The 70,701-nt window shown below is 52.0% G+C and overlaps 1 protein-coding gene across 2 annotated transcripts; it reads left to right on the plus strand.

Annotated features, from left to right (window-relative positions):
- The first annotated feature begins 16,936 nt into the window (after positions 1–16,936).
- On the plus strand, positions 16,937–42,586 carry WNT11 (Wnt family member 11). 2 transcript variants are annotated; one of them, XM_049890833.1, is made up of 6 exons: positions 16,937–17,221; positions 21,329–21,510; positions 30,697–30,932; positions 32,436–32,713; positions 35,544–35,860; positions 41,739–42,586. In XM_049890833.1, exons 2-6 carry the CDS (start codon positions 21,428–21,430, stop codon positions 41,911–41,913), a joined length of 1,089 nt encoding a protein of 362 aa, XP_049746790.1. In that variant the 5' UTR covers positions 16,937–17,221; positions 21,329–21,427; the 3' UTR covers positions 41,914–42,586. The 2 variants fall into 2 exon arrangements, with proteins under 2 accessions (XP_049746790.1, XP_049746791.1); XM_049890834.1 differs by having other exon boundaries at positions 35,568–35,860.
- The last annotated feature ends 28,115 nt before the right edge of the window (positions 42,587–70,701 follow it).

Below are 70,701 nucleotides of genomic sequence, written 5' to 3' on the forward strand. Positions count from 1 at the left end.
CTTTCCGCTCTTGTTTTTTATTGTTGCCTCTCTTTGTCTTCCTCTCAGTGTGACTCTCCCACTCTGCTGGGCCTTCTCTCTATCTTGCCCTCCTCTTTTTTTTTTTTTTTCTCTAGAGTAACTGGCATTATGAGAAAAGCATGTGCTTCGGAACAGAAGGAAATGGGTTCAAATTCTAACACTGGTACCTGCCGACTGTGTGATCTTGAACAATTTACCTTCTTCTCTGAGCCAGTTCTCTGTTTCATACAACGGGGTTGGTCCTCGTGGCTTCTGTTTCTCTGGGTGGTTGTGAGCTGGGCCGAAGTCCACAAAGCGCCTTTTGGCAAAGGGTGGGTGCTGAACAGATGGTAGTTTCCTACTGTTGTTGGGTGCCGTGGAGTTGACCCCTACTCATAGTGACCCTATATGACAGAGTAGAACTGCCACAAAGGATTTTCAAGGCTGTAATCTTTATGGAGAAAACACTGGTGGTGTAGTGGTTAAGAGCTACATCTGCTAACCAAAAGGTCAGCAGCTGAAATCCACCAGGTGCTTCTTGGAAACTCTATGGGGCAGTTCAACTCTGACCTATAGGGTCACTATGAATTGGAATCGACTGGACGGCAATGGGTTTGGTTTTTGGTTTAATCTTAATAGGAGCAGATCACCAGGTTTTTTCTCCCACGGAACCTCTGGGTGGGTTTGAACCACCAACCTTTCGGTTAGCAGCTGAACTCTTAACTGTTGCTCCACCAGGGCACCTTAGTTCTCTCCTACTTTCCTTTTATCCTTTCTTCTCCCCAACTTTCTACAAGCCTTGTGCACTTACACAAAAACAAAGCAAGAAACAAAAGCCCTAGCCACCTTGCTCTCTAGCCACAGCCTCTCAGGCCCAGTCTTGAGTGGAGCTCTGGGGTCTTGTGCAGCCTGCTGTTGGCTGGCCCTGTGGCTGGGAAGTGTGGCTTCATGTCACAGATGCGCCTCTCTGCCATGGGACTCCTGAGGGGGACATGGAAGTGTCTTCTGAGCTGTGCTATGACTCAGGCACCAGAGTCTTTTGTTTTTTTTCACCAGCCGAAGGATGAGAGGAAACCTTTCAATACGACCCCCTGGTCCACAGGCTCCTCGTTGTCTCCCCACATCACTTTGCAACCTCCCAGCCATTGCTGTGCCCTTGACTCCACCTGAATACCCGTCTGCTCCCCTCTTTCTCACTTTGACTCTTATACCAGCTCTGGGGCATAGGCATAACAGAGGAGGAAACTGAGGCACAGGGCCATTCAGACATTGGAATTGTTTATAATGAGATTGTATTCAGTACTATGTCATTTCTTAAAAGACAAAATGAAATAACTTGCCTGGGGTTACAGCAGAGCTGGAATTGAAACTCAGATCTGCAGGACTCTACATTTCTCACTCATCCTCCTCCCTCCACCGTTTCACCTCTTGTGTAGTTGTGACAATGTTGACTCCACTGTGACTTATCTTCCATGTCACTTAAAATGTAATTGTGTAAATAAACCCACAAAAGATTTATGGTCAGTTGATTTTTAATGAAGGTGCCAAGGCCATTCAAGGGGTGAAATAATAGTTTTTTTGACAAATGGTGCTGAAACAACTGAGTATCCACATATAAAAGAGTAAAATTGGACCCCTACTTCATAACATATACACAAATTAACTCAAAATGGATCAATGTAAGAGCTAAAACTTTAAAACTCTTAGAAGAAAATGTAGGTATACATCTGTGTGACCTTGATTAGGCAATGGTGTCCTAGACATGACACTAAATCACAAGCAACCAAAGAAAAGAAATAGATGAACTGGATTTCATGAAAATTTAAAACTTTTATACATCAAAGGACCCTATCAAGAAAGTGAAAAGACAACCTACAGAATGGGAGAAAATATTTGCAAATAATGTATCTGATAAAGGTCTAGTATCCAGAATATATAAACAACCCTTATAATGCAACGATAAAAAGACAAATAACTCAGTTAAAAAATGAGCAAAGGATTTAAATAGACATTTCTCCACAGAAGATATAAAAAAGGCCAATAAACTCATGAAAAAAAGCTCAACATCATTAGCCATCTGGAGAATGCAAATCAAAACTACAATGAGATATCATTTCATATCCACTTAACCAAAAAACCAAACCAAGCCTGTTGCCATCCTTGATTCCAACTCATGGTGATCCCACACATTACAGAACAGACCTGTTCCGTAGGGTTTTCCTGATAGTAATCTTTATAGAAGCAGACTGCAGCACCACTGGTGGGTTTAAACCGCCAACCTTTCGTCGCATGCAAACCATGTATGCCACCTAGGAACCTTTCACACCTACTAGGATTGTTGTAATAATAAAAGACAAAGCAGTAATAAGTGTTGACGAGGATGTGGAGAAACGGGAACTTCATACATTGCTGGTGGGGATGTAAAATGGTGCAGTCACTGTGGGAAACAGCTTGGCTGTTCCCCCAAAAGTTAAACATAGAGTTACCGTATGACCCAACAATTCCACTCTTATGTACATACCCAAGAAAAATGAAAACTTATGTTCATACGAAAACTTGTACATAATTGTTCATAGCAGAATTACTTATTATAAATGTCAAAAGTGGAAATAGCCCAAATGTCCATCAACTTTTGGAATAAATGTATAACCTACGTGAATGGATAAATAAAATGTGAGCTGCCTTCTCAAAGTAGGGTCCACCTTAATGATATGGATAGAGTGAAGCATTTGGGGTGTTTATTTGCTGAGGTGGCACGATTCAAAATGAGAAGAAACAGTTGCAAACATTAATAATTGGAACATGGAATGTAAGAAGTATGAATCTACGAAAATTGGAAGTCATCAAAAATGAAATTGAACCAATAAAGACTGATATCCTAGGCATTAGTGAGCTGAAATGGACTGGTATTGGCCAATTTGAATCAGACAATCATATGGTCCACTATGCCGGGAATGGCAAATTGAAGAGGAACGTCGTCCCATTTATCACCAAAAAGAACATTACAAGATCTCTCCTGAAGTGCAGTGCTGTCAGTGATAGGATAATATCCATAGGCCTACAAGGAAGATCGCTTAGAGTGACTATTATTCAAATTTGTGCACCGAACACTGAGGCCCAAGATGAAGAAATTGAAGATTTTTATCGCCTTCTACATTTTGTGTGCTGTGTTGCAGTCTGAAATTGATCAAACATGCAATTAAGATGCATTGATAATTACTGCTGCTTGGAATGTGAAAGCTGGAAACAAAGAAAGATCAGTAGTCAGAAAATATTGCCTTGGTGATAGAAATGATGCTGGAAATCACATGATAGAATTTTGCAAGACCAAAAAATTCTTCACTGCAAATACCTTTTTTCAACAACATAAACAGCGATTATACACATGAACCTCCCCAGATGGAATACAGAGGAATCAAATTGACTATATCTGTGGAAAGAGACGTTGGAGAAGCTCAATATTGTCAGTCAGAACGAGGCCAGCACCAACTGCGGAATAGACTATCAATTGCTCATATGCAAGTTCAAGTTGAAGCTGAAGAAAATTACAGCAAGTCCAAGAGAACCAAGATACAACCTTGAGTATATCCCACCCGAGACCATCTCCGGAATAGATTTGATGCACTGAACACTAATGACTGAAGGCCAGTCGAGTTGTAGAGTGATATCAAGGACATCACACATGGGGCAAGCAAAAAGTCAAGAAAAAGACAAGAAAGAAAGAAAAGATCAAAATGGATGTCAGAAGAAACTTTGAAACTTGCTCTTGAACTTAGAGTAGCTAAAGCAAACAGAAGAGATGATGAAGTCAAAGAGCTGAGCAGATTTCAAAGGGCTGCTCAAGAAGACAAACTTTAGTATTATAATGAAATGTGCAAAGAACTAGAGTAAGCAAACCAAAAAGGAGGAACATTCTCAGCATTTCTCAAGCTGCAAGAACTGAAAAAAAAATTCAAGCCTTGAGTTGCAATATTGAAGAATTTTAGTGGAAAATATTGAATGACACAGGAAGCATCAAAAGAAGACGGAAGGAATAGAGAGTGTCGCTGTACCGAAAAGAATTGGTCGATGTTCAATCATTTCAGGAGGTAGCATATGATCAAGAACCAATAGTACTGAAGGAGGAAGTCCAGTCTGTACTGAAGGCATTGACAAAACACAAAAACCAAAAAAAAAAACAAAAAACAAAAACCTAAACCCAGTGCCATCGAGTCTATTCCGACTCATAGTGACCCTATAAAACAGAGTAGAACTGCCCCATAGAGTTTCCAAGGAGCACCTGGCGGACTTGAACTGCCAACCCTTTGGTTAGCAGCCATAGCACTTAACCACTATGTCACCAGGGTTTCCAACAAAACCCAAGGCTCTAGAAATTGACAGAATACCAATTGAGATGTTTCAACAAATGGATGCAGTGCTGGAGATGCTCACTCATCTATGCCAAGAAATTCAGAAGACAGCTACCTGGCCAACTGACTGGAAGAGATCCATATACGTGCCCATTCCAAAGAAAAGTGATCCAACAGAATGTGGAAATTATCAAACAATATCATTAATATCTCACACAAGTAAAATTTTGCTGAAGATCATTCAAAAACACACGCAGCAGTACATTGAAACAGAACTGCCAGAAATTCAGGCTGACTCAGAAGAGGATGTGGAACCAGGGATATTATTCCTGATGTCAGATGGATCTTGGCTGAAAGCAGAGAATACCAGAAGGATGTTTACCTGTGTTTTATTGACTATGCAAAGGCATTCGACTGTGTGAATCCTAACAAATTGTGGATAACATTTTGAAGAACGGGAATTTCAGAACACTTAATTGCCTTGTCTTAGACATCTAGTGCTGCTATAACAGAAATACCACCAGTGAATGGCTTTAACAAACAAATTTTTTCTCTCACAGTTTAAGATGCTAGAAGTCTGAATTCAGGGTGCCAGCTCCAGGGGAAAGCTTTCTTTCTCTGCCAGCTCTGGGGGAAGGTCCTTGTCATAAATTTTCCCCTGGTCTAGGAGCTTCTCAGCCCAAGGACCCCAGCGCTTCTTCTTGGTGGTATGTCACTCTGTTCGCTTCTCTGTTCTATATGTCAAAAGAGATTGACTTAAAAGAACCTACTCTTGTAGATTAAGTTCTGCCTCATTAACGTAACTGCTCCTAATTATGGCTCATTAACATCGTAGAAGTAGGATTTACAACACATAGGAGAAGCACATCAGATGACAAAATGGTGGACAATCACGCAATACTGGGAATCATGGCCTAGCCAAGTTGACAGATATTTTGGGGGGACACAATTCAATCCATGACAGTGCTCATATGGAACCTTTGCATAGACCAAGAGAGACCAAGGGGACACTGCATGGTTTAAAATCAGGAAAGGTATGCGTCAGGATTGTATCCTTTCACCATACTTATTCAATCTGTATGCTGAGCAAATAATTCAAGAAGCTGGGCTATATGAAGAAGAACACGGCATCAGTACTCGAAGAAGACTTATTACAATCTGTTATGTGCCTATGATGCAATCTTGCTTGCTGAAAGCAAAGAGGACTTAAAGCACTTACTGATGAAGATTAAAGACCACGGCCTTCAGTATGAATTATATCTCAACATAAAGAAAACAAAAGTCATCAAAACTGGACTAATAAGCAACATCATGATAAATGGAGAAAAGATTGAAGTTGTCAAAGATTTCTTTTTACTTGGATCCACATCAATGCCCATGAAAGCAGCAGTCAAGAAATCAAAGGACATATTGCATTGGGCAAATGTGCTGCAAAAGACCTCTTTAAAATGTTCAAAAGCAAAGATGTCACTTTGAGGACTAAGGTGCGCCTTACCCAAAAGCCATGGTACTTTCAATCGCCTCATATGCATGCAAAAGCTGGACAATGAATAAGAAGACCAATGCCTTTTAATTATGGTGTTGGCAAAGAATATTGACTATACACCATGGACTGCCAAAAGAACGAACAAATCTGTCTTAGAAGAAGTACAGAAGGAATGCTCCTAAAAAGTGAGGATGGCAAGACTTTGTCTCATGTTATTTTGGACATATTATGAGGAGGGACCAGTCCCTGGAAAACGACATCATGCTTGGTAAAGCAGAGAGTCGGAAAAAAAGAGGAAGACCCTCAAAGACATGGATTGACACAGTGGTTGCAACAATGGTGTTATGGATTGAATTGTGTCCCCCAAAACTGTGTGTCAATTTAGCTAGGCCACGATTCCCAGTATTGCGTGGTTGTCCACCATTTTGTGATCTGACGTGATTATTTCAAGTGTTGTAAATCTGAACCTCTATGATGTTAATGAGGCAGGATTAGAGGCAGTTATGTTAATGAGGCAGGACTCAGTCTACAGGATTAGGTCGTAGGTCCAGTAGATTTCTTTTGAGACATAAAAGAGAGAATCAAGCAGAGAAGGGAGGGACCTCATGCCACCAAGAAAGAAGCTCCTGGAGTGGAGTGTGTCCTTCTCACCTTGGGTCCCTGCACCGAGAAGCTGCTAGACCAGGGGAAGAATGATGGTAAACACCTTCCCCCAGAACTGACAAAGAGAGTTCCCAAGGAGCTGGTGCCCTGAATTCAGACTTCTAGCCTTCTAGAGTGTGAGAGAATAAATTCGTTTGTTAAAGCCATTTGCTTGGATATTTCTGTTATAGTAGCATTAGATAACTAAGACAAATGGGCTCAAGCATAACAATGATTGTGAGCATGGCGCAGGACCAGACTGTTTTCTTCTGTTGTACACAGGTTCAGTGTGTCAAAACCGACTTGACGGCACCTAACAACAACAACGTCCATACAACGGAATGTTCTTCAGCCACAAAAGAATGAAATGCCAATACATGCAACAAAATGGATGGACTTCGAAAACATGCTGAGTGGCAAGAAACCGGTCACAAAAGGATGCATATTGTATGGTTCCATTAATATGAAATACACACAAGAGGCAAATCCATAGAGACAGAAAGTAGGGTAGTGGTTATGACGGGCTGAGAGGCAGGGAGCAATGGGGGTAGCTGCTAATGGATATGGGGTTTCTTTGGGGTGTGATGAAAATGTTCTGGAATTAGAAAGTGATGATGATGGTTGTGCATATACTAAAAACCACTGAATACTTTAAAAGGGTGAATGTATGGTATGTGAATTATGTATCAATTAAAAAGAAAAAGGCAATTGTGTAGATCTGGAGGGGATTTTGCTGAGCACGGACCCTAAGTCACCCTCCCACCACACACACCATGTTAAAGAAGGAGAAATTTTAGCCTGAAGAAGGGAAAGGTCACATAGCAAGTTTGAGGCTGTGCAGGGACTAGAACCCAGTTGCCGTTCTGTCCTCCTACTCTACCCAGATGACCAGTTCCTGGAGGACAGGAACTCTTATTAATCTTGTACCTCTGGTAACAACAGCACAAGACTCTGCATCTTGCAGAAGTGATAGTCAGCAGTGCCCCAATCACAAGCCTGCCTCTCGGTCTATGTAGAGGTTCCACATGAGCACGATGAAGTGTTCTGGAATTCCCATTCTTATCCACAGTTTGTTATGATCCACATAGTCAAATGCCTTTGCATAGTCAATAAAACACAGGTAAACATCTTTCTGGTATTCTCTGCTTTCAGCCAGGATCCATCTAACATCAGCAATGACATCCCTGGTTCCACGTCCTCTTCTGAGTCAGCTTGAATTTCTGGCAGTTCCGCGTCAATGTACTGCTGCAGCCGCTTTTGAATGATCTTCAGCAAAACTTTACTTGTGTGTGATATTAATGATAATGTTTGATAGTTTCCACATTCTGTTGGATCACTTTTCCTTGGAATGGGCACGTATATGGATCTCTCCCAGTCAGTTGGCCAGGTAGCTCTCTTCCAAATTTCTTGGCATAGACAAGTGAATGCTTCCACTGTTGCATCCATTTGTTGAAACATCTCAATTGGTGTTCTGTCAATTCCTGGAGCCTTGTTTTTCGCCAGTGCCTTCAGTGTAGCTTGGACTTCTTCCTTTAATACCATCTGTTCTTGATCATATGCTACTTTCTGAAATGGTTGAATGTCGACCAATTCTTTTTGGTACAGTGATTCTCTGTATTCCTTCCATCTTTTTTTGACGCTTCTGTGAACTAACAGACTTGTGGTGGGCTAGGAAGGTGGAGTTCTCTAAAAGACCAGGCCTTTTAGCAGGGTACTGGGCTCTGGGACCAGCAGCCCCACCAGAACCTCAGAAAGTGAGTGTGCACGTGTTGTGTTTCCCAGGGAAGGGGAGAGGCACGTTCATCATCAGAAGTGGAAAGAAGGTTGAGCAGGCAAAAACTTAATTGCTGCCTCCCATAGGGGCTCAGGCCACTGTGGGGACTGTCTACTAGCCAGGGAAGAAGCAGTCAGGGTGTTTGGATGCCGAATGACCTGGAGTTTAAGTCCCATCTCTTTCACTTGCTGGCCGTGTGCAGGTGAGCAAGTGATCTCCCTGAGTCTGAGTCTTCTGGGCTGCAAAGTGAGAACAATCACACCCAGCCACTAGAGTTGTAAATATCTGAGATAAGGAACACAAGGTGATGACCCAGACCCTGACACATAGTAGGGGCTGTACTAAGGGTGATTATTATCTTTGTTATTGATGCTTTGAGTGGGTTGAAGCTCAGCCTCAAGTCAGGAGCTGGGGATTCTGAGAAAATGCTTCAGTTAATGGGGGCTTCCCAAGGCCCAGATTCCTGAACCAGGGCTGAGAGGGATGGCAATGAGTGACAGGGAGACACGCCTCCCTCTCTCTATATATGCTATATATGTCATATAAAGTATTATTTGTGGGGCATGAGAGGGCACTGTCCCTTTGGGAGGAAGGGCTGACTACCATGCCCAGGACAAAGCTCTGGACTCAGGGTCAGCCCAGTTTTGCCCCAACCTGTTGGGGGACCTCGGCCTGGGGAATTGCCGTTTCTGAGCTCAGTGTTCTCTGAAACAAAGAGTTGCTCTGGGTGGTTTCTCAGGACTCATCATCAAAGGCCACTATGAATTCAACAAGCGTCACCTCCCAAAGCAGTTTACACTCCCCATTTTGTAAAGGGATCAAGCGGCCCTTACTGGACCTCTTCACAAGGTCCCATGCTGGGCAAAAGGAACTCTGATGGCCCAGTAGTTAAGCACTTGGCTGCCGACTGAGGGGTCAGAGGTCCGAACCCACAAGCTGCTCCATGGGAGAAAGATGTGGCAGTTTGCTTCCATAAGAGTTTATATTTTCAGAAACCCTGTGAGGCAGTTCTACTCTGTCCTATAGTGTTGCTACGAGTTGGAATTGACCCAACGACAAAGGATTGGATTTGCATTTTTTGATGCTGGGCACAGGCGACTCACAGGTGACTCTGATCAAGCCCTGTCCTCCAGGCATCTGTAACCTGGCTGGATAAAATAGACGTGGTGGCCTGAACAAGGGAAACTCACTCACTGACTCACTGTGCCACCGTAGACAAGTCACTGCCCCCCTCTGGAGCACTTCTGTTTTGCCTCATCTGTGCAGGGAAGGGGTTAAGCGTGAAGCTGACAGCCTATGGCCTGGCCCACAGTCTCATCCAGTCCCCAAGGGGATGGCCCATCCCCCATACCTCAGCCTCAGAGTGCAGTGACATCATCCCCAACCCTCTCCTGTTTCCCTGGCAACTGGGGTGCTGGCCCACGCTCCCCAGGGGCCCACACCGGCTGGATTTCCTTACATATAACTTTACCTCTTCCACATTTTCACAATTAAATTGTCAGTTTGGGTTAAGTATTGTCTGCTGACAGCTGTCAACCTCTCTCTGGCTCTTCTCACTCTTCACCAGAGCAGGTAAGTGACAACATCTTACCTCTGCCCCTTAGTGCCATGGAAAGAGGTGAGGGTGGCAGAGGAAGGAGGGAGGCCTGGGTTCCAGTCCAGCTCAGCCACTCACTTGCTGTGTGGCTTTGGGCAAGTCACTTCCCCTCTCTGGGCCTAGATCTCCTCATCTTAAAAATAGGGCTAATCGCCTGTGCCCAGGGTGACCTCTCTCCCAGAGTAGCTGCAAGGCTCCAAGGAGACAGTAACTGTGGCAGGGCTTAGAAAGTTGTAAAGCTCGCCTCAAGGGCCCAGGATGGTCAATAAAATGAGCAAGCCAAACTTTAGAGGGACTCCTCTGAATCCGTGTCAGAGAAATGGGCATGCATACAAAGGTAAGTCCCCCATCTGGTCTACCCTGCATCCCTCCAGCTGCAGGTCTGGCCCAGGTCTTCTCCTCTGGCCTCTTTCACAGCTTTTTGCTAGATTGAAAGAGCCAGAAAAGATGCTCTTCCCAACAGGGCCTGGCCCCAAAGATACAAAGTAGAGGTTACTAGTTCAGAGGGTTGGGGACCCCTGCTGCCCAGGAAGAGTGTGTCTACAATGGCAGCTCAGCTGCTGGCCTCAACCAGGGCAGGAGTGGCCAGGCTCTCCCCCCCCATGATGGGGTGACTCGGGTGGCCCAAGCCACTCCTGCTCCTCCACCAACCTTCCCCTCTCAGGCCTCCCAGGAACTCCCTCTCACCCTACCTCCCTCCAGGCCCAACCTTAGACCTGACACTCACACCTGACCTTGCCTCTCCCCTGTTCAGACCTCCTCCATGGCTCCCTTGGCAGACCCCAGCTCCTTAGCTCAGCATTTGAGGCCCTCCTTGACATGGGCCTGTCCTCTCCAGCCACTTTCCCTCCTGTTGCCCTTCATGCCACTGGCACGAAGTCACCCAGTTACCTTTCCCTGAAAGCAAACTTGTCACTCTTATCTTTGTTGTAGCTGTTTCCCCTGCCAGCCACCTGACTGTCCCTCCCCTGCCTCCACATTATATATACAGACACAACTGCTAAGTGTGAATGAGTTCTCCATCTGGAACTGTTTATGTACCTGGCAGAAAAGGAACTAACTTTTATCAACGACCGATTACAATTATGTCCTGAGCATTTTACATACATCATCCCCTCTTTAATTCCCACAGCAACCCTAGGGGGTAAATTTCACTACTCCTATTTTCCAGATAAGAAAACTGAGCCACAGAGATAGGAAGTAACTTTTCCAAGGCCACACAAAGGTGGGCTCAGTGTTGAAACTCCAAACTATGTGATGGTTAATGAGATTGGAGGTCAGAGTCTACCCAGAGGCACCTCGGGAGGAACGCCTGGTGATCTACTTCTCAAAAAACCAGCCATTGAAAACCCTGTGGACCACAGTTCTACTCTGACACACATGGGGTCACCATGAGTTGGAACTGACTCAAGAGCACAGTATATCATGACATACCCACAGCTGTTGTATAGAAGAGGAAACTCCAGCAAGAGACCCAGGGCCATTGGAGGAGTCCTAGATATCAGCTCTTGCCCCAGGCAGAGCTGTCCCATAGTAAAAACCAAAAACCAAACCCATTGCCATCGAGCCGATTCTGACTCATAGCGACCCTATAGGACAGAGTAGAAGTGCCCCATAGAGTTTCCAAGGAGCACCTGCCTGGTAGATTCAAACTGCTGACCTTTTGGTTAGCAGTTGTAGCTCTTAACCCCTAGCCACCAGGGTTTCCTAGGAGGAAAGGCAGCCTTATTATTCTATGTCTTTATTCTCTATCCTCCTCAGCCTCCCCTCTCACCCCCAGGTGCAGAAACACTGACTTTTATGTGTACCAGGGAAGTGGAAGCCCAACCATAGAAGAAACTGCCAACTCCAGACACAAATGTCCCAGTGGCCCATTGCTTCCCATTCCTGCTCTTCTGGTGACAGATGCTGCCCTGATCAAAGGGAGGGCACTTGGCTTCTGCAGGGCCAATATGCTGCCTTCCCTGGGACTGATACAGAGAGCCAAGGACAGGGACACTCTCATTTGTGGAAATTCCTAACTTGGACAGTTGGTGCCACATCCCAGAGCTTCCCCATGTGGATTCTAAGAGAGCAGCAAGAAGTAGAAATGAGCCTCAGACAGCAGATTCCGGGGGCACTAGGTCCCCAGGGCCAGCCTCAAGCCCTGCTGAATACGGTTCTTCCGTCGGGTCATAGCCACCCCAATTTCTCCTCCAGCTTCCTGAGCCAGTTGGGTTTTTTTGTGGTTAAGCTAATTGCAGTTAGGTTTCTCTCTTGGAGCTGAAAGAGGCCTGAGAAACACAAACATTGTCTTCTGAGCAGGTACCACCATGATTAAACAGTCATGAGTTGAAGGCAGCCTTTCAGGAGTGATGACCTCACTAGACATACAGGTGGTGTTTTGTCATGTGCACCAGTGAAAGAAATCTCTTGACTGACCCTGGCTCCCTCAAGCCTGCTCCCCAAGATTTCTAAAATAACAACACCTCCCCCGAGGGTAACTGAGGAAGAGAACACACCCCCTGCCTGGGCAGAGGCTCGGGCTCTACTGCTTACTGACTGCATGATCCTTTGTAAACCCTGAACAGGTCCAAGGCTCAGTTTGTTCATCTCACCCACAGGCACAGAAACTGCCTAGCATATAGTAGGTGCTTGGTCAACCAAAACCACTTCTTTTCTTATTATCTCCCAATAAGCTTGAGAGGGAGTGGCATAGTTGTATTCCCATTTTACAGAGAGTAAAACCAAGAATCACAGAGACTCAGTGACTTGCCCAAGGCCACACAGTGGGTAAGTGAAGGAGTTGGATCTGAGCCAGGGCAAGGTGCTATGTGCTCTGATGACATGTCTGCTGATATTGATCCCACCCTTTGCCCAAAAAATCTCATCTGGTCATCACAGGGCATACCCAACCCCAAGGGAGGAGGCATCTAGGCTGGGTTACTCTGCCCAAACCCCTGTTCATTAGCCTTCCCAGGAGGGCCTTTTTAAAAAGCACTCTTTAAGGAGTCCTGGTGCTAAGATGGTTAAGTATTTGAGCCCTGGTGGTGCAGTGATTAAGAGCTACAACTGCTAACCAAAAGTTGGCAGTTCAAATCTACCATCCATTCTTGGAAATCCTATGGGGCAGTTCTATTCTGTCCTGTAGGGTCGGTATGAGTTGGAATTGACTTGACGGCAACGGGTTTGGTTTGGTTTGGCTAACCCAAGGGTTTGACCCTACCCAGGGGCTCCATGCGAGAAAGACCTGGTAATCTGCTCCCTGAAGGATTATAGCCTAGAAAACCTCATGGGGCAGTTCTACTCTTTCACATGGACTCACTATGAGTCGAAATCAACTCAATGGCACCTAACAACAACAAACATAGATGCTATAAAGAAATACATAAATGCTGGTGGGTCATTGTCTCACTTTCCACCTGCAAAATGGTGGTGAGGGTCTCTGCCCTGCTCTCTCCCAGGCTTGTTCGGGACCAGGATGAGAGATCACAAGAAATGGTTCTGGGAAGCCAGCACCTGCCCAGTGGCCTAGAGTGGGGGGAGGGGAGAAAGAGGAGAGAGAGCATTTGTGGGCTTCCCTCCTCCCAATTCTTGGTGTATTCCATGACACAGGTAAGAGTCAGGAGACCTAAGACCAAGACCGGGGTTCTAGAGCTGAAAAAACACCTCGAAGATTAACTGGTTCGACTCCCTCGCCTACAGATGGAGTGGCTAGGGCTCAGAGAGGGCAAGATAATAATCACACAGCAATTAGGAACCAGATTAAAGACTATAACCAGAGCAATCTCACCCACCAAGGCTTTGGCCCCAAGGGAGGGAAGCCGAGGTGGGTGGAGGGGTCAGTAGAGGTCAGCATGGAGAAAGGAAGTGTGACTTCCCCCTCCTCCCATGTCCTTTCAGCCTGGGTGCCCTTCTGGGCAGGGTGTGTGCAGGGGTATGGGGGGAATGTGTGTGCTCTTGGCCAATGGTGGTCAGGCAGGGGCTTAGAGGTAGGCTGACAGGAAGCCCCCCAGCACGTCTGGGCGATCAGATAACCAGAATCACTGGGGCTGATAGAGGGGAAGGAAAATATATTAACCTCCACAGCAGCAACCTCAGCCAGAAGCAAGCCCTCTCCGCCCTGCTAGGAATAAAACAACACAATCCCACCACAGACCAGCAGGAACCCGACACACCGTGGCCCTTGAGGAGGACTGGACAGAGGGAGAGAGGGAGGGAGGAAAAGGGAAAGGGAAGACCAGCTGGTTCAAAAGATGAAAAAAGAATATTCCTCTCACAAGTGCCTCAGAGAATCCTAGAATGTCTCAGCTGGTAAAGCACTCCCCATTATGCAAATGGGGAGACTGAGGCGCAGAGAGGGGCAGACCCTTGCTCCAGATCTCCTTGACTCCTAGTCCAACGTCTTGCCAGCACTTTCTCATAGCCCCCACCCCTCAAGCTGCCACCCCAGGGTGGGATTTCCAGCCCTGGCTGATAACTTGGGTCTTGATCCAGGGCAGGGCAAAGCTGAGTAGCTAGGAAGGGCCAGGGGGGCCCAGGGCTGGGCTTTAGGAGCTTTGGGACCTTCTCCTGGCATCCCTCTAACTTGCTATGAGACTACAGGAAAGTGACTATTCTCTTCCCATCTGTTCAGAGGGGGCACCAGCTATAGCAGACTCCAAATCAGAGATCTACGTTCAAATACGTGCTTCCACACTTGTCAGCACCTCACTTTTCAGCCTCAGCTTCCACATTTGTGAAATGAGGATGCTAACCTGACCTTGGAAAATGTAGAAGATTCTATTTTACCCTGAAAAAACTAAGGCTTGGGGAATTGAAATGACTAACTCAAGATCACACAGCTAAAAATAAAATTGGGCCAGGGGTGCAGGGGGAGGGCGTAGGGATGAATAGGTGGCCCACAGGGCATTTTAGGGCGATGAAACTATTCTGTGTGACAACGTAATGGTGGTGCATGATATTATGTATTTGTCAAACCCATAGGGCTGTGCAGCACAAAGAGTGGCCCCTAATGTAAACTCTGGACTTTAGCTAACAACAATGTATCAATATTGGTCCATCACTTGTAACAAAGGTACTTACTACCTGAATGAAAGATGTTTGTAATAGGAGAAATAGTATGGGGGAGGGAAGGGTATATAGGAACTGTACTTTCTGCACAATTTCCCTGCAAATAAACCTAAAACTGCTCTAAAAATAGTCTGTTAAAAAAAAGAAGATTGGGCACAATCAATATTAGATGCCACGTCTGTGTGACTCCAAACTGCTTTCCTTTCTACTCCAACCAGAAGTAGGTTTCTGGCTGAAGGACGGTATAGGCAAATGTTTCCGGGAGACTGATGTAGCTTCTCAACAAGCAGACGGTGCCTGTGGCCCAGAGACGGAGTAGCTCCTCATTAGGCAGGCCCCCTCTGGAATGGCTCTGACCAAGGTAGTCTGGGTGCCTTGGGGTGAGGAGCTAAGGGCACTCTTTGTTCCCAGCCTCTTGAGTGGAGCACCCTGGCGCCCTGCTTCTGAGAACCCCACCGGAAGCCCACTGTTTGCTGTCAGCATTTATAATGGGATGGGTCCCAATGCTCTAGGAGAGAAGATGGGGGTGTCCCAGCATGTGTTCGCAAGAATGTTCCTGTGACTATGTGTAGAAGTACATGTACATATGGTGTACACTTGGGAGCTATGTGTTCTCGCGGTGTGCCTGGAAACACGTGTTTGCGCATAAACTGGTTGGGGGCAATCTGTGTGTTGTGTCTTATCTTGATGACAGGTGTATGGCCATTTCACACATATATGTTACTGAGCGTGAGCAGATGGCATGTGCAAGCATTTCCTGAGTGTGTTTGTGGGCATTTGTGGGGTGAAATGTCCTAGCCCCCTGTGCAACAGGGGCTGGGTGTCCATGTGTGTGTGTCCATGGGGGGAAGTACTTGTACGGCTGGGAGCCTGGTGTGGGCACTGTAGGCCTACATGTGTGGAGGTACCTGTGATCAGGTGCGGGGCAGCCTTTGGGTACCCCTTCATAGGTATGGGCAAAGAATGGAGAAAAGAGCATCGGGCATTTTTTAGGACCTCACCACTAACTCTCCAGTTCCCCATCTATTGATAAACTAGATTTTCCTTGAGAACATTCTGCAATTGGAGTCCCTAGGAAGGGGTGAGATAGAAGCCAATGAGAGCACAGCACCTGACTAGACAGAAATCATCCGGGGTCTGGTCAGCCCTGGAGGTCAACTGAGAGTGGGGGGAGGGGCACCTACCCAGTCATTCCCAGGAAAGTGGCCCTTGAGGCATAGCCCCGGCCCCAGGCCGCCGGGTCTTCACCGTGTGGAAAGGCTTCTCCCAGTTTCCTTGAGCTTTTTTGAAACCCAGTCCTCGGCTGGGCTGGCGTAGGAGGAGCCCAGGTGCCTAGACAACTCCCCAACCCCGTAAGTCACCCCAGGGGCTGTAACGTCCCCCTCCCCCGCGCTTGGGGCCTATGGTTTACCGCGCGCTTGGAGGTGCAGAGGTCTCCCGCCTCCTTTCTCGGCTGGGAGTGCAGAATCATTCATTGCTTTTGCAAAACTGGAACTAGAGGCCTGGACAGATGGCCCGGCGAAGGGCCGGGACCTGGACATTAACGCAACTCTCAGGACCCCCAGCTTGCTTTGGGCAAATGAGGAGACTGACGCCTATAGTAATCACCATGAAAGGGGAAAACCCAGGAATGTCCCGGCTGCAGACTGAGATCTAGTCCAGGGTTCCTCAGCTTCCACTTCTGTAAAATGGGACGTGTTGACTTTCCTTGCCGGTTGCTGCGAAAATTTGAGATGGGCGCTACGTGGGGCCCACGCGCCGCAAGCACAACTAGGCACGCAGCGGGCACATTTAATAAACACCAGCTGTAATTTTCTATAATTAGTAAGCCCCCCATTGTAACTCATCAGGGTGTCAAACCCTCTCGAGCCGCCGCCGCGGGCGCCTCGAGTCCGTGGGGTCCACTGGCTTCCCGCCCTCCGCGCGCGGAGAGAGACACCCGGTGAGGTTTCAGCGCGCTGACGTGGGCGGATCAAAGCGGCGGTCCGCGCCTTATAAAGCCGTTTGGGCCGCCCGCGCCGGAGTTTGCGCCGGGCTAGAGGGAAAACTCCATCGAGCGGGCAAGCGCAGGCACGCGCAGGCACCCAGAGTCCAGCGCAGCCGAGAGGAGCCCGTGTCCGCCGCAGAGTCCGAGCCCGGTCTCAGCCAGCGGCCCCTTGCCCCGATCTCGGGTGTCCTTCTCCAGCCGGTACGCGAAGAGGGAGCCTTCGCCTCCTGCCCAGCCCCGAGAGCGCTCCCGTCCGCCGGGGGCCGCGGTTGCTGCTCCCGGGGCCGGACCGGGGAGAGGGGACGCAGGTCGCGCCCGGGGAGCGCCCTAGGAGGTGAGCAGTGGCCACGACAGCGGGCGGGCGCTCAGCGGGGACCCGCCTGGGAGTGGGGGCGCCAGAGTCAGAGAGGGACGGAGCTTCTCGCACGCGCTGCAACCTCCTTGAGCACCCACTCCCCACTAAACTAGCGAAGCGCCCTCCGTAAGTCTCCACAGCTCTTTGAGGAAGTCCCCTACCGCGGAGAGCAGCCTCTGATGTCTGGGGGCGCGGAGGTTAGGAGGGTGCATGATGGGGGGGGGGTGCTGTGCAGTTCCTGCCCGCAGCCCCGAGCTTACCCGGGTCTGCTCCCCCTGCTCGACCCGGTCCCATCCTTGCCGGCCAGCAGATGAGGTCATGCCCGAGCCATTCCGGGGGTGGGGGACTTGGATCCCGCAGCAAAGGGTGTGTGTGGCGGAGCGGGAGAAGGTGGCAAAGGGCAGAAAAATCCCGCAGCTCCTCCAGCTTCTTAAGCCCTCAACTGGGGGGCGGTGGGACAGATGCCTAGCTTTGAGAACAGCCCCCATAGGCGTCGGCGGCGGGGAGGGGGAGGGAACCGAGAGTTTGTTTACAGACCTGAGCTAAGGATTGGGGAGTGGGGAGGAGGAAACTCCTGTCACCCCCCGGGGCACATCTGGAGCCGCACGAAGCATCTGGCTGAGGTTGCACACTAGTCCCACACTCCCATCCCCCGACGCTGAAGTGCCTCCCTCTCCCTTAGGGTCCTTGGGCACGCAGGGTCCGGCTCCAGCGGGGTGGTAGAAGGGAATTACCCTCATGTTCCCCTACCCTACTCTTCCCGCTTCCAAAATAACCAGTCTCCCCGGTGACCCCGCGCTGTGCAGAACTCGCAAGACTCGGGGCTAGGGGTCAAAGCCGGGTTACGGGCCTGGCCTCGCTCAGCCCCGCAGGTAACCTTGAAGCGGTCTCTTGGTGTCACCGGCTAGCCAATTCCGCTCTACGAGCTGCGCGACCGGAGGCTTCAGGCCTGGCGAGCGCGGACCTTCAGCACGGCGTGGACACTGCCTGGCGCTGGGGGCGTCCGGGTAGGGGAGGCTATACAGGTCCCTGCAGGCTTGGCTGGGGTCGGTTTCCAGACACTTTCAGAGCCCAAGCCGTATAATCACCTGTTAGCAAAGCTGGGCTGCAGCTGCTGCGCTCGTGGTGCCCAGCGTGAGCACAGCCCCAGGTGGCCCTGTTCCCCGCCGGCTCCAAGCGGGATAGCCTAGGCATTTCCCCCAGCGGAGGCAGGAAGAGACAGCTTAGTTCTCCAAAGATACCGCGCTTTGACACGGGCCCACTATGCGCCTAAACCCCAAGGGAGAATCCGCGGCTGAAGCAAGGGGTCGGGCAGTTCCGAGCTCAGCACGGCACGTGGGTGTCTTATAGAACGACCAGAACCGAGAGGACACTTACTCTACGCTTCATCCCATCCCCAGACCCCGGACACTGGGGCCCTGGAAGGGAGGAGGGTTTCCCCCAATGTCTCAGCGAGGCGGGAGGTAATTGAGGTTCACACCTCGAACCCTGGCTTAGCGCCCCCTAGCGGGCCGGGGGCTCCTGGAGGCGGGTGCGCCCTGACCCGCAGGACGCAGGCTGAGGGTGACCCAGCGGCCCTCGCAGCTGTCCTAGACGGTCTTACACAGGACAGGAATATCCATTAGGACCCAGAAGCTGGGACAGACGCTTGCCTTTCCCAGCGACGAGCTGGGGCAGCGGAGAGAGAAGCTCGGGACCGCTGGGCCTCTGGGAGAGAGCCGGGAATAGCTGGAGGCCTAGGTTCTCAACCACTGCATGACCCAGGCCCTCTCCTCTCTCTGGGCGAATTGGGCTGGACAGGGGTCCGGTGCTGTAAGTCCGCGCTGTTCTCTCTCCGCGTGCAACACCTACCCTCTCCCCACCCAGGAATGCTGGGCTCCTTTGGGGGCGGGGGTCTTTTGGGAGGGTGACAGGAGAGACAATAACTGGAGTTTTGATCCTACCTTCCACCCCACCCTCCATATCCAGCTGATATTTTTTTCTCCTTCTGAGGAAGGTGGTGAACTTTCAGAGCCAGTAAGACAAAGGGTTCAGGTGCAGGCTGGGTGGGAGGAGAGAGCTCGGTTACGGTGAGACCCTGCGGAGACCCCCGGCCTTGACCAGCGCCTCTGTGCTGGGCGCCTAGTTGGTGGGTTTGAGGAAAAGCAAAAAAAAAAAAAAAAAAAAAAAAGAACGAAAGAAATGTAATTCAGGGTTTTCTCTTTGCGTTCCCCTGGGTTATGCGGAAGACTCCAGAATACAGTGGGGTTTCAAATCTGCGTGTTTTTAAGGCACACACATACAGGCACATATTACGCAGGTACACGTAATAGTGTAAAAACTTAAGCCAGAAGGAGCTCAAAGACTGCAGACTATTGGGAGCCTGGAAAGACCTCAGGAGATGAGTAGTGAAGTCCAGTCCCTTTGTTTTTATGGAAAGGTAAACTGAGGATGAGGGGATGGTCGAGGGCTTGCCCTAACTCACGCAGCCAGATAAGAAACCCCTTCCCGCTCCAGGGCCCTCCACTAGGGCGGGCGCCTCCTTCTTTCAACTCCCCCAAACCCTTTAGAAAGGAATCTCTTTGTCTCTGCTACTCCCTAGAGGAGAGGGGCTGGGGCTGTGTGTGACTCCGGGCGAGCCAGGTGTTGGTAAATTTGGGAGAAGCTGGGAAGGGAGTTAATGAGGTGAGAATGAAGAGGAAAAAAAGAAAAAAGCCAGAGAAAGCGGCTCTGCTAGGTGTCGGAAAGCGGGACGGCGGCTCCTCCGCGGTCCTAGTGCGCCGCCTGGCGACCAGAGGCGGCATCGTGCTGGCTCCGTAGAGCTTTGCTCCACCAACACTGGTGGCTGGGCAGCGCCGCCCCAGCTGGGGCCTGGACACGACCCGATCGTCCAAAGGGGAGAAGCTCGAGAGGGACTCCGAGGCCTGGGGCCCGAACAACTCTCCCCGTACAGACAGTTTTGCTATTCCATGTTTCATCCTCCCCATCACAGACTGAGAAACTAATGCCCAGAGCAAGCCCCATTTCCTTGTCTTCTCGTGGTCCATGATCTCACTGGACGCTCCCGTGGACGTGGGAGTAGAACACGGGACTCCAGCCCTCAGATCATTGGCTCAGCAAGCCCAATGCACTTCTCCGTTCCCCAGTTTTCTCAGCCGTGAGTTGGGGGCAGTGATACTAGATACTTTCCTAAGATCTCATAAAAAAAAAAAATAAATAGGGTTGCTAAATTCCAACCCAGATCCACTGCTGTGAAGTAGATTTCGACTCATAGAGAGCCTATAGGACAGAAAACTGCCCCACAGGGTTTCCAGGCTAGAAACCTTTACAGACGCAGACTGCCACATCTTCCTCCCTGGGAGCGGCTCAACCTTCCTGTTAGCAGCCGAGAGCTTAACCACTCGCCACGAGAGCCGCTCACAGGGTTGCTGGGAGAAGCAAATGCGAGAGTGATAGGTGAACAGTCTTTATAAAAGGTGATTGATTGTTCTCGAATCACTCGCAGTTTACAGGGGTGGAAACTGAGGCCCAGAGGCAGAGTAGAATTGCCAACGCCATAATTACTAACAATCAGTTTGCGTGGATGAGAACCCAGGTCTAAGGCCCCGAACCTGCTTGTCCTCCTCCTCTCGCTCGCGGCCTCCTTTCCTTTGTCCTGTCCACTCTTTCCGTCTATCTGGGTTTCATCCTCTGCCTCAGTTCTTTCAGCTTCGTTCTCTGAGTGTCCCTCTCCCTCTTGCTGTCGAGGGGCTCCATCTCTGCCCCGTCTCTCCCGGTGTCTCCGGTCCTCTCGCCCCCTGCCCTTCCCGCCGGCCGCCCTGGTCCCAGCCCGAGTGGCGCAAAGGCGCAGCCGGGCCCGGTGCCCACTGCAGGCGCGCGCGGGGCCGCGCTAGGTTGACACGCCCTCGGTCGTGCTCCGGCCGCACCTAATTCGAGCCAGACGCCGGCCGAGTCCCCCGGCCGTCCGCGCGGGCGGGGACGCCTGCCGCGCGCTCTGCCTCCCCAGGCCCCGACCCCTCCTTTGTAATTTGAATAAAACGTCCCCCCCTTGCGTCCCCCGCCCAGCCAGCCGCCTTAACCCGTCGCTTTCGCTCTCCTCGACTGCAGGCGGCGTGCGCACAGGAGGAGCGGCGTCGCGGTGTGGGCGGCTGGACTTCGGCGCGGCTCCTCGAGGGTCCGACCTCCCCGCGCGCCAAGCGCGCAACGATGAGGGCGCGGCCGCAGGTCTGCGAGGCGTTGCTCCTCGCCCTGGCCCTCCAGACCAGCGTGTGCTATGGCATCAAGTGGCTGTAAGTAGGAACTCTGCGCCCACACGGAGGGGTCCCGGGACGGGCGGCTGGGGCGGCAGAGAGCGTTAAGGGGCCCCCTCCCTGGGCCCCTTAGCGCGCCAAAGACCCAGGAGCCGAACTTGGCTTGGGGTCATGGGCAAGTCATTCTTCTTAAGCCTCCCTTTCCTTCTCTGTAAAATGAGATAACTCTAGTCCTTACCTCCCTGTGGGGGGGGGGGTAGGGGGGAGTGGGGTAGGGTGATGAAGCTGGAGTGAGACAAGCAGCTGGGTGCTGGGAGCTGGAAGCAGACATCCTCGTTAAAGGGCACAATCAAGAGGATTTGCGCCTGGCACACAGGGACCAGCTCGATATTATGTTTCCTTGTCAGTCTGACCCCAGCCGGAGGTCCTCACAGACCTGACCTGTTCACTTGAGTGACCTTGGGGAAGTGACTCAACCTCTGAGAGCCTCAGTGTCCTCCTCCAAAGGAGGCTAAGAATCACCCCTCAGATTAGATGAGAAGAGGCTTATGAAAGAACCTTGTAAACCGTCATATGCTGTACACATGTGACGGGTATTCCTTTAGATATGAAGTATTAATGGAGGGCTAGGTGGGAGAGAGCTTTTTTTTAGGTGGGAGAGAGCTCACTTCAGTCCTGCAGTAGGGAGTGCCTGCTCTATTGGGGGCTGCGGGGTACAGGGGGAGAGGAGTAAATCCAGCCCCTTCCTGGAGGAAGAGTTGGGAGAGATAAGCCCAGGCCGTAAATAACTCTTAGCGGGGGCAGAAGCTTCGAAGTGCCCTAGGAGAGACCAGAGCTGTGTGATGGGAGCCCAGAGGAGGGGGAGACCACCTGGTGGGGGGAGGGCACAGACCTGGGGCACTGGGGAGATTTTCAGAGGGGAGGTGCCCCTAGGCTGGGCCTGAGGAGTTGCCTGAAGTTTGGCAGATGGGAGCAGTTTCAGGAAGAGGGTACTTTGTAGGGGGGAGACTCCTTGAGCAGAGGCCCAGTAGTGGAAAAGTCCAGGACAGGGCAGGTCTGGTGTTTGGGGTGGGGGCAGGGAGTTGTGCAGATAAAACTGAAGGGAACAGATTATGGGGGCTGGGGAGAGGCTTTGGGGAGGGTTCGTGGACTGGGATTAACTGAAAGATGAAGGCGACAGTGGCTGGGCCGCCAGCAAACAGTCTTGAGGTCACCGGCCCTGCCGGGGCTAAGTTATTGATTAATTGGTGATTCAAGACGGGAACCCCATCTTTTTGCGGTTTCTTGTTTGCAAGGAGAAGTCTGGGCTCAGTGGTCTCTCAGCCCGGGGGCACCAGCTTTTCCCAGCTGTCTCTGATGAGTTTTGTGGGTACCCAACACTGTCAAAGCTGGCGAGAACTTATGCTCAGTGAGTCCAAGGGTTCCCCTCCCCTTCCCCCTCCTCCGTCATCATTTTACTAACAAGGGAACTGAGGCTTAGAGGGGAAAAGGATTTGCTGAAAAGCACAAGGAATGTCAGAGGCAGCGGACTGGGCTTAGGTGACATTTGCTGCTCATAAGAGTGTTGTGAGGTACACTGTTATCCCCACCTTACAGTGGGAATGCTGAGGCTCTGAGAAGTGCGGGACTCACCCGAGGTCCCAAGTTGGCATGTGTCGGGGGGTAGGTCCTGGAATAGCTAAGTCCAAAATCCATGCTATCCACACTGCATACCTCAGGTGGCCACAGAAATGGGTACAACTCAGTACCTGACCTAAAGAAGCTCACAGCCTCTTGGGGGAGACAGCTAGGCAAAAACTACCAAGTGGACTGTGGTCTCTGTCCTAGGAGAGGAACCACGAGAGCTCAGAAGAGTGGTTCATGCCACCTAAAGACATCAGCAAAGACTTCAAGGGGAGGTGACTTTTGGGCTGGGCTTTGAAGGACGGGTAGAATTTTGATAGGCAAAGATGGACTGCAAGCAGGCATCTTGCGTAGGAGAAATAGCCGAAGCAAAAGTTACGGAGACAAGACAGTGCTTACGAGGAAGCTTGGAGAAACCAGGAATGACAGGAGCCTAATAGTAAGTGCCCCAGAACGTTGTTATTGTGTGCCAGACATTGTTCCAAGAGCTTTAGCCATTTAATCTTGATAATACTCCTATGAGGTAGGTGATATTCCTATCACCCCCATTTTACGAACGAGGAAACTAAGGTACAGAGAGGTTAAGTAACAAGCCTGAGGTCACATAGCTAGTTAATGGTGGCTATGGGATTGGAAGAAGCCCTGGTAGCTTAGTGGTTAAGTGCTATAACTGTTAACCAAAAGGTCAGCAGTTTGAATCCACCAGGTGCTTCAAGGAAACTCTGTGGGGCAGTTCTACTCTGTCCTATAGGGTTGCTATGAGTCAGAATTGACTTGACGGCAGTGGGTTTGGTTTTGGTTTTGGTGCGACTGGAAACCAGGAAGGCTGGCTGCCTTAGGCCAAATCCCTTCGTAGTGACTAAACTCTTGCTGGAGCTTAAGATAGTGAGGGAAGCAGGAGAAAGGGTGCAGTTTGAGAATAACATGCCAGGTGTCTTTTCTGAGTGCTATATGGAGATTGTTTCATTTAAATCTTCCAGCCACCCCGTGTGGTGGGTTCTGTCATTGTCCCCATTAAACAGAAGAGGAAATGGAGGCACAGGAGGGTTCTTTAACTAATAGGGTGTCACAACTAGTAGGCGGTAGAGGCAGGCTATCTGGCTCTGTGGCCAAGGTCTGGGGCATTTACTATGAGGCTCCTGTCATTCCTGGTTTCTCTGAGTTTCCTCATAATATGCACTGTCTTGTCTCTAACTTTCCATCTGCTCTTCCGCCTATGTAGGATGCCTGCTGTTGGTCTCAGGGAACCACAGGACTGTTGGGAACAGGAAAATGCACAGTGGCGGCAGGAGACTGGGGCCTCATCCAGGATGCTCAGCTGTGCTGGGGGTGGGGTGGGGGGCTGCTGCCCGGGGCTTTGGGAAGTGAGCTGAAGATGAAAGGGGCACAGGGACTGAACCCAGATGTGGCTAACCCAGCTCACTGGCCACAAGGCCTAAGGTAGATCAATCACTTTAGCCTCTCCGAGCTTCAGTCTCCTTGTCTCCAAAGTGGGGGTGGGAGGAGCCCTAACTTGGGATGTGGGAGACCTGGGTTCTAGCTCAGCTCTGTCTCTGTCTGGGTATGTGTAGGTCTGGGAGAGTCCTGACCTGCTCTGGGGGTTTCCCCATTTGCACATTGGGAAGATGGCAATGAGGTGGAAGCTGCCCTTCAGCTTTTCCATTGATGATTTGCAGACTGAGGTCCGTTGGGGCTCCATCTGAGATAGGGTCCCTCAGGTAGATCAGCATGTGTGGGGCAAGGTGGGCTGGCTTCAGTCCCAAATGAGGTCTTTGTAGTCCTAGGTGTGAAGGGGAGAGTATCATCTCTAGGCAGGACTGGCTAGGAAGGCTCCGGGCCCCTTCACCTGCCTCAGTTTCCCCAACTATCCAGCTGGGGGAAAGAGGTGGACTGGTCTGTCTTGGCTCTGGTATCCTGGGACAAAGCCTGGGAAGGGGACAGGAGGACCCCAGGCACTAGGGCCTGGGGGCTTCTCCTGCCTGGGGCAGGAGCCACAGCCCCAAGCCTGAGGTGTCTGGGTGAGGTAGGGGCAGCTCTGGGGAGCTCTAGTCCCTTGACCTGATCGAGGTGTTGTGTCTTGTCAGAGGGAGAGGTCCCCCACGGTCACCCCAGGGGGATGGGTAAGGGGGTGGGGCCCAGAGAGGGGCTGGGTCTACCTGGGCCTCCTAGATTCCAGTTCCTGCTCCTTCTTCCCTTCCATGTGGGCAGCACAAAGCAAGGTGTGCAGGGGCCAGGCAAAGGTCTACTCAGAGCTTGGGCTTGGGGAACAGGTCTCCTCTGACTTCACTGCTGTTCCACTCTGGGATGAGCTGGGTCCACAGAGACAGAAATATAAGGCTTCCCAGGGCAAGATTCATGGGCCCCTAGACCCCATCCCTGGTCCGACTCCTCCTCATCTGAAGCCCTCCTTCCCCAGCAGAAGGATAGATATTGTCTTTCCCTGGGTAGTAGGAGGGGCTGAAGTCTACCTTCTGAGTGTGGTGGGGCATGGGGAAACCTTCCAGGGCCCCTGAGCCCAACTGTACTGCAGATTCACCTGGTAAGGAGTGGGTTGGTGCTAGCGCTTAGCACTGTGCTCCCTGACCGTGGAGTTAGAGACCCTGGGGCCCAGGTTCCTTAAAGGGGTGCCCTCTGTCACACTCCAAGCCTGACTGCTGGGTCTTTGGGCTAAAAGTCATTATATGGCCTGACCCCTGTGTGTCGGAGAGAAGAATGCTATGGAGGACAGGTCCAGGAAGGAGACCCTTTGTGGAAGGTGGCCTTAGCTGGGCCAGGTACCCTAGAGAGCTGCCTAAGGGTAAAGCGGCTGACACCACCAGAAAACCAATTCAGTGACAAACTAGGGCAGGGAGGATAGTGAGGAGACTCTGCAGTAAGCCAGGCAGGAGATAATGGTGAGCCTGCCTTGAAGGGGGTGGCTGGATTTGAGATGCTTTATGGCAGGGCTTCAAACCGGTTTGTTCTGGTTCCACCCCAGATATACTGAATCAGAATTCACATTTTAACAAGATCCCTGGGTGATTCTTATGTATAACTTTCTGGAAACTTGTTAGAAATGGAAATTCTCAAAAGGGAACTTGTTAGAAATGCTAATTCTCAGCAGGAATTCAAACTGGAACAAACCCAGTTTGAAGCCCTGCTTTTTGAAGGAGGACCCCCCCCCCCCACCGGGGCAGAGACGGGCTGGATGTAGTGGAAAGGGGAAGAGAGAGGATTGTGGCTCCAGTGATGCAGGTGAAGCCAAGTAGCCAAGCTTGCGCTACCCTGAAGTGTCCTTACCAGTGGAGACTGCATTGGTGGTGGCCATGAAAAACTATAGATGGGAAACTGAGGCCTGGGGAGGGACAGTGACTTGCCTAAGGCCACTTGGGTGAGCGGCCCAGCCAGAGCCTGAGCCCAGGTCTGATGCCCCCTAGTCAGTCCCAGAATGAGAGACGCCCTTGGTGCCCTGGCCTCTCCCCATAAGCTCCCCCCAGTACAGGCTTCATCTGTGAACTCTCTCTCCCCTCTGTCCTTCTTCTGTCCTCTCTTCCACCCTCTCCCTCTGTGCCCCCACCCCCAGATAAACCAAAGTGTTTTCAATTAGGGATCTGCTGAAGGGAGGCAAGCTGAGCAAGATGTCCAGACGGGTAACTCCCCTACCTCCTGCTCTAATCCTTGATTACCTCCCCAAGGGGGACTTAGTTAGAAACGGTCATTACCACTAATTACCAGATGACCGCATCACCCTCCTTTGGAGTGGAATGCTGCCCGGCCTCCCGCCTCCTAGTCCTCCTCCCTGCAGGAAGCTGTAGCTGCTGGTGGCTCAGTGCATGGCAGGGGGCACCCCCACACCACGCACCCCCACGCCACACAGGCTTCCCTCTGCCCCAGCCTCTCACTCAGCAGCTCCTTCTGCCTCCTCGGCAGGTCCCTGGGCTTCTGCACTGCCCCCACCGTCAGCCCACCAAGTGCCTCCAAGACAGCTTCCTATTTCTCCTCTGCCTTCCAGGGGAGTCTGAGCCCTCACCTAGGAGGTGCCATGCGAAGGTCTTCCTTATAGCATCATTTCCGCCAGCCAGCTGGGGAGGCTTGACAACTTCAGAGATGAAGAAACTGAGACCAGAAGTGGGTCACCTGGCCAGTGAGGCCCCAGGAGCACAGAGCACCCCCCTAGAGTGGCAGCAGCCGGTATCCAGCACCTGGGAATTGCCCGTTGGCCTGAGCTGAGCTCCCCAGGAAAAGACCTGGCCCTTGTTATCCCTCTTCTTGGCATGAGCAGGAGCTGAGGGGAAAGCAGTGGAAGGCAGCCCCCTGTGTGCCTGGTCCTGGGTGTTTTATTTGCTGTATCTCATTTAATCCTTCCTGTTTTACAGCTGAGAAAATAGGCTCTGAGGGGAAGGGAAGGAAGTTGGTCAAGGGCGAAGGGCAGAGCAGGTTCGGGACAGACTAAGTGTTGACGGCCCCAGCCCAGTGCTCAACAGAAAGGGGAGGCCTCATGGGGAGGGGCAATGTCAGGAGGAGGTGGAGTGGCTGGCTGGGTGCTGGAGCCACCTAGCATGGGCTCCCTGGGAGAGGCCAGCAAGTCCAGCCCCTGGCCCAGCCCCTGGCTCGGCCTCAGTATCTTCCTCTGTACAAAGGGGGAGTAATAATCTCCTCCAGGCCTCTGTGAACTGTGAAGTGCTGTTCCCATGCTGGGTAGTTACTTCACCACCACACATGTGTGTCAACAGTGTAAACCCCCCAAGTGCTGCTGGGTGGAGACGGAGGGGCTGTTAACAACCAAGAAACACGCTGAGGTGATGACATATGCCTTTGTGTGGTCAAACCCCACCCAGCAAGGGCTGCAGGAATTCAGACAACAGGTTGCTGACGGTTCCAGTGTAGGCGGGCCTCAGTGGCTCCACAGGCTGGGGAGGACCAGAATGGTTTGATTTGGGTCAGAACACCATGCCTGGGGCCTGCCTTGTGCTGGATGCTGGGATCCAGATATACCCGACATTTCTCTTCCCATAGTTTGGGGAGTGGAGACTGAGCCAGGGGTCACAATGAGGGGAGACCACTCAGGACACCTACAGTCAATCTCAGACAAGTTGGGTTGTGCCATCACAACTTTGGACACCAGGCCCTGCCTGCTCCCTGGACCTCTGGGAAAATGAATGTATTTGAGGTTTTAAGGTGGACGGGGCATGGCAGAGAGTGGGAGGCAGGAGGAAGTAAATTAACCTATTAAGTATTTAATGTAACAAGCATTATCTCATTCAGCCCTGGCAAGACCCCTACAATGTGGGGGATCCCCATTTTGTAGTTGATGGTCAGTCAGGGCCAGCAATTTACCCAAGATTGCACAGCACATAGAAGGCAAAGCTTGAGCCTTCTGACTCCCCCTGGTCCAGGATTTGCCTGGCAAGGGTTGGGGGGATCCATCTGTGAGTGTCCCGAATGCTTTACGTATATCATCTAAGTCTCACCTTAGCCTTTTGAAGTGGAAATAATCATTTCCTTATATCAGATGAGGACCATGGGGCTCAGAGAGGTTAGGTCACTTACCTAGATCACACAGCGGGTACCCTAAGCCCATGCTCTTCCCTGGAACACAAGCTGGGACATTGCCTTGTAACCGGTGATAGGTTTCTCTAGCCATTAGACTAGGGGCTGCTTGAGGAAAGGATCTGTGTCACGTTCATTGCCAAATGAGTCTGGGGAGAGTAGGTGCTTAGTAATATTCTTCCACGATAGATCAAGTTTATTTATTCATGCAGTTACTGGAGTAGAGGGGAAGGCATTCCTGTCATCAGGAAAACCTTGGGCAGAGACATGGTGGCAGGAAAGGCCCTGGCCTGTCAGAGAAACCAGGAGTCTGGTGTGGCCAGTGCTTAGGACATGCTGGAGATGGGACAAAAGGCTGGACAAGGCTGGAGGACCAGATCTTGAGGGGCCTTAGATGTCAGGTGGCAGCCCTTGGCCTTGACTAGATGGGCGTGGGGAGGCTGCCTGCAGGTCAGAAAAGACCACCAAGGCAATAATTGTGGTAGCTGCCATTCACTGAGCACTGATCCCAGGTGTCAGCCCTGGGCAGAGCATGCGAGGCTCATGCCCTGATTTCATCCCTCAAATCACGCCGGAGGAGAGGTTAAGGAACTTGCTCAAGGTTTCATGGGGAGTGTTGGGGGCAAGAGTCTTCCCAGGTCGGTGCTGTTTCCCTGGTTCTGGGCTGCCTCCCTTGGGATTTTCAGCCAGGGCTTCTGGGATCTCAGCCTCTCCGGGTCTCAGCCCTGGTCCTGAGTGAGGATGGCTGTGATTGCAACAGGAGTGTCACTCAGCCCTTGTGACTGCAGATTAGCCTCCTCTTGCCCCTCCTGTCCCTCCAGGTTGCTAGAGGCCTGCTGGCTCTGGGGGTCCCTGCTGCTCTGGGGGGCGGGGGCAGGGGCGAGTGTAGGTAGAGCCCTTTAGGGTTGTGGGGGCCCTTCCAGCCCGTGCTTAGGAGGAGTGTTGCCTGCTGCAGTGTGCTCCTTGGAGAAGACCCAGGAGAAAGGCAGATCTGGGCTGGAGCGCTAGTCCTAGAGTCTTGAATCCCAGTGCCCAGAGCCTGGATCTGGGAAGGCCTTAGGTCTTATAACATCACCAGGGATCACAGAGACCCCCAAGGAAGCATTTTTCAAAGCATGGATGGGGTTAACATGCCTCAAACATTGAGCTTTGTGCTCAGTGTGCTCAACAGACTCTGAATTAAACAAAACCGAGCCTTTTGCTTTGCTGCAGGACTTCTCAGGGCCTTTAAAATGTAAGTGTTCACCGTGACTCTCCAAGAGGGGGGGCTTGTACCCTGTGTTCCCCAAATGTACTTGACCACAGAACCCTTTTTACAGTGTCTCCCTGGAGCCCATTCTGGGAAATGCAGTTTACATGTACAGACACTGAGGCCCAGAGAGGGGCAGTGATTCCTCTAAGGTCACACAGCCAGTTAGTAGCAGAGTCTAGATTAGAAATTACATTTTCTGAGTTCTGATCAATCGCAAAATTGATAACAATCTCTAGCATGTATGTAGGCCTTTATGGCTTAGTAAATGGATTTAATGATTAAATGAAACAGCAAAGGGAAGCTCTTAACTCAAGCCGCACACAGTAAGTGCTCAGCAAAGGGGGTGTAGTATGATGATGACTATAGTAATCCAGCGCTTAGCACGGTGTCTGGCACATAGTAGATGTTCAGTATCAAGTGAATCAATAAAGAGCGATAATTTCAGCTCACACAGCTGTGTGAGAACTGAGTAGGTAAGGTAATGAATGTGAGCTCTCTGTGAACTGTAAAACTGTTTATTGGTAGTGTAGTGATCATAAAACTTAGGCAGGAGAGGGGTCGCAATCTCGTTATGAGTGAGGACCTGTGGCCCAGAGAGGGTCAGTGATGTGCCCAAGGTCACATGGGTTGGAGGGGAAGCCACAGCACTGCCTATGATGGTGCTTGGCTTCTGGGCTTCTGGGCTCCTGGCTATCTTCCAACAAAGGCCCGCAGAGACCATTGAGGAGAAGGCTGGGACCAATAGGGCAGGTGAAGGCAACGTCGCCTCTCACAGCCCTTTCTCTTTCCTCCCACCGGTTGCTGTCCTTGGGGCTGTGTAGGGCGCTGTCCAAGACGCCGGCGGCTCTGGTGCTGAACCAGACGCAGCACTGCAAGCAGCTGGAGGGCCTGGTGTCTGCCCAGGTGCAGCTGTGCCGCAGCAACCTGGAACTCATGCGCACCATTGTGCACGCTGCCCGCGAGGTCATGAAGGCTTGCCGCAGGGCCTTCGCAGACATGCGCTGGAACTGCTCCTCCATCGAGCTCGCCCCCAACTACCTGCTTGACCTGGAGAGAGGTAGGGAGCTGACAGGGGCTGCTAGCACCTGCTGAACACATGCAGGTGGGGATGAATGAATTCGGGCATAAATATATGTGTTTACACAGGTGGATGAGTTCATGAACGGAGGGATGGATGAACACATGGATGAGTGAGTGGGTGAAGTGATGGATGGATGGATTGATGAGTGAAGAGACAGATAAAGGCATGGATGGATGGACATACGGGTGGGTGGATTAATGATGAATTAATTCATAGATACAGGTACTCGGGCATGAATGAATGGATGAATGTTTCCCTGCAGGGTACGGTACAAATGCATGTGTACCCTAATGCATGGATGAAGGGCTGAATGATGCCTGCATCATAACCCAAGGTCATTGCCTGCTGTACTAAAGGCCACATGTTAGGGAGGCTCTTGGAAAGGGGTATCTATAAAAGAGAATGCTATAAAATGCAACACGCTTTCTTGACGAAAACCCTAAAATTCCTCAATATGGTTCAGGGCATATATGGAAAGCCCACAGCCAACATTATACTGATGGAGAAAGACCGAGAGCTTTCCCCTTGAAATTGGGAACAAGACAGGGGTGCCCACTCTTACCACTTCTATTCAATATTGTATTAGAAGTTCCAGCCAGAGCAATAAGACGAGAGAAAGAAATAAAAGGTACCCAGATGGGAAAAGAAGTAAAATTATCTCTATCTGCAGATGAAATAAAAGTTTGACAAAAAAAAAAAAAAAAGAGAGAGAGAGAGAAAGAGAGGAGGCTATATAGCTCACCCTCAGGGCAGAACAAGTGTGCCACAGGTAATTCTAGACCAAACCAAAAAACCAAACCCACTGCCGTCGAGTCTGTTCCGACTCATAGCGACCCTATAGGACAGAGTAGAACTACCCAATAGAGTTTCCAAGGAGTGCCTGGCGGATTCAAACTACCGACCTCTTGGTTAGCAGCCGTAGCACTTAACCACTACGCCACCAGGGTTTCCAATTCTAGACCAGGCAGACTGAAATTTCTGTGAGACCCATGTACAGGTAAAAACACCTATGTAAACTCTCCCTCACGTGGCAGTGGTGTCTCTCATGGATCCTTAATGGCAACAGCTAATATCTGTGCAGCACTTGACATAGCTTCCTTCCTTCCCAGATTATTTGAACTCCTTCCTTTCTGTACAGCAGCCCCAACACAGTGCAGGAGCCAGCGGGGGCAAGAGTACTGAACTGTTTGAGTGTGTGTGTGAGTAGGAGAGTGTGAGTGTGGGCGTGCCTGTGAGGGTGTCAGGAGTGAGTGTGCAAGTCGGTGAGTGTGTGGGAGGCTGTAGGGGTGGTGGGATGGTGGATTGATGGTCCTAGTGCTGTCCTCCCCCTGCACCACCCTGGTCACAGCCCCTGCTTCTTGTCCCTCCTACTCCCACACTGTGCCCCACCCAGCCAGGTGGGAGCAAGGGAGGAGGGTGGGGGCTCCAGGAGGAAGGAGTATGGAAGCCTGGGCTGACCCCACACCCCCTGCTCTGCAGGGACCCGGGAGTCGGCCTTCGTGTATGCGCTGTCGGCGGCCGCCATCAGCCACGCCATCGCCCGGGCCTGCACCTCCGGCGACCTGCCCGGCTGCTCCTGCGGCCCCGTCCCAGGTGAGCCACCCGGGCCCGGGAACCGCTGGGGAGGATGTGCGGACAACCTCAGCTACGGGCTCCTCATGGGGGCCAAGTTTTCCGATGCTCCTATGAAGGTGAAAAAAACAGGATCCCAAGCCAATAAACTGATGCGTCTACACAACAGTGAAGTGGGGAGACAGGTAACCACCCACCCCACCCGCCCCAGATGGTTGTGCTTGTGCCATTGGCCAGAAAAGGGCCACCCAGTGTGCACCGATGGAGAGGGGTGGGGGGATGGGCCCTGATCGACCCACACCCCAAATCTTCCCCACCTCCCTCGGCTTCTCCCTCTCCAGCCAGTGGGGGCTTGCCGGGCCCCTCCACCAGGATTTGGGTTGGGAGTGTTGGCAGAGCAGAAGAAGCCCTGAGCTAGAAGTCAGGGGTTCTGAGTTCTGGCCTTGGCTCTGGCTCTAACTTGCTGTGTGATGTTGGGCAAGTCACTTCCTCTCTGGCCTCAGTTGTTGCCATCCATAAAATGGTTTTTGTCTATAAATCATGGGGTGATCAGACGCTCTCTATGTCTCCATCTGCCGGGACCCTTGGGCTCTTCCTCTGGAGCCCTCATCCAGGAGTTGGTGTGAGAGGAGGCCGGTGAGGGCTATGGGCAACAGAGTCTTACACTAAGGAGTTGTCTCCTTGGATTTAATGGGAGCTCTCTCCCCAGCCTCCAACCTACCTCAACCTCGAAAACACAGCATTTCTCTAGCATCTGTTATTTTCAATTTTTCATTAATTCCTCACCTCAGTCCATAAAAGTTTGGGTGAGTGGATGCATAAGTAAATAAATGGAGTTTTTTGAAAATTAAAAAAAAAAAAAACAACTGTAAATCAACCTGTGTGCCAGAGATTGTGCCATGTGCTTTACTACTCTTGTCTCCTGTGATCCACAAAACAACCCTGTAGGGAGGTACTATTATTCCCTGTTACAGATGGGGTAATGGCCTGGTGAGTGACAGCCCCGGCTTCAGAGTCAGTGTCGTGTCCAGACATCATCTCAGTCACTCTTCCTTGCAGCCCTGCTCTCCCCATTTTACAGAGGCACCAAGTGAGTCATAATGACCTTGTGTGCTCGGCCAAGGTCACGCAGACAAGATGGAGCCCAGGTTTGTGGGACTCCAGGTCCAGAAGCCTCCATGCCTTCACCTTCTTTTCACACTGGTCTCCCTTGTGTGAGGATTCGAGGAAGTCTAGGCCAGTCTTGCCAGCAGGGGAAACTGAGGCCAAGTCACACCATGGGTCTGTTGCAGAGCCTGGCTGGGGACCCAGGACTTCTGCCTTCCAGCTCTGGAGACCTGTACCCAGAGTCACAGAAACTCAGCAGGAACCCTTTACCCAGCCACTGGCTCAAGAGCTACCTCTAACTCCCTCCTTCCCAATGCAGTCCTAAGAGGGTCCTCAGCCTCAGGGAAACATGAGACCTGTTCCTGGGCCCAGATGCTAAGGAACTGGCCCCCCTGAGACCATCTGCAAAATGGGCATAGTACCCCTCCCCAGGACTGCAAGGCCTATGTGAGGACTAAATGAGATCACGAATATGAAGTGTTGAGTGCAGTACCTGTCACACAGTGGGCCTCAGGAAGCTCTAGGCCCCTTGCCTGCCCCACCTCCCCTGTCTTACGCTGAGGAAGTAAGCATAGTTTACCTTTTCTTTGACTCAAAAACACCTCCATGTCTTGATGTCTCGGGAGGTTGGGCATGCCTCTGTGGGCGTGCTTACGTAATTCCTGTGCTCGCCACAGGCTTTGCAAAGCAAATTCCAGACTTTCTACCCAAGTGGACTCTTTCTCGATCCCCACGTCCCGGCACTGTGAGGGGAAAGGAGCCCTGGGAATGTGCCCTTTCTCTGTGCCTCAGTTTCCCCATCTATTTAATGCAGGGGGTGAGCCCAGGTGACGCTTGCAGCTCTTTTCACAGGGCAGGCAGGACAGAAAGGGGATTTAAAAGGCAGAATTGGAAGGCCCTTTGAAGGTATCTAACCCACTGTCCGTCAGGTGCCCCTCAGGTAAGGATGGGGAAACTGAGGCCCGAGGAAGCTGGTGGAGCAAAGTCACTTCCAAAGCCAGGGCTAGAGTCGCACCAAGCACCAGAGCCAAAGCCTCCCCTTCTCTACCATGATGATTACTTAAACTGATTTTTTTAAAACTAATGTCGATTTAAGTTTTATAGTTCACAAAATCCTTTTATGTATGTCATCTCCTTTAATCCATACAACACCTCTGCAAGGTAGACTTACGTGCCCATTTTGCACATGAGAAAACAGAGGCATCTAGTGGTTAAGTGGCTTGTTAAAGGTCATCTGGCAGGGGAGCTGGCAGCATAGGGAAAAGGCAAGCCAGGCCAAGGGGACTCGCCCCAGGCACTCACTTCTTGCCTTTTCTCCCTCCTCCCTCCCTTTTTTACTCCCTTCCCCCCTCCCTACCTCCCTCCTTCCTCCTCCCCTTCTTTTTTTTTTCCAGCAAGCAGTTAATGAGCCCCACTTTTGTGTGAGAGAAAGCATGGAACAATAAAAGTTGCAGCTTTTTGGAATCACCCTCTGACCTGGGTTCAAATCCCATCCCTGCGATTTTTCTAGCTGTGCAGCCTTTGGCATGTGGCTTAGCCTCTCTGAGCCTTTGTTTCCTCTTTGTAAAATGAGGGAAATAATGATCCCTCTCTTGGAAGGCTGTTGTAATGGTTAAACACCCTCATGTGTCAGAGTGCTTAGGATTTAATGAAAAAAAAAAATTAATGGGGACCTGATAAATGGCATCCATTTATCCAAAGGCCACTCTCTTCTGCCCGCCTGTCTCAGCTGCCTCCCAGATTGGAGGAGAAACAGCAGACCCACAACACTTCCCAGCTTTAGAGCAAAGAACCCAGCCACTTTGAGACCCAGAGTGGGTAGTGACCCCTAAGAGCTCCCAGCCACTTGGGTGGGAGTTGGCGAGGGCCAAGGTCCTGGGCAGGCCAGGGAGGGGCTCCGGCCGCCAGCCCAATGCCCTCCCCTGTCCGCAGGCTCTCCGTGCCTCTCTGGAAGTGAAGTGTAAGTGCCATGGGGTGTCTGGCTCCTGCTCCATCCGCACCTGCTGGAAGGGGCTGCAGGAGCTGCGGGATGTGGCTGCTGACCTCAAGACCCGCTACTTGTCGGCCACCAAGGTAGTGCACCGACCTATGGGCACCCGCAAGCACCTGGTGCCCAAGGACCTGGATATCCGACCTGTGAAGGACTCGGAGCTCGTCTATTTGCAGAGCTCACCTGACTTCTGCATGAAGAACGAGAAGGTGGGCTCCCACGGGACACAGGACAGGTAAGGGCCTTACACCAGACGGGCAGGAAAGGCCATGAGCACGTATGCAAGCTGGGTCTCAGTTGGTATTTGGGGACTAGAGTCACTGTCCAGCTGAAGAGGTGGTCCCAGAATGCCAAAGTAGGGGTGCCAGGGTACAAGGGCCTGCAGAGCTCTGGGAGTGCCTTCTGTGCACCTTGCCCGGGGAAGGGGTCCGCCCCACCTTCCTTTAGTGGGGGAAACAGAGATGGGAAGAAACAATGATTACATCAGGAGACAGGGAGAGAGCATATCCAGTCAAGAGCAGTTACAGAATGCCACTGGGTGGACAGGACAAGTGAGGTAACAGGTGCTGCTGACTGCTTGAGAGTCAGGGCAGATTTCACAGTGAGGGAGTTTTGAGGTGGGCCCTGGAGTATGAAGAGGAGTTCGGTAGGCTCACACAGAGGATGAGAACATGCCAGGCTGAGGGCATGGTGCATGCAGTGACCCCCAATGCTGGGCACCTGCTGTCCTCAGGCCTTATAGGCAGGGCTCAGGCCCTGGAACCCTGCTAGGGCAGGGGTAGGTTCCCTCAAAGGCAGGGCCAGGTCTCACTGGCCTCTGGGCCCAGCTTTGCCCAGGCCAAGTCCTAATCTTCACCCAACTGCCCCACAGACTTCTGTCCCTGCTCCCCATCAGTGCACCAGAAACCTATCTCCATTTTCAAAAAATATGATTTGAGGAGCATTTTGGAGCTGGACAGAGCCCTGGAGGCCTTCCAAGTGATTTTCCTGAAACGTTAGCTTTCCCACCTCCTGTCCTCAAGAACCTCCAGGGCTCCCTGCTGCCTGCAGATTCCACTTTGCCCCTTAGAACAGCACCAGACTCTGCAGAGGCTGTACCGTAACCACCCCTGCACGCCAGCTAGGTCCTGTGCCCACCTGCCTGCAGGCCCCTGAGCTGCTGTTCCGTCCTTTCCTGCCCACCATGGAGTTCCTGCTACGCCTCCCAGGCCCAGCTCAAGAGTTGCTTCCTCCTGAAGGGACTCCAACCTGCTCAGTGGGTTCTCCTCTGGCTCCTTCCCTTGCCCAGGGCAGCTATCTCCCCTTTGGAAGCCTCCGTTTTCTCATTCCTGCAATGGGATGGGAATTTCTTCTCACAGGATGATGTAAGGGAGAGGCCCAGCTGGCCGCCAACCCTGAGTGTGTATTTACTACATGGAGAGGAGCCCAGAGCTCCATCATGGCCAGCCTCACCATCCTAGAATCCCTTAGGGTGCCCAACGCTAGACCCAATGGATAACCTACCCCCCCCCCAAAAAAAAACCCATTGCCGTCAAGTCGATTCAGACTCATAGCAATCCTGTAGGATAGAGTAGACCTGCCCCATAGGGTTTCCAAAGAGCAGCTGGTAGATTCGAACTGCCGACCTTTTGGATAGCAGCCAAGCTTTTAACCACTGCCTCCAGGACTTGCTGATGGAGACTAGGCCCTCAGTAAATGTTTGTTGAATGGATAAATGAAGGAAAGATAAATGTCAGACAACCACCTTGTTGGACAAATGAGGAGCTGAGACCCAAGGGGAGCGGGGACAGCGGCCAGGCTGCAGCCCCCCAGGAAGTGCGCACAGAGCTGCAGGCGGATCCAGAGGGATCGCACTGATGTACTGCTTCTCAGAGGCAGGCGAGAGTGAGGTTGGCGGACTTCCTGTGGAGAGATGGTGCCCCATGGCCAACACGTGTGTGCCCTCCTCTCTGGGCCAGGGCTCTCCCATCTCCTTCTGGAGACTCCCTGGTCCCCGTTTTTGAGCGGGGGCAGGGATCCTTATAGATGGCCACATCACAACTGCTGCAGCCAATCAGGGAGCCAGTGTTGACTGCAGACCTACTGTGTGCTGGGTGGGGCTGGGGAGATTTGGGGGGGGGGGCAGCATTTCCCAAAGATGGTCCTGGAGAAAGCTAATCCCGAGATGCTATAATAGAGTTCTGCTCTCAAATACATCTGGAGAATTCTCTGGTGATTCACAGGATATGATAACCTATTAAAGGCTCTGAGGAATCCTGCCCTGAAGGCTCTGGCTAAGTCAGTGTTTCCCCAAGGTGTTTGCCTGTGGAACTCTTTTATTAAGGAGCCCCTAATAGCATTCCACAAAACTAGTGTTCTACGGGGTGAAAAGAATATTGAGCCCAAGCGGGGGTGTCTGAGAATGAGTCTGGCACATAGTTGGTGCCTGGCCAGCATTTGCTTCCTCCACAGTCCACACTTCTGTCTCCAGGAGAGGGAGGGGTGCCTTGGGGGCTCTGTCCTCACAGGCCAGGGCAGCAGGCTTGGGAGGAGGCCCATCTGGAGGCCAGATTGAGGGGGTTGGGCGGATGCGAATGCAGATGGAACCAGGTCAGGCTCCCCAGACGGGAAGGAGCAGAGAGCCTGCAGGGGCTGAGGCAGCCAGGGTGGGTATGATGAGGACAAGGTAGGGGTGGGGTCCTGGAAGCCAGGGGGCCGGGAGAAGCATACTGAGTACCCCAGAGCAAACAGGGGGTCTTCCAGGATCCAGTGAGGGGCTGTGTGTGTCAGTTCTGATCCTGATGCGGCAGCCTCCTAGCTGGGTGAACTCAAGCAGCTCCTTTCCCTCCACTGAGGCTCAGTTTCATCTCCTGTGCAGTGGGGACCGTAAAACATCCCTCATAGGGGCTGTGGTGATATATGGTTACATCTACCGAGTGTCTCTGCCTTGCTAGGTGGTGTCAGTCACATGGGACTTCTCAGTACCGGCAGTCTCCCCTCCCTCTAGTCCCCCAGGCTGCCAGGCCTCTTTCTTCCCAGCTGCCCCACTCTGGCCCTGGGATTTGCCCCCACAGTACTGAGGAGGGGACCCCATCCCCACAGCACCACCCGCCAGCTCCCTGGCCTCCTGCCGCACTCAGCTCCCTGTCTGGGGTGGGCTTCTCGACATCTGTATTGATCAGCTTCGTCTGCAAAGAACCCCAATATCTTAGTAGCTTATAGCCACACACACTCACTTCTTGCACCAGTTACATGAGGCTGCAGGTCAGCTGTGCTTTTCCTGATTCCAAAGGCAGGTGTAATGGGAAAGACAAGCGTTCAGTTGTGGCAGAAAAACCCAGAGGCTAGAGGAGCCTAGAGGGGCCCTCACCCAGCCTGGACATCAGGGAAAGCTTCCTGGAGGAGGGGAGATGGGAGCTTTATTAGGTTAGGGGATTTGTGGGGTCAAATGTAAATAAGCTTTGTTAACTGTAAAAGGCATCTCTTGAGAGGCTGGCCCCCCTAGCTGGGGAAGATGCCTCCCAGCCTTCCTCAAATTCATTCACCCTGGGGAAGCTGGGGGCCCAGGAATGGTCAGTATGCAATATTCTAAACCCCAGCCCTCTTGTCACGTTTCCTACAGAGGCCTGTGACTCCCCCCGACCCCACCTCAAGCCCTGGGAGCCAGGCATCCATGTGGTCCTTCCTCCAGGATCCACCTTCCCTAACCTCCCCGCCCCCACTCCCATTTCAGGTACCATGTCAGGCCTCATCTGGCTCTGAAGTTGGAGGTTTGGTTTTCAGATGTTGCGTGTCAGGGATTCAGAAAGAAAAATGGAACTCTGCCCCCTTCCTACCACTAAGGGTGGAGTGGTCAGCCAGAGGCCTTCAGGATGAAGCTGAGGGAAACTAATGGGTATTGAGTGGGTAAACTGAATGAAGCCCAGAGCGGTTAAGTGACTTGGCTGAAGCCACATAGCCAGGAAGCGGAGGAGGTGGAATTTGAACCCAGATCTGTCTGGCTTGAGGCATGTGTTCTTCCTGGTGCCTCTTATCTCCTGTCCAGGAGCCCCCACATACAGGTCACCTCCTGACCCTCTCTTCAGGTGCTCTCCTCCTTCCCGCGTGACCCCTACCTATGTCAGGCTGCTGCCTCAGCCTCCTCCCTGGCCTCTCTGCCTCCAGCCCTACCCCTTCCATCTGTTCTCTCACTGTTCTTAGGTCGGGTCAGGTCCTTTGCCTTTATCCTCCACTGCATAGGACTCCATTGTTCAGAAAATACCCTAGATGACCCCACCTCCTCCAGGAAGCCTTACTGAACTTCCACAGACCCTATGGGACCTTGGGCAAGTCCCTTCCCCATTCTGAACCTTGGTTTTTCCCATCAATAAATATGAGGATTGGATTTGGTCATCCTTAGGGCTTTCCTAAGGAGCCCTGGCAGTGCAGTGGTTAAGCGCTCAGCTGCTAACTGAAAGGTCGGTAGTTCTCCATGGGAGAAAGATGTGGCAGTCTGCTTCCATAAAGATTATAGCCTTGGAAACCCTGTGGGGTAGTTCTATTCTGTCCTGTAGGGTTGCTGTGAGTCGGAATGAACTTGATGGCAATGGGTTTTTTGGTTAGGGCTTTCCCATCTCAGGCATTCTGGGAATCCTCTGTCCACCCAGCTGTGGGGACATTTTTACCCCTGTCCTGTGCCCTAGGTCACTGCTGCTCCATCCCCAACTGCATCCCATGAAAACATCCCCTATCTGAGTTTACCCCTCACCCCTGAACAGATGTTTTTCACTAAACTAAAGCAGGGCTTTGAACTGGTTTGGTTCAAACTCCTGCTGATAGTTTGCCTTTCTAACAAGCTCCCAGGGGATCTTGTTAAACTGTAGATTCTGATTCAGTATACCTGAGGTGTAAATACAAATTCTCAGTAGGGGTTTGAACCAGAATGAGTGGTTTCAAGCCCTGGACTGAAGAGCTGATAGCAACAGAATATTTGTATTTTATAGGGATCTTCAGTGCCTTCTTTTTCCAAAAGAGTGGTTCAGGAAGAAATGCAGCTCCTGGCAGGTTTATGGGTTCGATGCCCTTTGGTATGTGGAGAGAGCGAGCAAAGGACTTGGTTTTCGGGCCTTGAATTTAAACGCTGCTCATTTTTTTTCATTCACAAACTCCCTGTGAAACCTTGAGCAGGCCTCTGTTTTTCTCAGAACCCATTTTCCCATCTGTATAATGGGCATAATAATTCCACCCACCCAAGGACACTGTGCACCTCCAATAAGATAAAATACTTGGGGAGAAGTACTTGGCACATAGGAGCCAAGTAGGTGACAGGCTAACGTTCTCTCCACAAACAGTGGGCCAAACGCTCACTGTGCCTCACAGCCAAGGTCATTTTGAGTGTTTTACTTTTTGTTCCGGGGTTCTAAAGGTGAAAGGCATCTTTACATTTGTTATAATTAAAGATTAAATACGAAGGTAGGATTATTAGACAGACTGGTTTGAGGGTCCTTCAAGTATTTAGAAGTAGGAAGAAATAGAAGAAATATACCCCCAAGAAAACAAAACAGCCCCATCATGTTGATAAATGCTTATTAGAAACCTGGGAAAAAGTTAGAAGTACCCTCAGAGAAGGAGCCTTCGTGGCACAATGGTTAAATGCTCAGCTGCTAACCAAAAGGTTATTGTTAGGTACCGTCCAGTCAGTTCCAGCTCATAGCGACCCTATGCATAACAGAACGAAACACTGCCTGGTCCTGCGCCATCCTCACCGTCATTGTTATGCTCGAGCCATTGTTGCAGCCACTGTGTCAACCCATCTCGTTAAGGGTCTTCCTCTTTTTTGATGACCCTCTACTTTACCAAGCACTCCAGGCAATTCGAACCCACCAGCGACTCCAAGGGGGAAAGACCTGGTGATTTTCTTCTGTGAAGATTTCAGCCAAGAAAGCCCTAGGGGGAGTTCTACTCTGTCACATGGGTTGCTATGAGTCAAAATTGACTTGAGGGCACCCAACAATAATGCCCTTAGAGAAGCTGATTATTTAAAATTCCCCAAAGAGGGGCTGAGTCTGGGGCCTTGGCTGGGGGAGGCTAGGAAGTATGGGGGGTCAGGGGTGGTAACTGGAGCCAGGCTCACTGACTCCCCTCCCTCCCCCCAGGCAGTGCAACAAGACATCCAATGGAAGTGACAGCTGTGACCTCATGTGCTGTGGGCGCGGCTACAACCCCTACACAGACCGCGTGGTCGAGCGGTGCCACTGCAAGTATCACTGGTGCTGCTATGTCACCTGCCGCAAGTGTGAACGCATCGTGGAGCGCTACGTCTGCAAGTGAGGCTCATGCCCACCTCGCCAGCCAGGAACACGGATGCCCCCCGGGAACCTTGGTGGCCAGGGCAAGGGGCCTGGACAGACACCCAGTGGGTTTTTGCTTTTAAACTCCAGATGAGAGTGCAAGTTGCGCCTTGCCTGCACTTGGAAGCCACCAGGAAAAGAAGGCCTGGCCACTGTGGCCCGAGGGCTGGGACATCAAAGGAAATCGACAAGATTAAAAATAACCTGGCAGTGGAGGCCCTAGACTCAAGAGTGCCCACACAGCTGCCTTCCAGGCTGGTTTAAGAAGCCAGTGGCATTAGTTTGGCAAGACTGGTATGGAGCTGACCTTTCACGGCTGGAGAGACCAGCTTCCCAGGAAGGAGTCTGCCTGCCCTCATCAGAATGTTCTGCAGGCCCAGCCCTCAGAGCACCCCTGCCCTGGCCTCCAGAGCCCCCCGGCCCACCCCAGGGTCTGTGCCTGCTGGGCGCCATGGAACCACTAGCTTAGGTTGTAAATGGTTTTTTGGGTTTTTTTTTGGTTGTTTTTTTTCTTCCTCTGGGATGTGGGAGCTACAGAAATATTTATAAAACAAGCTTTTTCTTTGGGGTGGCTCGCCTCAATTCCTCCTTATATATATTATATATATATAAATATATATATAATGATCTATATTTTAAACAAGCTTTTTAAACAGCCATATGAAATAAATGCTGAGAGAACCCCAGCCTGCCCCTGCAGTTTCTGGCCTCCTCAAGTGAGCTTGGTGGATCCTGGGGCTGGCGGGGAGAATGTTCTAGTTTCCAAGCCAGGCGGTCTCTCATTGATGTGCCTCCCCCTGCCCCCCGCCCCTCCCTGGTCTCCCTGTAAGATCTCCAGATCAAAGGCGTGGACAAATGTCTTGAAACATAAGCCCGGCTGGGAGATTCTTTGTTTCTCAGGGACACACAGACACACAGACAGACAGACACGCACACGCAGCCTGGTCATGCTGTCCGACTTGCTAAAACAGCTTCAAGAAAGCTCCCCACCTCCCCAGAGCTGGGCACACAGACCTCATGAAGAAGTGGCAGACCCAGGCTGTGGCTAACCCTGGTGGGCTTTCTGTGTGTGACCCTGGGGAAGGCCTCAGTTTCCATCTGCAAAATAGGGGTGGTGGTGATTAAGGTGGGTGGTTGGGAAAAGCCTCGGCCTCATGCCAGGCTGGGGCGGTACAAGTGGTGAAAAGCAGCTGGATTCCTGCTCTGTTTTGAAGGTGGAGCCAACAGGATTTGTCCCCCGTGTGGGTGTGGGGCGTGAGGGGAGGAGGATCGAGAATAACTGTGAGGCTTTTGGCTGGAGCATTTGGGAGGGTGGAGGGGCCATTTGCTGAGACAGGGTGGAGTGCTTTGTAGGGGAGGATCAGAGTTCAGCCTTGGACTTGTGAACACTGTGATGTCGTTGGGCTCCCGGTGGAAATCCTGAGCAGATGTGCAGATTCCAGTCTGCAGTTCTGGGGAGAGGCCAGGCCTGGAGAGACACATTTGGGTGTCATCATGAGGGAGTGGCTGGGGTAGAAAAGTCAAGGGGACTGAAGCCTGGGCCTGGGGCTCGTCTGCCTTGGAGGTCAGGAGATGAAGAGGAACTGTCAAAGGAGACAGAAGTAATGGCCAGGGAGGTAGGGGGAAGCCAGGTAGGGGTCCTGACAGCCCAGTGAAGACAGGGTCTCATGGGGTGCAGAGTCACTGTCCCTGTCTGAGCTTCAGATTCGTCCCCTGGCCCATGAGTGGCCCTAATGACCAGGGGTTGATAGAATGGTGAGTGTCCTCAGTGTCTGGCACGAGGGGGTCCCAGAAAATGGCAGTGGTTATCAATCTGTATCATCGCATGGCCATGGGGTGATCACACAGACAAAAGATTTAAGAAAACTTTATAAACTGAATTTCTGTGTAGATGGGAGCAGTCCCTTAGTTCTGAGAGGAGGGGTCTTCTCCCCAGAGCCAGCTGAGGACTGAGATGTTACCTGTGCTGGGGCAGGGAGGGGCCTAGGTAGGATTCGGGCAGGTGAAGCTGGCGTTCCTGGGGGTGGAGACGGCTTGGACCAACCCCCAGAGTTTGAACCAGGCCCAAGTAGGAGCCAGGAGGGTTTTGCAGCCATCCTCCAAGCCCCTGCCTGCAACCTCACAGAGGCCTGGTCAGAGTCACAGAACCACAGGCTGGAAGGGGCCTCAAGATAAGTCTTCTGGCCTCCCCTCAATCTGCAAATGAGGAAATTCAGAGATGGGAAGGGCCTTTCCTGTGGTCACCGAGCTGATAAAGGAGGATGGAGGGCTAGGGTACGGGTGTGGGGCCTCCTGGGGCAGGCTTCAGCCGGCATCTATGCAGCAAGCTCTTGGTGACTGTTTTCCAAGCCTCTGTGAAACAAGCCCCTAGAGTGTGTTCGTTCTCAGGGCCAGGGCCTCCCCCTCTCCACAGCCTTTGTTGGCTCCCCAGGGCCCACAAAACCCAGTCCCCGGTTCCCTGACCTGGCATCCAAGGCCCCCTCCCCCAGGCCCCAGCTGACTTTTCCAGTCACATTTCCTGAGACTCCCCAGAGGTCCCTTCTACTCCAGCAATAGGCACTCCGTTCAGATACTAAAGCCTGACTGCTCAGATCCTGCTGGGCCTCTGCTGTCCTCTCTGCCTGGAATGCTACTTTCCCTGTTGGAATCCCACTCAGCCCTCACAGCCTGACTCCACAAGCCTTCCCAGGTGGAAGGGGTCTCTCCCTCTCGGGACCGCACAGCCCTTTGAACCTTTAAAGCAGCCATCACCCTCACAGCAGCAGTCGATGCTCACTACGCCCTCACAGCCTGGGTGAATGGTCCCCGTCCCCAGAAAGCCTTCCCTGGCCACCCCCAGCCTGGGCCAGGGGCCCCCTCTGGGTTCCCACAATGTGGTGCTCCCCTCTGAGGCCGCATTGAGCAGAGGTGTGGTGGAGGTTAGCGCTGTCTGAATCTGCCTTCCTCACCTGCCTGGTGGGGCCTGGGATCTGGGGATGGGACACTCAGGGCTGAGGACAAAAATGCCTCAGAAATGCTGAATTAGGGAGCTGACTTTAGACCTTAACCAGGACAAGCAAATGGGGACACCAGACCAAGAACCCAGAATGGCTTGCAGAAAGAATGGTCACGATAATATAAATAATAACATTTATTGTGCACCTACTGTGTGCTATTCCAAACACGTTGTCCCAAGTAATCCCCATGCCTCCCTGCACCCCCAGTGGGTACTGTTATCACGTTTGACAGATGAGGACTCTGAGGCTCTGGGAGGAGAGGTGTCTTGCCCCAGATCTCACAGGAAGTTCATAGCAGAGCAGGCTCTGAGCCCAGGTTTGTCTGATGCCAAACTTTGCTCCTTCTCACAAAGCCTCACTGCAGCTAAGCATGGGGAAGAGCAATGTGAAAGGCAGGAGACTGTTTGCTGGGGTGAGCAGGGGGTCTGAGCCAAGAGGGGAACCCTGGGGGCGCAGGATAGGAGACCCAGCTGGGATGCTCAGTAGACCTGAGGACTGTCACTGACTGGCCTGTGACCAGGCTCTGTACCTTTCTGGCTGGCCAGGGGCTGGGCAACCAAAGGCAAATGGGGGGCTGGCCCCTGGACACTCCTTACCCTGACAGGTCAGGGTTCTAAGAATGCAGCCAGGCAGAGCCCCCAGTCAGGTGAGGCAGGGGGTGTGGCCTCTCCCAGTATGAAATTGCAGGACCCCAGTGGCTCCCAGAATCTCAGAACTGTAGTTTTCCGTATCTCATTGTGCTCGGAGATTTGGAGTAAAATCTTGATATCTTAGAATTTTATAGTGAAATTCCTCAAACCATTGCCCCAGAGGTCCCTGTAGATGTCTCCTGGGCCAGTAGTCAAACTAAAAGATTCCAAAGACCCAGGCATGGATCCTTGGGTGTCAGAATTCACTGGCAGGATTCATGACCCAAGCCATGTGCCATCTCCCTCCTCCTGAGGGGCAGCAGCCGCCAGAGATGGAGACTCCCCGGTGATGATAGAACCAGCCGCTTTGAGGAGGCTTCTGGACCAAGTGTGGGAGGCGGCTGGAGAAACAGGAGAGAGGGGCCTGGGGAAGAGAGACAAGAAGGCGGCAGAGGGGAAACAGGAACTCTTGAAAAGAGGGCAAGATTAGTTTGGTGGGAAAGGAGAGAATGGACAGATAAGTCCCCCTAGGGAGGCCTGGTCGCGGCCAGAGGAACCAGCAAGGGGTCCAGGCCCAGGCTGCTGCAAGCTGATGGTCTGCTGCTCTTGAGATCACAGAGACCAGCTGCCAGGTTACACAGACCAGGTCTCCAGCAGGATGCAGGCCCCAACCTGGGACCCCAGCCCCAGGAGGGGCTGGACTAGGGTAGGGGGAGTTTTTGTCTGGGAGGCAGGAACCCCAACATCTATTCTGCTCTCTTGCTTTGCGACTTCAGAGAGCCACTAACTCTGGGCCTCTGCCGTGGTTGTCTTATTTAATTCTCACAAACATTTTGAGGGGCAGCACCTAGCATCTGTGTTTTACTGACGAGGAAATTGAAGCTTGGAGAGGGAAGTAACTGGCCCAAGGTTGCAGAGCAAGAAATGGAAGAGTCAGGATTTGAACTCCAGACCTCCTGGCTCCAATTCCCAAACCTGATCTCTGCCTCTTTGATGGGCATTCTAATGATGAAAGTGGCCTCCAGGCTGACCAGGTGGTTGATGCTGTGAGCAATTGGCTTGGCATGGTGTCACACAGGAGGAGAAGGAACAAGTCATGACAGAGCCATCCTTGACCCCTACTGCAGGGACTGGGAAATGTAGTCCAGGCAGGGCAAGTGAACCATCCTGTCCTGGGGTGCCAGAGTCCCCACTTCCATCCCATCAGACCTCAGCTCAGCCAACGCCTTCCTGCCCTGTCCTCCCCTGTGTGTGGGGGTGTGTATAGTAGGGGTGAAGTACTTGCGTCCCCCTCAGCGGGCCCCCAGCACTTAGTTGTCATAGTAGAGAGTAAGGAAGGAAGAAGGCAGGCAGAGCCCTGGGGCTTCGGGGACTCAGGGAGAGAAAGCCCACTTCTCACAGGGTGTTGGGGTTTGTTCTTGCTGTTAGGTGCTGTCAAGTTGATTTTTGACTCATAACCACCCCAAGTGACAGAGTAGAGCTGCCCCATAGGGTTTCCTAGGCTGTAAACTTTATGGGAGCAGATTGCCAGGTCTATTTCCCACAGATGCCCTGGGTGGGTTTGTTGGGGGTAAAAAGTGGAAAATCAGGAAGACTTCATGGAGGAGGTGCCATTTGCAGAGCGTCTGGAAAGCCTAGTAGGCTTTCAAGAGATGGAAGAGGTGGCAAAGGGGAGGGATCTGCAGGGACAAAGGCATAGCAGCAAGAAAGCTTGGGGTATGAACACAGATGCCCAGAAGCAGGGCGTGGCTGGAGCTCAGGGTGCTGTGGATACCAGAGCAGCAAAGGTCCAACCAGGCTGCCTCAGGCTCTGGGCTGGTGAGTTAGAGCCAGGGCGTCTCAGGCCATACCTACCATGGCACTAACTCCTGGCCCATCTGTCTACCTCCTGCCTATCAGACTGCCCTGGAGGGGCTGCCTACCTGGCTACCTGCAGAGATGGCTGACTTCAGGTGGAGCGATTTAACAGCCATACGTTTAACGGGTCCCTTTGCTCCTGCAGACCAAATCAATATCTGCTGGGCTCCCCAGGCCCTGGGCTGCTGAAGACATTTTCCTTATCGGCTCCTTGGTTCCTGTTGCCTCACCTTCAAGACTCCAGCAGGGGGGCCGAGGGGCTGGGGTGGAGGGACAGAAGGTGAGGGGCAGCTGGGTGGAGGAGCAGGAAGAGGAGGTGGAGTGCCACAATGGCTGTCCCAGGCACCCCTGTTCAGCTAGCAGAAGGATGAAACTTTACCATGGCCATGAGGCTGACAGGTAAGGCCTGGCCAGGTGAGGCTTGTGAGAAGCGCGAATTCCAGCTCCTGGACAGAGGCACAGCTGTAGTTAAAATCCAAGTGTTTATTTTATGTTGCCACTGTCTTTGCATTCATAAAAACCTGTTGTGGACAGGGGGCAGAGGAACGGGGGCTGCCTGGGATAGGCTGGGAAGCCATGGACCTCCCCAGCAGCCTGTTAGATATCAAGACCTTGAAGTCTCCTTCTAAGTCAACGTTCTAAGAGTCAGTTGTTTTCAGACTCTGGACCTCCACTCTGAGGGCCTTCTGTGGCCCTGGGATTTCAAAACTCCAGGCCTTACAGGACTAAGATCCTACTAGCATGCCTAGAATTCGAAGAATCCAAAATTGTATACCTTTGCTTTTCTCCACCTGAAGTGTCATTGTGATTTTTCTTCTCTTGTGTTTACACTGTCTTTCTTTACTTCCAGCTACGTCTGACTCATCTGACAAAAGGGGTGGGGTGGAGCCGGTAGGCAGGGAGCCTGCTTGATGCAGACCCTGGTTCTATTTGGCCCTAGCATTTCCCTGGATATTTCTGACAAAAGGATGGGCAACCTGAGCATCATCTAATGCAAGGTCAGCCCTGGGTTGTCCTGGATGGTTTCCCTGCTAAAGCCCGTAGCTGCCTCCTTGGCATTAGGGTAGCAAGGTGGCCCAGCAAGGAAGCTGAGTGTTTGGCTGGTGCCATCTTCTCACTGATGTGAGGCTGGTGCAGAGCACTGCTTCTCTCTGGGCCTCAATTTCCTCATCTGTCAATGAAGTCATGCTTTCTAGACTGGCCCACCACCGTCAGGTCAGGGATGGAACAGCCTGCCCAGAGGGACTTGGCAGGGTGCTGTAGGCCAGCTGGGGAGGGCCTAGTATCTGATAAGGCTTGTCTGCCACCATCAGTGACACCCATCAGCAGCTCTCTTTCCCTATGGCCATTCCTCTCCTGGCAGTTGCTGTGAGCTGTCCTTCCCTCCAGCCATCTACAGGGCAGACCAGCGGGTACCTGAGAGCTCCACCCCCTGTCCCTTGTTCCTATTGTCAAAAGTGATGGGGGCATTCTCAGGAATGGGGCAAGGATCCAGCTATCAAAGTAAAGGGCCCAGAAGGGTTTGCCCAGATCCTTGATGAAGCCAAGAACACGGCAGCTTCCTGAGGTTTAGGGGAGCTTCTCATTCTCTCCTCGGAGAGCCACAGCCTTGGTGTGGGCCTTTCCCCACCATCAAGTCCTGCAGCCCTAGCCCCTCACAGGGTCTGCTCCACAAATGGCTGCAAGAAGAGAAGGGCTGGGACCCCTGGGGCACCATCTTCTTCCCATTAGCCCTTGTACTCAACACAGGCTTGGCCCAGACACAGAGCAGAAGCTCAGGCCCTGATGGAGTGAGGGCCCCATGTGAGAGGGGCAGGCAGCTCTCTGAGGTCTCAGGCTGGGGTTCTAGTCCAGGCTCTAGGTGGGTGTTGCCTTTTGGAGGGTGCCACCCACCTGGTGACTGGCAATACTGCCCACACTCTTCACCCCTGAGCACCCAAAGAAGCAGCCAGACCTCCATCCTTATCTAGACTCTGGAAGGTTAGCCCCAATTTACAGATGAGAAAACAGGAATAGAAGGTTCTGACTTCAGTGGGCCCCATATTAAAGCCCAGCCCAGTGCCTAAAGGCTTTTCTACCTTATCTCACCTGTGCTCAGTTTCTGCAGCGCACCTGCTGTGTGCTGAGGGCTGCCGTCTGTGTGAGAGGGGTAGGGAGAGAATCTCCAGAGCTGAGGACCTGGACCCATGGAGGATTTGAGGTAGAAGTAATAGAGGTCAGAGCCCCACACTTTCTGTCCTGGGACCTGCTTCTGGGAGTGGGCCCAGCTGCTCCAGATAGGACATCTCTCCCTTGGAAGAAGGTCCCTGAGGGGGCGCCACCAGAAGCCACCAAACCAAAAACCTGTTGCCGTTGAGTTGATTGCGACTCATAGCGACCCTGTAGGACAGAGTAGAACTGCCCCATAAAGTTTCCAAGGAGCGCCTGGTGGATTTGAACTGCTGACCTCTTGGTTAGCAGCCGTAGCACTTAAACACTACGCCACCAGGGTTTCCATTGGAAGCCACAGCATCTTAGAATCAAGTTCAAGAATCTTACCACCCTAGATTCACAACACTTTGGAATATGGAACCCTAGACTGAGCAGTCCCTTCACTTGCAACTGAGCCCCGACTATGATAGTGCTAGCGTAACTAACGTTTATGGAGCGCTTACTATTACTGCAATAAAGGTTTAATCTTTCACACAACCCCTTAGAGTGGGTGGTATTATTATCTGAGAGACAGGGAGGTGACTTTAGCACCAGGCCCACCATTTCATTCCTGGGTGGCCTGTGCCACCTCATGTGCCTCAGTTTCCTCATCTGTAAAATGCCGTTGTTAGGTGCCATTGAATTTGTTTTTGACTCATAGCGACCCCATATGACAGAGTAGAACTGTCCCATAGGATTTTCTAGGCTGTAATCTTTATGGGAGCAGATTTCTAGGTCTTTGTACCTCAGAGCTGCTAGATGGGCTCGAACCACCCACCTTTCGGTTAGCAACTGAGCACTTAACCATTGTGCCACAAGGGCTTCTTCATCTATAAAATGGGGATGGTCGTAGCATCCCCCTCTCAGGATGTTGAGAGAAATAGATAAGGCCAAGGCCCTGAGAGAGCTATGGTAGAGTAGAGGCCTTGTAACATTTGCCATGAAGATCACGTGAAGTGCTTTCACGTAAGCCTGCCTCTCTCCCCTCAAACATCACACTTGTAGAGAGCACCTCCAGGGCCTTCCAGCTTTGGTAAAGGACACCCATCCCTGTTGGCACTGGGTCTTCCCACCTCCCTACCTGGCTGAGGTTGTCACATCTTGCAGGTTTCCTTCACTGCTGTTCACTGAGAGTGTGCTCCAAGGCAGGCGCCCCAAAGGGGAGGCTCAGGAAGGCTGTGGTCACTGGAGAGCCAGGAGAGACCTTGGAAGTCAGTCTGTCCACCTTCCTTCTGCTACCTCTTCCCCCTACCCCTGCTTTGCCCAGGAGGCAGGGTCCTCCTTCCCCCAAGAGCCAGAGGGGGTCCTGGGTCCCGCTAGACCAAGGAAGAAGAAGCCACAAATATTTAGTCTGTGTGGAAGGGAACACGGCTCGGATCCTGGCCTGCAGCCATGCCTCAGGACCTGCGCCAGGAGTCACATTACAAAGGCACGTGAGAGCCCCGCCCCCATGCCTTTTAGCCCAAAGGACCCCTCCGCCTCAACAATTGAGTGAACTAGTGCTTGAAATATCCTGACCAATGGCTCAGGGCCCAGGCAGCCTGATTGAGGGCTGGCATTTGAGGCTCCTAGAGCCCCATCACAAATATATTTTGGCACAAACCTACTATGGTGCCTAAAATACCACCATTATTCTCATTGAATTCCCCTCCCCTGAAAAAACAAGAACATCAACAGTAATAACAGCAACTCGTGTGTGCACAGTGGGGTACAGTTTACACAGGGCTCTTTATCCCCCGGCACCTCATAGCAGCTTTGTAAGGCAGGTACTGTTATCACCATTTTGGATGGGAAACCAGGACTTGGGGCGGGGTGGCGGGGGCAGAGGGTGGTGTGACTTGCCCAGGGTATCAGAGAGCGGTAAGTGGCTGGACTCAGGCTGGGTCTGACTGCAGGGCCCTGGCACCTGGCATCCCCGGGCAGCGGCAGCCTGGGAGAGTACCTGGGGGCTTCCCCAGGAAGAAGCCATCAGCTGCAAGGCAGGCCCGTCCCAGGTTGGGAAGCAGTTGAGCCCCAGGCTCTTCACCTTTTCCTCTACAGCCACGCCCCTCCTCACTGTCTCAAGGCTGGGTGCAGTTGGGCAATGCCCAGATCTGGGTCTCACTAAATGAGCCTCAGACTCACCCTCCCACTACCCTTCAATCCAGAGCCCCCTCTAGTTTTCTGTCCAAGAATGGAAACCCCACCATTCATCATTCCCCCACCCAATTTATTGTGGTTGTTGTTGTTAGGTGCCGTGGAGTCAGTTCTGACTCATAGTGACCCTATGTACAACAGAACAATACACTGCCCGGTCTTGTGCCATTCTTACAATTGTTGCTATGTCAGAGCCCGTTGTTGCAGCCACTGTATCAATCCATGTCATTGAAGGTCTTCCTCTCTTTCACTGGCTCTCTCCTTTACCGAGCATGACGTCCTTCTCGGGGACTGGTCCCTTCTGATAACATATCCGATGTCCTTGAGATGACATCTCATCATCCTTGCCTCTAAGGAGCGTTCTGACATCTCATCATCCTTGCCTCTAAGGAGTTGTACTTCTTTCAAGACAGATTTGTTTGTTCTTCTGGCAGTCCACGGTATATTCAGTATTCTTTGCCAACACCGTACTTCAAAAGCATCAAGTCTTCTTCAGCCTTCCTTATTCATTGTCCAGCTTTCACATACATATGAAGCGATTGAAAATACCATGGCCTGGGTCAGGTGCCCCTTAGTCCTTAAAATGGCATCTTTGCTTTTTAACACTTTAAAGAGATCTTTTGCAGCAGATTCATGCAATGCAGTGCGTCCTTTGATTTCTTGACTGCTGCTTCCCTGGGCATTGACTGTGAATTCAAGTAAAACGAAGTCCTTGACAACTTCAATCTTTTCTCCAATTAACTTGATGTTGCTTATTGGTCCAGTTGTGAGGATTTTTGTTTTCTTTATGTTGAGGTGTAGTCCGTACTGAAGGCTGTGGGTCTTTGATCTTCAGTAAGTGCTTCAAGTCCTATTTGCTTTCAGCAAGCAAGGTTGTGTTATCTGCATATTGCAGGCTGTTAATGAGTCTTCCACAATCCTGATGCCACATTCTTCTTCATATAGTCCGGCTTCTCGGATTATTTTCACAGCATACAGACTGAATAAGTATGGTGAAAGAATACAACCCTGGCGCACACCTTTCCTGATTTTAAACCAAGTTGTATCCGCTTGTTCTGTTGGAACGACTGCCTTTTGGTCTATGTATAGGTTCTACATGAGCACAATTAAGTGTCCTGAAATTCCATTCTTCAAATGTTAACCATAATTTGTTATGACCCACACAGTTGAATGCCTTTGCATAGTCAATAAAGCACAGGAAAATATCTTTCTGGTATTCTCTGCTTTCAGCCAAGATTCATCTGACATCAGCAGTGATATCCCTGGTTCCACGTCTTCTTCTGAATCCTGCTTGAATTTCTGGCAGTTCCCTGTCAATGTACTGCTGCAACCATTTTTTTTTTTTTTAATTGTGCCGTAGGTGAAAGTTTACAACTCAATTTCTCATACAAAAATTAATACATATATTGTTAGGTGACCCTAGTTGCAATCTGTATGTGACAGCACACTCCCCCTTTCCACCCCAGGTTTCCCATGTCCATTTAACCAGCTCCTATCCCTTTCTGTCTTCTCATCCCACCTCTGGACAGGAGCTGCCCATTTAGTCTCACGTATCTACTTGAACTAAGAAGCACACTCTTCTCAAGTATTATTTCATGTTTTATAGCCCAGTCTAATCTTTATTTGAAGAATTGGCTTCAGGAGTGGTTTCGATTCTGGGTTAACAGTGAGTCTGGGGGCCATGTGTTCTGGGGTCCCTCCATTATCGGTCAGACCATTAAGTGTGGTCTTTTCACGTGAATTTGAGTTTTGCACCACACTTTTCCCCTGCTCCATCGGGGTCTCTCTGTTGTGTTCCCTGTCAGCGGGGTCATTGGTGGTAGCCAGGCATCTTCTAGTTCTTCTGGCCTCAGGCTGGTGGAATCTTTGGTTTATGTGGCCCTTTTGTCTCTTGGGCTAATATTTTCCTTGTGTCTTTGGTGTTCTTCATTCTCCTTTACTCCAGATGGGTTGGGACTAATCGATGCATCTTAGATGGGCGCTCAAAAGTTTTTAAGACCCCAGACACCACTCACCAAAGTGTGATGCTGCAACCACTTTTTAAACATCTTCAGCAAAATTTTAGTTGTGTGTGGTATTAATGATATTGTTGGACGATTTCTACATTCTGTTGGATCACCTTTCTTTGGAATGGGCACAAACATGGATCTCTTCCAGTCAGTTGGCCAAGTAGCTGTCTTCCACATTTCTTGGCATAGACAAATGAGTATTTCCAGCATTTGCATCCGTTTGTTGAAACATCTCAGTTGCTATTCCGTCAACTCCTGGATCCTTGTGTTTTTCCAATGCCTTCAGTGTAGCTTGGACTTCTTCCTTCAATACCATCTGTTCTTGATCATATGCTCCCTCCTGAAATGGCTGAACATTGACCAATTCTTTCTGGTATAATAACTCTGTGTATTTCTTCTGTCTTCCATCTTCCTTTGATGCTTCCTGTGTCATTCAATATTTTGCCCATAGAATCCTTCACTATTGCAACTTGAAGCTTTTCCTCAGTTCTTTCAGCTTAAGAAATGCCAAGTGTGCTCTTTCCTTTTGGTTTTCAAACTCCGAGTCCTTGTACATTTCATCATAATACTTTGTATTCTCAAGCAGCCCTTTGAAATCTGCTCAGCTCATTGACTTTATCATTTCATTTTCTTTAGCTACTTGATGCTCAAGAGCAAGTTTCAGAGTCACTTCTGGCATCCATTTTGGTCTTTTCTTTCTTTTTAATGACCTCTTGCTTTCTTCATGCATGATGTCCTTGATGTCATTCCACAACTCGTCTGGTCTTCAGTCATTAGCATTTAATGCACCAAATCTATCTTGAGATGGTCTCAAAATTCAGGTGGGATATACTCAAGGTCATACTTTTACTCTCGTGGACTTGTTCTGATTTTCTTCAGCTTCAACTTGAACTTCCATATGAGCAATTGATGGTCTGTTCTGCAGTCAGCCCCTGGCCTTGTTCTGACTGATGATATTGAGCTTCTCCATTGTCTCTTTCCACAGATGTATTCAATTTGATTCCTTTATATTCCATCTGATGAGGTCCACGTGTATAGTCACTGTTTAGGTTGTTGAAAAAATGCATTTGCAATGAATAAATCATTGGTCTTGTAAAATTCTATCATGCAATCTCTGGTGTCATTTCAGTCACCAAGGCTATATTTTCCAACTACCGATCCTTCTTCTTTGTTTCCAACTTTCACATTCTAATCACCAGTAATTATCAATGCATCTTGATTGCATGTTTGATCAATGACTGCAGAAGGTGGTAAAAATCTTCAATTTCTTCATCTCTGGCCTTAGTGGTTGGTGCGTAAATTTGAATAATAGTCGTATTGACTGGTCTTCCTTGTAGGCATATGGATATTATCCTATTACTGACAGCATTGTACTTTAGGATGGATCTTGAAACATACTTCCTGACGATAAACATGACATCATTCCTCTTCAATTTGTCATTCCCGGCATACTAGACCATGTGATTTTTTTATTTAAAATTCAGTCCGTTTCAGTTCACTAATGCCTTAGGGTATCTACCTTCAAGCATTTTGTTTTTGACAACTTCTAATTTTCCTAGATTCATACTTTGTACATTCCACATTGTGATTATTAATGGATATTTGCAGCTGTGTCTTCTCATCAGCAAATAAAGGTCCTGAAAGCTTTATTCCATCTACATTATTAAGGTCCACTCTACTTTGAGGGGGCAGTTCTTCCCCAGTTGTATTTTCAGTGCATTTCAACCTGAAGGGCTCACCTTCTGGCACTATATCAGACAGTGTTCCACTGCTATTTATAAGGTTTTCACTGGCCAATTTTTTTTAGAAGTGGATTGCCATGTCCTTCTTCCTAGTCTGCCTTAGTCTGGAAACTCCTCTGAAACCTGTCCACCATGGGTGACGTTGCTAGTTGAAATACCGGTGATAGAGCTTCCAGCATCATGCAAGTCACCACAGTGCGACAAACTGACACATGAGTGGTGGCCCAGTGTATTAGAAATGCAAATTCTCAGGCTTCATCCCAGACTCTGGGGGTTGGGCCCTGCAATATGTGCTTTAACAAGCCCTCCAGGGGATTCTGATGCTAAAGTTTCAGAGCCACTAGTCTAGCATGCACATCTGCTGTTTAACACTCCACTGTTTAACATCTGCCATGGCTCCCCAGAATATATCCTAGCTCCTCAGCCAGAAGACATAGGGGACCTTCTGATCTGGCCCATGGATCTACCTCTCCATTCTCATCTCCCAGCTTCCTCTCCCAGCCTACTTCCTTCTACCCCCACAGGCACATACCTTCCCTACTGCCTTCCTGAATGTCATAGTTCTCACCCATGCTATCTCCTTTTCATGTCTCTAGACACGTTCCTCCTGCCTGGACTGCCTCTTTCCCTGGGCAGCCTGGAAATATCTATGATCCCTCAATACCCTCTGCCTCTGGAAAGTTCTCCCTGACTTCTCCCGGCAGAGAAAGCCTCACGTGGGTACCCCACATCCCTGGGCTCCCTTCTGGGACAGCACTAGTCACCCTGTGTGGTCCTGCCTGTGTTGACATCTGCCTTCCCCAGGTGGTCTGCTTCATCTTTGTGCAAGGCCTGGTCCAAGGGAGGCCTGTGAACACTGAGATGAAAAGAACTAGGAGGCTTGGATGCAGGATCAGGAGCTGCTGCTTCTAAACTGAGCCTGGCTGGATTAGATCACCTCTGGATACAAGCCCTGGGCTGCCTCCACCACCAGGCCTCACCATGGGCCCTTAACAAGTCCCTGCCCTTTGGGCCTCTGTCTTCCCGTATGTGGGGGTGTGGGACAAAGGCAGCCTCCTGCTGGAGTTTAGTGACCCATCTTCAGCCTCTGGATCAAGGACATAGTTGTCCCTCACTCCAGGGCTCCAGTTCTGCCCACTGGCTATCCCTCCCTCCCACCACCCCAGGAATGATGGCCACAGTACCTGCCCTAATCTCTACACAGCCAGGGTGTCACTACTCCCCCCTCCCCCGCACCCTGAGGGCCCATTTCGTAGGGTGGGAAAATGAAGCTAGGGAAACAGGACCTGGCTTCCAGCTGAACCCACTGAGGGTTCAAGTTACCCCTCACTGGGCTGCTTGGGTGTCAGTGAGCTTCCCCTCCCCCAACCATGGAGCCAGCTCCCCACTGGCCTCCCTGAGCTCACTGCCCTTTGCAGAGCATAGACTGGGGCTGGACAAGCCTCGGCGGGATCCCTGACATTGGGCTAGTTCCTGAACCTCTTGGAGCCTCGTTTCCTCCCCGTTTTACATGACCACTACCACACACACCTCGCAGGGATGTGGTGAGGATGGAAGACTGTGGGTGTCCAGCAAACGTCAGTCTTCTCCCCAACACCCTTTCCTGCTGTCTGCTCTGTGCCAAGGTGCCAGAGACAGAGTACACCCTACCTGGCCAAGCGGCCTCTTTCTTCTCTCCAGTATCCCTGGAGTTCCAGTTGCTCCTTCTTGCTCTGTCCACAAAGAGGTTCTGCCTCCCTCTTATCTGAGGGTTCTGAGAGGCCCTCCTGCACCCAGCTTGAGGCCTGGGATTCCACCAGCACAGCTACTTCCTTTTGGAGTCAGGCCCTTCCCCAGAGGAATTACAGGCCCCTGGTGAGGTGAGTCCTCAGACCCTCTCCTTAGTGTAACCAGGTTCACCCTACCCTTCCCAGGTGACACAACTCTGGTATATACAGCCAAGCCTGATCTCCTGATTACTCCCCAAATGGTCTGACTCTCCCCCAACTTCTCACTTATTTTGTGGTTATTCAGATGGGTCACAGATGGGAGGAACCAAAGAAGGGAGGGGGCAGGAGAGATTCCGGAAGGTGCTCATCTCCTCTGGCATCTCAATGCCCCTGAGGCAGGGGACTAGGCTACACGGCCTCTGTCATTCTTGATGGTCCCGGCAGCCTGGTGTCTTCTGGGGGTGATGATGAACTGCTGGGCTGGAGGGTTCATGCCTAGTGCAAATGACTTGAGGTATGTGTGGCTGAGCTTTGGATGAATAATGCATGAATGAAGAGATGGGTGGGTGGGTGAATGAACAGATTGATACATGGAGAAATTAATGCTTCCATAGTTAGAAGTATGGGTGGATGGATGGAAGAAAGGATGAATGTTTGAGTAGGTAGGTAAGTGGAGGTAGGTAGGTGGAGGAATGAATGATTGCTTGGAAGACAAAACAACAGAGAGACCAGCGACCAGAGGGATGAGTGGCTGGGCGGACAAATCTGGGGCTAGCGAAACTAGAGGATGGTCAGTGTTCTGAGAAACAGACTTTGAATCCAGTGGGACCTCGACAGTTGAAATGGTGGCTCACATCTAAGATTATGATATAAAATATGGATGCATACTTTGCATCTGTTTTGCTAAAGGTAGGTGCACAAGCATGGAGTCGGGGTGTCATCTTGGGCTGCAAATGGGAGAAGGACCATCTCATACTCCAGACCTCAGTTGTCTCCTTTCTAAAATGGGGGGGTGGTATGGCATATCCTTGCCTCCTCCCAGGGTCTTTATGAGGTGCCTGGTGGCCATCCCCATTGAGCAGGTGGCCTAAAGGAGGCCCAGAGTGAGAAGTGGCTGGGCGAGGCCACCCAGGAATTTGGGGGCAGAACGGAAATATTATGATCTGGGCTCCCAGCCCCCAAGGGTTTCCTGGACACAGGGAACACTCCTATCCTCTACCCCACCTCCCTCCCCTCCTGGGTCCTCAACCTCTGTGGCTCACTCAGGGTATCCTCAGTTTCCCCACCTGCCCGGGCCTCTGTCCCCTCTGTGTCCCCCCGATCACCGCTGCAGCTCTCCACAAGACAGGTTTTGGGCTGTTAGCCTCTGAGCCAACCCCTCCCGGGCAGTCTGTAATGCTTCTGGGCGTGTGTGCCCCTTCCAGGCAGTCTGCAACAGAGCTTAGCCTCTCCAAGTGTGTCCTCCTACGGACTGAGCCCTGGGGACCTATAAACAGCGTGGGGCTGCCGCTTCACAAACGCCAGGAACAGCAGCTGTCCTGGGGTGTCCTGGATGTGGGCTACCTCCACCAGCTTCCTACTAACCGGTGGGAAACCAGGGATCAGCAGTTGCCCTCTTTCGGCCTCAGTTTCCCTTCTGTACAACGCAGAACTGGTTAAAATGGCCTCCAGAGACCCTTTTTAATTCTGATATTCAAGGATGCCTGGGACCAAGACACCCTTCCTGCTCTTCCTGCAGGATAACTGCTCCTCCCTGTTCCACAGACTTGACCCTCCCAAATCTGTCCTGACCCTCCCACCCTTTAGCACTCCCACCTACCTCTCGCCCCCCCTCCCCCCCAGCATGTGGTTCCCTTGGCTGGGTGAGTGTACTTCAGGCTCCCTCAGCTGGAGAAGTGGGTGCACCACTCTGTGTCTTCCTCGTCTGTGCCAGGTCCATCTCCCCACCAATGAGGGACTAGTGAAGGTGGGTCTGACCCACTGCTGTGTCCCCAGTGTCCAGCCTAAAGCCAGGCCCAGAGCAGATACTCAGAGAAGACTTGCAGGTCCAATGGTCAGCGCCGCTCTATCCACCATCCACAGCCCTGCCCAAGGTTCAAGAGTCCCAGCTGGAAGGCAGGTACCATGTCTCCCACTGCGGGCAGGCAGGCAGGCAGGCAGATAATTCATGTCTCCAGGGCCCATATTGTGCTCCAGGCACAGGCTCAGCCTTTTACACCTTCTCCCTCAATCCTCAGGAAAGCAGCAGTCAAGAAATCAAATGACACATTGCACTGGGCAAATCTGTTGCAAAAGACCTCTTTAAAGTGTTAAAAAGCAAAGATGTCACCTTGAAGACTAAGGTGTGCCTGACCCAAGCCATGTTGTTTTCAATTGTCTCATATGCATGTGAAAGCTGGTCAACGACTAAGGAAGACCAAAGAAGAATTGATTCCTTTGAATCATGGTGTTGGCGAAGGATATTGAATATACCGTTGACTGCCAAAGGAATGAACAAATCTGTGTTGGAAGAAGTACAACCAGAATGCTCCTTAGAAGCAAGGATGGCGAGACTACATCTTGTGTACTTTGAACATGTTATCAGGAGGGATCGGTCTCTGAAAAAGGACATCATGCTTGGTAAAGTACAGAGTCAGCGGAAAAGAGGAAGATCCTCAACGAGATAGCAGCTACAACAATGGGCTCAAGCATAACAACAATTTTATGGGATGGCACAGGACAGGACAGTGTTTTGTTCTGTTGTACGTAGGGAAGCTATGAGTCGGAACCGAGTGGACGGCACCTAACAACAACAACAACTCAATCCTCAGAGCCACCCTGTGAGGCTGGCACTATTGTCATTCTCATTTCACTGACAAGAAAACGGAGAGGTGAAGTGATTTACCCAAGGCCACACAGCCAGAAGAGAGCACAGCCAGGTCTAGAACATTTCCTACTGCTCCAGGCAGCTGGTACCATCCCAAAACGCCTGCTGTCTGAGTGGACTGGCCCAGTGCCACCTGGGGAGCCTCTGCTCTCCCTGGGCTGGTTGTCCATTGAAGGGGGTCGGAGGGCCCTCAGAGGTCACAGCCACATTCAGAGGCCTCTTCCTAGCACCCACCCCTCAGTGAGGTCTGTAATCCCTCTCTCTATCCCAGACCTCCCCCCAAGCTTCCAGACCTGCCCTCAGGACCCCCTCACTCCACCCATTCAAGGTGGAGCTGTGTCTTCCCCTGTGTGCTTCTCCCCTGAGTTCACATCCCAGTGGCCCCACGCTTTCTGACAGCAGCCCCCTCGACCAGTGGGCTTACCCCCTGACAGTTGCCCCACTCCCTGACCAGTGGCCCTACCCTCTGACAGTTGCCCCACTAGAAACAAGGACTTCACATTCGATGCCTTTCTCTCCCTCACCTCCCACAGTTATCCAATCCCATCCACCCACCTCCAAATATCTTTGGATTCTGTTCCTGCCTCGAGGAAACCACTGCTGATCCCCTGGACAAGGACACCATGATCTCACACCACTGCCCAGCCTCCCCACGGCCTCACCCTCTTATCCTCTCCCACCTTGGAAGCAGAGGGAATCTTTCCAACTCTGACCAGGCCCCTCCTCCGTGAAGCCATCCCCCATCACTTCTTGGTGCTCTCCCTCGGTCCTCATCTTCCACAACTTGTGTGAGCCAGGGTGCACGGAACACTTGCGTGAGGGTGTAGAACTGTGTCTGCGTGTCTGATGGGCCTGGGCCATGTGCATATCAGGCCTGAATGTGGTCTTGTGAGTGTGGCCTGTGTGTGCGTCGGAGGATTATGGATCAATAGTGGAGAGAAAGTGTGGGTTCAGGTCCAGCACTTCCTCCTCCTCCGGTGACCCGAGGCATGTACTTCACCTCTCTGAGCCTTAGTCTCTTTAGCTTTAAAATGAGAATGACGATTCTGTCCAGAGGTTTATGAGGCTTAAATGAGGTTGCAGGTGTAAAATGCCCATCTGGCACAGGTGGAGGAGAAGCAGGGTGAGCAGGAGGAGAGGGTGGCTGAAGAGAAAAGGTAAATGAGGCGGAGGAGGGTAGGGGAGGCCGAGTCAGCCTGGGCTGTGGACGGCAGGGAGGGCCCGTGTTAATCCGGTAACATCTCAGGGATCAGTTAGGAGAGTGAGGCCGGGAGAGGACAAGCAGACACAGGCTGTGGTGAGCCGAGGAGGCCTACCTAGCTCCCTGGGCACCCCTGAAGCCAGCCCTCAGGCAGGAAGGATGTGGCCACAGGGAGCGCTCCTCAAAGTAGAACCCACAATCCACTGGGCCCCTGGGAGAGACGGGGGGCTCCGAATCCACGGAGTCAGCAGTGCTGGGGACAGGGTAGATTTCAGACAGGGGCAGCAGACTGGGAATGGCCATCAGATTGGGGCAAGGAGGTGGGAGGAGGCAGAGGGGAAAGAAACTACACCCCTCAGGTCCTCCCTATCACCTGACACACATTCTGTCTACCCAGAGGGGCAGTGATGCTTGTCTCCATTTTCCAGAAGAAGACGGGGCTCGTGTCACACAGCTGGGGATTCAGACCCCGGGTGCTTGATTTCAAAGCACATATTCCTTTGCAAACACATACTCCCCTCTTCAGATCTGAGCGCTTTCCAAGGGGAAAAGCCATGCCTCCCCCATCAGACTAGGATCATCAAGGGCAGAAGCTTTCTTCTACCCAGCTCATGTTGACTCCATCAGCTCTAGCAAGTTACCTCCTCTCTCGAGGCCTCAGTTTCCTTACCTGTGAAACAGCACCTGTCTGTGGACAAAGGAAGACTACCACAGAGTGAGTACCCAGGAAAGATCCTTCACTGTTCAAGACACATGGGGCCTCCCCTGAGCAAGAATATTCAGAAGGGTTTGGTGGTACTTTCTAGAATCCCTGGGTCCCCTGAGACTTGCTTCCCTTCAAGAGCCAGGCCAGATCCCTCTGTGCTCACTCTCAGCCCTGCTTGCTGTCTCCGTGGCTGCCACCTGCCCAGTCTGCTCACTGAGTCCTAGACACAGGACAGTACCAGCAGCCAGGACAGACCTATCCCAGGCCCTGGACACTGGCTGCTCTGGGCAGTCACAGACTTCCTGCAATGTTATCACTAGAGGCTTTGGCTGAGGGGTGGGGAAGCAGCTGGCCTGTGATGGCTCCAAGGCTGGAACACTTTCAAGCCACAGAATCCTTAGCACCTTGGAAGCACCATAGCCTCCATGGCCCCACAGCCTCCGAGGCCCCACAGGTCCTCCACGGCCTCATAGCCTTCATAGCGCATAGCCTCCGTGGCCCTAAGCCTCCATAGCCCCACAGCCTCTGTAGCCCTGTAGGCCCCTAGGAGCTGCAGTGTTGCCCTAAAGCAAGGATGACTTCCCCCTAGAGCCTCCCACAATGAGGCCCTCCTCCCAGCTCCAGCACCGTGAACATTGTCCCACTTCTCCCACTTTACCCACCTCCGAGCCCTGAGTGCCCACTCCTGCTCATCCCTCCCTTCAGCCTTCAAAGTTAGACGGTCCTGAATTCGAATCCCAGCTTCTCCTCTTAAGTAGCTGTGTGACCCAGGCCAGTGACTTCACATCTCTGAACCTGTTTTCCCAAATATTGGTGAAATGTGAGTGATAACATAAGACTCTCCACCAGAATGTAAAATTTGATGAGTAGATGATGAGTCTAGAACAGCCTCCCTCAGCTCCTTCCCCTCTTCCCTCTAACAGCTAAACTACCCATCAATTACTCTGAGAACTTAGCGTCAGAACAAAAGTCTCTTCCAAGGAACTGGTGAGCTTTCTTTGGTTAAATGATGCAAAAATATCTAACTCATTATTTCCTTTATTGCTTTGGTTACTAGGAAATTTCAAGTTAAACTTCATCTTAATCACTGTCATTACATAGATGACTGGCAAGTGTGCCTCCTAGTTTTGAGGGGTTTTGTTAAGATCTCTATTGTGTCCTTTGTTTCAAACTACTCCTAATCTTTTAAAACTTTATAGGGGTGCATTGTTATTTTTCAGTCCTGCCTGCCACACATAGCTCCCCACTGTTCCCGCCTACCCCCTGCCTCCTCCAACCTCACACTCTTCTCCACTCTGGCCTTCCTGGCTTCCTTCCTTCCCGTGTACACCCCGTGCATGCCTGTCCCCAGGAGTCTGGCTGTGCCCAAACTAGAATGCCTTTTCCCCACCATCTAGCCAACACCCCTCCTTCCAGGCCCAGTGCAGTACCAGGATCCTCTGGCTGCCCAGCCCAGACCTCCCGTTTCCAAATTCCTATTGCCTCCCTCCCCGTTTCTGTCCATCCACAACATTTACTGAGCATCTACTTTGTTCCAGGCACTTTTCTAGGAATTTAGCAGTCGACAAAAACCCTGCCTTGGTGGAACTGACATTTTCATGGGAGGGGAACAATGATAAACAGATAAAACTTGGGCCTTTATTTATTTTTTAAATCAAGTGCTAGTGAATATTAAGGAGAAACTTGATAAAACAGCCTAAAGGAAATAGGGAGTACTGGTATAGGGTCTCTATGAGTCGGAATTGACTAGACTGCAGGGTTTTTTGTTTGTTTGTTTGGGGGTGAACAGGGGCAAAGAGGAAGAATTCTTTTTCCCTTAGGACTCACAATGAAGGTGACCTTGGGGCAGAAGCCTTTCAGGAGTGAGGGATGGAGCCAGTGGTCACCTGGGGGAAGAGTGTTCAGGCAGAGGAGCTGGAGTGGAGGATAGGGGATGAAGTCAGAGAGGGAGAGGGAAGGGGTCAGACTGAGGGAGCACGGGAGCCACTGCAGGTTTGGGAGCAGGGCAATGATGTGACCTGCTCTGTGCCAGCTCTGAGCTCGCTCAACTTCTCTTTGGAGCCTCCTAGCAATTCTGTGAGTTGTTGTTGGGCTTCAGACCTATTTCAAAGGTAGCAGAGGCCCAGAGAGGTTGGGGACCTGCCAGAGGTCACACAACAGTAAGATCGTTTCCCTTTCACCTTTCACCGAGTCTGTCACACAGGGTGGCAGCTGTCGGGAAGGAGGTGGGGCATGTCCGGAGACCGTTTGTTTTCCCCCAGCCTCCTCTCTCAGCATCTGCCCATAAATCACTTTGACACCCGACAAGGGGGGCACGGACAGATTCAACATCACCTCCGTGGGTGAGCGGTTCCCAGGCCCCTGTTCTCTGGCTGTGCTTGTGGTTCTTGGCTCCGGATGCTGCCCGCCCAGGCCAGGGCTCCGAATGCCCGGCCCAGAACACTGGGGAGACGTGTTTTCCCTGGGCCCGGAAGGGGGTTCAGGGGAGAGGCGAGGCCCCACAGGGCTAGAGGGTCTGGCTACCAGATGAAGTGTTGGAAAAACCCAAGTCCTGCTGCCCAAAGATCTGGGTGAGTCTCTCGCCTGTCCCCTGGACTCTATGGAGGGCGTTGAGGGCCAGGGGTGGCCAGAGGCTCCGGGGAAGGGGAGGAGGCTGAACCTCACAGCTGGGGGCCTTCTTCTCCCTGCAGAAAGCTCCGGATGTGTCAGAGGCATCTGGGATTGTTTGGGAGCTGACAGAGCAGCGGAGGCAGGCAGGAGAGGGGTGTTTGGCAGAGAGAAGGAAGACCTCCCCACCCTTGATTGCCTTGCCCACCTACCCACCCCAATGATGAATGACCCAAACAATAACCATCAAATGCTTTTTACCCGGAAGTCAGCCCAGGAGCTTTTTGGAGAAGCCCTTGTGTTTTCCCAGGGCCCCCAAAGAGAAGAAGTGGTCCTGGTCTGGACAAACCGCAGGGATTCGGGGAACGCCTGTTCCATGTGGGGCCCTGTGCTATGCTGGGCAGAGATGTGAACAAGACACACCCCACCCTCAAGGAGCTGCTGGTCTCCGTGGTAAAGCCCACTTCTCAGCCTGGCACTCAAGGCTGGACAGTGGAACCCCAGCCTGCTTTCCTACTTCCTCCTTCCCCACCCCTGCCATGCTCTGCCCCATTGTTTTCCACACACGCCTTCTGCAGGTGGACACCTCTGCGTGCCACACCGTGGCTCCCACTACCATCTATCAGAGTCTGCCCAGCCTGCATTGGCTGGACCAAGTCCCTTGGACGCCCAAGGCTTGCCCTCACTTCCAGTTCATCAGTCACTGGATGGATTCAGGCCGATCTGTCACCCCTAGATGGTGGGAGAGATGCAGGGCAAAGGGTGGGGTAATCATGGATTCTGGGCTCAGAGGGATCTGCTGACCATCCGGCTCTGCCACTTACTAGTGGGCTTACTGGCATGTCTGAGCCTCAGTTTGTAGTGGGGATAGTAGTTGTGCCTGCCTCACAGGTTGTTGTATGAGAGGGTGCTTGTGAAGGGTTAGCACAGGAGTTGGCATGCAATTGGCAACCATTAAACAATTTCAACAGGTCTAGCTCAAGTGTGTAGGCCTCAGTGATCACCCCTCTGCTGAAGCTCCCGTACGCCCCCAGGCAGGGCGCTGCCTAGAGATGGCTGGGAGGGGCCAGGGTTGCCCCACTTCTTTTTTTTCACTCCTGATGAGGGTAAGTGGGTGACTGCCGAAGGGCCAGGGCTGCTTCGGAGTGTGTGTGGTAGGGGAACAGAGTCAGGAGGCCGGGAAGACAGGCTGCTGTCGGGACTCAGGAAAAGGAGGCCAAGGTCTGTCCCAGTGTGGGCCTTCCAGGATTCTAGGCTTCTGGAAGGGTGGAGAGAAGATGTCCAAATCCTCTTCCCTTCCAGAGTTGAAGGCAATAAGGGGCTGAACCCAACATCTGCCTGTCCCTGGGCTTAGAGACATCAATCTCCTGCCCTCCCCTGTCCTGACCAGGTGTACTGAGCTTTTCTGGTAGCCCAAGTTTCTTCAGGCCCCGGCCTCTGTCAGCAAGGGCAGAGCAGGCTGTGCCCGTGTGCCCCTACCTTGCTGCAGACCTTCACTGTGACCTCTCCAGAGCTCAGCTTCTGGGAAGGGAGGCCTGGCTCTGTGGGCAATGACCAGTCGTGTGACCAGGCCAGCTCCTCAGGGAAGGGGAGGTGATGCTGCACAGTCTCCAGGAGCCCTGCCTGCTCTGGCCCAGGTGGAGGGATGAGGGAAGGGAGCCATCCTGAGCCCAGCACTGGCTCTTCACGGCCTCACTGTATGGCCTTAGACAAAGTGCTTCCCCTCAATGGGCCTCACTGTCCTTCTGGTCAGCCAGCTGGGCAGACCCTATTCAACAGGAGGACCAGCCTCACAGGGTTGTGGAGGAGACTATGCAATGTGACTGAGGATGAAGAGGGATGAAGTCCTCCCTGTTCATCAGAGCTGTTAGGGCAGGGGAGGTGTATGGGGGTGGGGGGAAGGGTGGCTGCAGGGGGGGGGGTGGCGGGGGCAGAAGGGAGTTGAGGGGGTACTGGCAAGAGCCTGTGGGGAGCCCAGTGGAAGGGCCTATTGGGGGGTGATGGGGAATAGAGGGGGTGAGGGACAGTGGGGAGCCAGTAGGGGTTGGCAGGTGGCCAGCTTCACCACAGGCCTCCCCAGGGTTCCCCTAATGGACCCCACAGAGGCTGCTTATCAAGGCCTCTTGCCTAATTATCAAATTGTTCCCAGATCCCCTCCCGCAGCGTGACCTCCTCCCAGCATGAGTCTGTTAGGAGTGGTAAAGCCCAGGCCCAAGAAGGTGGGATGCTGATTTGCTGAGCATGGGGACCCTGTACAGGCCCCTCCCTCGTTCCCACACTCCTAAGTCTAAGGCAGTGCCACTAACCAGGCCCAGGAAGACTCTGACCCACAGCCTTCTGTGGGGCAAGTGTTGGTCTAGGTGTCGCTCTACTAAGGAGGCCTTGGGCGAGTTCCCTGGCTTCTGGTTTCCTCTCCCGCAAAAGGGAGATTTCAACCCTGACCTCACTGGGCCATTGAGATAATCTGTGCTGACTCTTGGGGGAGCTGGCTCCCCCTCTCCCTGAACCCAGGGGCAAGCGGCAGGGCAAGTGTGCCCCGAAGAGATTCTGAGAGGTGGAGTGTGGGGCCTATCAGGCCTTGCCGCCTTCATACAACCTTGACACCAGCTGTCTTTGCTCTCAACCAATGCCCTTCACTCCTGAGACTGCCCCTGGTGGAGCACTGGCACTGTTGGCCCTGAGGTGTACTGTTAGGGTCCCTGGGGATGCAGGGATTTCCCACAGTGAGCCTGGGCACAGCCGGTCCCTCCCCACCTTCCCAGCACTTCCTGGTGCACCATCACCCACGTATCACAAATAGAGACACACAGATGCACACTCGTGTGCACACACATACAGGATCCAGCCAGCGTGACAAGGAAGAGGGGAATGGGGTGAGGCGACATCTGCCCACCAGGTGCGCCCCAGCTGTTAATCAGTGCTTGGAAGGAGCCTCTGGCGCAGAGCCCCCCAGGGAGAGAAGGGCAGCCAAAGGTCACCTGAGGCTCCCACAGCCCTCACGGTGGCCAAACAGAGCCAGCCAGGAGCCTGTCAACCCCTGGGCTGATGCCCTGATTTCCAGATGGGGAACCGGGGCTCAGAGAGGGGTGGGGACTTAGTGGGGCCACACATCAGTGGCAGGTGGGGCTGCCCTTCCTGCCCCACCCTTGTGGCCTGAGCTGGACCTCCTCCCTACCACCTCAGACCCAGACAGTCTGTCCCACCTTCGTGCCTGGAAGGAAGAGAACACAGGCGGCCTGGCTGCTTCACCAGCCTCTGATGGGTCCTGGAGGCAGAGATGGTGGGTAGCACTTGGCCCCCTAAGAGGAAAGACCTTACTCCAGTTAGAGCCATCCCCCAAGGGGGTGCCATAAGTGGGAGGGAGGGGGCTCCCTGCCCCTGGGGGTGTTCAGGCAGGAGCTGGAGGTTGAGGGGTGAGGGGTCGGGGGTGGGGTCTGCGACCACCTAGAGTTCTTCCAGCCGGGGAGTTTCTCTGCTCTAAGACTTTGAGTGCTTGTGATCCCCGGAGTCAAGAATTCCTCTGACGTTTGGATTAAATGCAACCCCTCCTCAGGCTTCTTCCAGCCCTCTGACTCCAGGATTTTTTTTTGGACAGTGGTTAAGCATCTGGCTGCTAACTGAAAGGTAGGCAGTTCAAACCCACCAGCCGCTCTGAGGGAGAAAGACGTGGCAATCTGCTTCCATAAAGATTTACAGCTTTGGAAACCTTATGAGGCAGCTCTACTCTGTCCTGTAGGGTTGCTATGAGTTGGAACCGACTCGTCAGGCTTGTTTTCTGGTTTTAGAATCCTCTTACAAGTCCCACGGTGCGTGAGCAGACAGATGGGGACTCCAACCCCTGGTCCCCAACGACAGCCTATGACTTTGCCTCTCTGAGCCTCAGTGGCTCCATCTGCAAAATTGGGACCATCAAAACAGCACCTGCCTCACAAGTTGTGGTGAGGATAAAATGAAGGGCCATGCGTGAAAGCCATTTGTGAACTAGAAACAGGAACTTGGTTGTGAACTTGACTCTAGCTTGGAGGGCTCTGCAGGAGGAGACAGTGTGAGCAAAGACGAGGTTGTTGGGTAAGATGAAGGGGCTGAGTTGACATAGTGTGAGCGGGGGAGCCACAGGGGCCAAGGCTGGAGTCTTCAAATGCCAGACAGAGGCCACGGGGCCTGCGTGACTGGACATGTGTTTCCGAGCAGGATGCCAGGTGGGCACATCCATCACTGCCCAGGTCCTGCCAGTCCAGGCTCCAGCCACTCCAGCTGGTGGCAAATCAAAGGGCCTTAAGGGTGAGGCCAACAACTGGGCCAGGCCCCGTGACCATGTAAATCCCAGCTGGCAGCCTGCGTCTCAGAACGGAGGGCTGGAAGGGGCCTAAGGATGAGGCTGAGAGGAGGCAGATTCTGGTTCAGCAAACAGCTCCTATTGGGGGCCAGACTCAGGCACGGTTTTGCCCTCGTCATTTAATTGGCTGCCCATGCCATGATAATCCCATTTCTCAGATGAGAACACTGAGGTCCAGAGGTCTCTCCTATCTCCCAGGCTGGGTCTCCTCTTGCTCCTGCCCTAACCACAAAGGAGGTGTATCCATGTATCCAGGGAAACATGGTGGAAGCATCCAGATTGAATGGGAGAGATGCTGGAAAGCTGAGACTGGGGGAGGGCGGGGTGCTTAAGTGCTAGGATTACACCCCTAGACCTAATCTGTCCAGCTCACAGAGTTCCAGAACCCCAGCTTCCCTTCTGCTCATTGGCCCCACCCCCCAGACCCACAGCAAACACATTCTCTAGGCCTCCGTGTGCCCACCTGTAAAATGGGTGAGTCAAACTCACTCAAGGAGCCTTTCAGCCCCAATATGGAATGGGGAGGATTGGAGGGTGTTTCAGAAAAGGAGGCCCTTTCAGCTCAAATTTAACGAGCCGTCTGTTCTGTTGGAACTGATCAAAACCAGACAAGCTGAGCCATGTCTCTGATTCGCATGGACTGAAACTGCCAAGAATTCATCCCTCACTGTTTCCAGTAAATAATTCGGCTCCTGTGGGGTTCCCAGGGCGGGCCCGACGTCTCACCTCTTCTCTTCACTGTGAACTTGACCAGGAAAGTCCAGACGGGGAGAGCTGGGCCAGGCCAGGCCAGGTGGGAAGGAGACCAGGTGTCAATGTGTGTTTCTGCCAGGCAATCCATGGTGGGTAGGAGTTGGCTCAGGGGTGCCCCCATCACATACTTGGGGGATAAGGACTACCAGCTGGACTCCCACAGGGCTCACACACTGGGCAGTCTGGCCCTATTACTTCCTCTATTCGCTCAGTCAACAAAAGTTTGTGGGACTCCCAAGAACTGATTGGAGGCGCAGCCCAGCTCCACTCCAGGACTCCTCCCTCAGCCTCTCGGGGATCCTAAGGGGTCAGAATCTCTTCTTTGTTGTTCGTTCTGGTTTATAAAAGAAGTGAAGACATGTCAAAACTGGGTTTCAAATAGCGACGTCTATTGTAAGTTGTGTGTTGAGCATCCTTCTGTTCTATCGTTCATCCCTATGTGACTCACTGAGTGAGGGGCTGGCAGACGCCCACCGATAGTGCTTAGTGGAAATGATGCCTGGGCTGAAAGACCCCAGCACAGTGAGCATGCGCAAGTGCACACGCACACACCAAACACACCACACACATACACCACACACACAAACTACACACATACACAAACACACACCACATATAAAACACACACCACATTCACATACCGCACACACACGCCACACCACGCACATAACACACGCCACACACTCACACACAGACACACACACCACACCACACACTCACACACCACACACTCACACGCATAGTGCACACATACCACACACATAACACATATACACTCCGCACACCACACAACAACACACACACAACATACACAGCACACAGTCATATACCACATACAGACATAACACCCACATACCACACACTCACACACACACACCACGCTTAACACACACACCACACCCACACACCCCATGCTCACACACAGAGACAGAACACACACCACACACACGACACACACATGCCACACACACCACACACAACACACATGCACCACACCACACACTCACACACCACACATGCACACACACATG

This window comes from Elephas maximus, chromosome 7 (genome assembly GCF_024166365.1).
Source record: "Elephas maximus indicus isolate mEleMax1 chromosome 7, mEleMax1 primary haplotype, whole genome shotgun sequence".
Taxonomy (NCBI): Eukaryota; Metazoa; Chordata; class Mammalia; order Proboscidea; family Elephantidae; genus Elephas; species Elephas maximus.

Coding starts and splice junctions, on each gene's coding strand:
- WNT11 (XM_049890833.1), top strand. CDS start 21,428: ATGAGGGCGCGGCCGCAGGTCTGCGAGGCGTTGCTCCTCGCCCTGGCC. Junction 21,511..30,696: donor TGCTATGGCATCAAGTGGCT/GTAAGTAGGAAC, acceptor GGGGCTGTGTAG/GGCGCTGTCCAAGACGCCGG. Junction 32,714..35,543: donor ACAGTGAAGTGGGGAGACAG/GTAACCACCCAC, acceptor TCCGGCCGCCAG/CCCAATGCCCTCCCCTGTCC.